The 60,948-nt window shown below is 38.0% G+C and overlaps 1 protein-coding gene across 4 annotated transcripts; it reads right to left on the reverse strand.

Moving 5' to 3' along the window:
• Window positions 1-29,007: 29,007 nt before the first annotated feature.
• SOCS6 (suppressor of cytokine signaling 6) lies at window positions 29,008-60,679 on the reverse strand. 4 transcript variants are annotated; one of them, XM_084509955.1, is made up of 2 exons: window positions 60,116-60,679; window positions 29,008-35,077 (listed from the first exon to the last, which is right to left on the reverse strand). In XM_084509955.1, exon 2 carries the CDS (start codon window positions 34,950-34,952, stop codon window positions 33,348-33,350), a length of 1,605 nt encoding a protein of 534 aa, XP_084366081.1. In that variant the 5' UTR covers window positions 34,953-35,077; window positions 60,116-60,679; the 3' UTR covers window positions 29,008-33,347. The 4 variants fall into 4 exon arrangements, with proteins under 4 accessions (XP_084366081.1, XP_084366082.1, XP_084366083.1 ...); XM_084509956.1 differs by lacking the exon at window positions 60,116-60,679 and adding an exon at window positions 59,983-60,112; XM_084509957.1 differs by lacking the exon at window positions 60,116-60,679 and adding an exon at window positions 56,095-56,170.
• Window positions 60,680-60,948: the final 269 nt, after the last annotated feature.

Genomic DNA, 60,948 nt, shown 5'->3' on the forward strand with positions numbered 1-60,948 from the left:
CTCCCCTGGCTCAACTTAAGCCCATTCCCCCTCGTCCTGTCACCAGGCATGTGGGAGAACAGGCCAACCCCCACCTCACTACAGCCTCCTTTAAGGTATCTGTAGAGAGCGATAAAGTCGCCCCTGAGCCTCCTTTTCTCCAGGCTGAAAAAGCCCAGCTCCCTCAGCCGCTCCTCATAGGACTTAAGTAAAATGTAAATTTTACTTACCTCGTAGGACGTAAGGAGGACGTAAGGTAAAATGTAAATGGACAGCAGCACAATCTCAACATAACTTTGAAAAAGTTAATGTTTGATAGATTTTCTGCTTAACTTATTCTTTTTGTCTACCTTTTCTTCTGCAATATTTGGAAAACAAATAATAAAAGTAAAGGGCTTGTGTATGAGAACCAAAAAGGAGGCAGTTTTAAAATTCCCTTCTTTATATTACAATTTCCATACCAACACTCATTAAGTCAACCAGATACATGATGGAAGAAATGGCCTTTTAATATGCTTCTTTATTTTTTTCACCACTAGAATAATTTTGAACAGGCAAGATACTTAAAAATATATTTTTTTTTTTCTCAAGCTGTATCTTTTTTAGGGCTTCCTCAGTTTCTTAATCTTCTAATCCATATAAGCAAATCTATCAAATTACTTCCTTTTGATACGAGTTTGCTAAGAAAATAATAAGTATCACCGCTAGGGGATGCTGATAGTAAACCAACAGATCTTCTCATTTTATATTAGTGTCTTCATTTTATCATTTTCTTTGTAAAATTTGTTTCATATTAGAACTTTATCCCAAAAGAAAACAGATTAGAAATTTATCCCAAAAGAAAACAGGTTAAATTTGGTAATCGGAGTCCTGAAGAATTACTAAAATATTTTGTACATCTACATTTAGGAGAACAAAGATGTTATGCAAATAACAGCCCAGAAGTTTCTTAGGTTCTAGTATAATAAAATGCGCTTAGTGCTGATTTGCTCATCAACTTGGATTTGTATTTACATAGTAGCTATGTGAAAAATAAGGTCCTCTACTTTTTCTATGCCCTTGGTGAATGGGATGTACAGAAGAGGAAGAAAAAAATACATAAAAGGTTTGGGGGAAAAAATGAAAATTTGAGTTTTATTTCTCCTAGACATTTCAGTTTTAGAAGCAGTTCAATACTGAAATGGGGTCAAAAACTAAATAACAAATGTAACTAAAGCAGGCAAAGTTAAGATGCTGTTTTATTGTTATCATGAATACCCACCCCTCCGTGACAATTGAGATGTAAAATGAATATAAATATCTAAATAGTTTGTTTTTAATCATCAGTCTTGTTTTATATTTTTTACATTTTTATTCAGTTCAGGAAAGGACAAATTTTTAAAAGGCTGTTCTTTGGTGAAACAGACTGTGAGGTGTTTTAGATCAGCCAATTTAAAAGTTTTCATGTGCTTTTAAAAAGAGAGGAGAAAACAACTTTAAATGTCTACCTGCAATTTAATACTTTTACTTAATAAGTATGTAAACTGTGCTTGGAAAGTGAATGAGCATAGTATACTACAGTGAAAGCAGATTTCACAGCTGACCTACAATTTGCTTTCCCAACCAGCACCCGTGTGCAGAAGGAAATCATGGTGTGGTCAGACCTAGCCAAAGACAAAACTTTTAACAAGACAAAAGAAATTCAAAATTATTCAAGATAACTGTATCCTATCTATCTATCTTGCTATCCTAGCTATCTATCTAGCTATCAAAAACAAATCAGAACATATACAAATCCTTCCAGACAGGTGAAGACAACAATGAAGTGGTTTAGGATTTACAGCTTTGTGTTAATGTATCTCACTGGACATGAATTCTACCTTGTTTCATCCTGTACAACGCCATCTGAAATGAGAAAAATGTTTTTCAGTGGAAAGAAAAGACAAGTAGCTAGGACTTACTAATAACTGGCATGAATATATATGACTTGAATTATTTGGTTATGCGGAAAAAGACTAATTTGGCCATACTGGCTATTTTTATTATGATTTGATAGCAGTGGATGGAAGTCACTAAGTATTTTTAAAATATTAAAGTCATTTATCTTCTCTGTTGCAATACAGTTTGGTCATGAAGTTTGTAGTCTGTAGGTCAGATCCAGAGGTGTACAGTCACACACTTGCAAGCATCTCATATCTGGCCACTTTATTGTTAGCAGAAAGGGTCCAGGTCTGTAAGTCATATGAATCTAAACCCGCTGCTGGGAGTTTGTTTCCTGGCAGTTGTTTTCAAGTATGACAGATTTGATTGTGCCAGTCTTTATGTCCCGTATGCTTGTAAATTCCTATGGAAGGAGCACTTAAAACACAGAGCTGTATATAAAATACTGCATGTTTCTATACTTATATAGAAAATATTTCTATAGCCACAATGTCATAGTGATGTTTGTATCATATTCTTCTATGTCTGTTGTATTTATATAGACTTACATCAGACTGGTTCCCTGCACTGTAAGCAATTGAATTGATTGAACTAACAGCTCAGAGAGATCAGCGGCTGAGAAGCTGCAGTCCACAACTTATATGTGTAATCCAAACAATAACAAAATAAAACAGATACTATTCTATTTTCTATTCTAGATACATAACAATTTATTTTACAATTGTATTAAATTGTAAGTAACATCATTTAATTGCCAGGGTACATGGATGAAGGTATCTCACATTCTTTTAGGGCTGGATATATCCACAAGAGTGACACAAGAGCAACAAGGCAACAATGATAGTTCTCAGTAAATCAGTAAGCAACCCATACTGTTCGGGCCACACTAAACAAAAAAAAAATCACATTGACTTCAGAATGTTCACTAAAACCTTCCATCTCCAAAGCACGGTCAACACAGTTTTCAGGAGAAAGACTGAATTCCCTTATTTGCTCTAGACTGAAATATGGCCAGAACTGATCTTCTTGATCTCCAGCAATAAATTCTATTACAACTGCAGCCAGACCACTGAAAATGTTGCCAAACCACAGTATCATCCTGATCTCAGCCCACCTGAAACTTCCTTAGATAATTCAGATAATTATTCTACCTTAGAAAGACATTTTAGAATGATGTCTTGAGAGAAAAGTAAGTCAGTAAGCCTGAAGAAGAAATGCTTGTTTAAAAAAAAATAATAATAAATAAATAAAAATAAATATCAACCCAGGAGATAATATTGACTGTGGCCTCAGTTGTGAGCAATGTGGCCATGTTTAGGCTCATGCACTTAGACCAGCTGAGTGGAGTTACAGTTCCCAGTCACACCTGCACTCTACTGTCCCCTCCAGCTTCTGCAGCTGAGTTCCTTCTTAAGAAAAAATAAAATAAAATAAAATAAAAATTAAGAGGAGTCAAGATACCTGTGTAACCTCATTCTCAAAAGTACTTTTAGACCCTTCCGATTAACACCAGCTTTTGTAGCTTGTCTTAATGAATAGGGAATATGATCTTTGGCTGTCTGCCAGAAAAGAAAATTAAGATGTATCCTGAGAAATTTTCACTTGAAATTATTGTGAGCCTATTTCAACAATTAAGGATCATTTTAGGAACAAAATGAAAAATAATTAAAGATGGGGACATCACATATATGGAACCTAAAGATCCTAGCACAAATGAAAGAAAATAGTGGAAAAAATTGTAGCAGTAATAGCTGCCAGACCTTGCAAATACATGGAATTCCACAACAAAATCACTATGTCTTCCCTAGAATTCACTTGAACTACTGTTCATACCTGATAGTCTTGTAAGAAATGTTCTTTGATTTAAAAATCAAAGAACTCTTACCTTGATTGTCTGACAGCTTCAGGATACAGCACCTAAATCATACCTACTCCAATGCAACTTTCATCCTTCTCCAACTTGCTAAATTTACCCCAGATTCAAGTATCTTATTAAACCATCACATCTGGAAATTTACAGGAATAAAAATCACTTGCAGAATAGTTTTATTCTTTGTGGCTCTACCTTGCCAGAGGCAGCCAAGCACAGTTAGATAGAGAATGTTCTCAAGTGTGAAATAATGTCCTCAGCCACCAATTCAGGCTGCCTCTAAGCAGCAGTCTACCAGAGTTTTAGTACCATGGCTAAACTGTTGAAAACAGACTATATACTCATCCACACAGAAACTTTTTGAGACTGAAAATGAAGAAAAAAAAAATCAGCCAAGAATAGTAAAGGCATAAACTGTTTTCTGACTAAATGTTTGTGAAGTTAATGGAGTTTTTCCCAGCAGTCAATGGCTCAAAATAGCATCTCCCCCCCAGTCCTTATTCTTGTTAGCCCTTTGCAAAGAGTGACAAGAAAATATAAAATATTTCCAATAATGAACTTAGGTTCTTTTGTTAAGGCAGCTTCTGTAAGCAGTTAATATCCTTGAATGTATTCATTTAATTAAATGTATTTATTACTTCAATTTACTCAACAGAAGCTGGCAAGAATTACTTCATTTAATCTCTAGACTGCACACCCACACACACTTTGCTGCAAGAATTTTAGATTTAGTGTTTGAAATCCGAGATCTTCCTAATTGCAGAGGATCATGAATATTGCTTCTTGTCTTCACCTGACTCCTGTCATCAAAGAAGTGTGGAGGGAAGCAGCTGGGACTGAGAATCTCTCAGGTAAAGAAGAGAAGCAAAAGGGAATTTTAGGAAATTTGCATCTCTGAGGAGTTTAGAGATAGTAAAGGCCTTTCTAGGAAGCTGAACCAACTTTAAACTTGCATGTATAGAGAATAGCAGTATACACAGCTGTATAAAGAATTTGATTTTTGAAATTGATTTTTTTTCATGACATACACCAAAAAAGTTTTTTAAGTATATAACTTTAAGACTACACATCCTAGTTCACCTCTGTTGAAGGCTCTGGCACAGGAACTGTTTCACTATTTTGATCATTTCTTGCACAGATACTGTAAAATCTGTCATTCACTGAAATATAAATTTTACTTGTGTTCCTGAATATCATGCTTAGTTATTCAAAAAGGGATCTAATCAATGCTACTCCACTTTGAAGCAGATACATTTTGAGATATGTTGACATTGTTTCTATGAGCTTTCTTCAATATAAGTATTCATGTTCATTAATTAATTAGACACTGCCCATGCAATGCCATTTTAACAGACTTTTGCAGAGCTATGATGTTCCATTACTGACTGTTATTTCTAACAGTTGTAGAAAACTCACATGAATTCCCAGATAATTTTAAAATACAGTTGCTAAAAAGCTTAATTTATTTGCAATTTAGAGGACTGATTTGCAGCTGACTATCAGACAGGGCAGGTACCAGCAAATTCATAATAAATATCCTTATGGCTCCCAGGGGAAGATCCTTTATCAACCTTAAAAAGGAACATTCAAAGGGCATTGACAGGCAAACAGTGACCTGGGATGAATATCAACAGGCTGTACCTTGGTGTGTGCATGAGTGGATCTCCTCCTGGGAGGCTGACAAACAACGCTGACAGAGGTATGAAAATATAGGCAGCAATTTTAATTCACACATAGAAAAACAGTGGCCTACCAGACCAAAGCTCCTAAAGAGAGTCTGTAGGACTTCTGCTTCTTAAATGAAGTATGTTGACAATGAAGGGGTTATCACAGCATATTTTCCCCAGTTGCTCTAAATGTGGCTGGCTAACAATTCAGGAAATATTTGCAATAGTCCTATGCCAGAACCTGATTGTGAAAGTCTGATTAGATTGAATTAATGAATGTATTGTCTAGTTTGCATAATAGAACAAAGAAAGGATACACCCTTCTATTAATCCTATACATGGGTCTGACAGAGTACTGTATTTCCACACTGAATATATTTTAATTTTTTCTATTTTCATTTTTACCCCATTGGGCATAGGTTGTAGTTTAAAAACTCTACCATACTTTAAGCATAACTCTTGCTTTAGTGTTATCAGGTTCTAGCCAATCCTAGGGTCATCTGCCCCCAAACTAGCATGTTTTTAAACATGAACAGATTTTCTGCTACATGGTATTTGTTGACATATATTAACAATGAAAAACAATTTTCCCAGCTATGATAACATCACAACAGTCAAGGAACACCTAAATAAACCTGTGCCCAGATTTATTTTACTGTGGCACACTTATATCTCAATAAGAGATTTGAATTTTGACAAGTATGGGGAAGTCAGAGATAAACTGAAACATCCAAAAACATTACTTTCCCCTCCAAGAGGAGTCTACTAGTTGCTTTCAGTCTCTCATTCTCTCTCACATAAGCAGAGTTGGACATGTTTTCACAGACAGTTTTTCTACTTGGATTCAGATACCTGTGAATATACTGCACCATTTATTTCAGACACATGTCTCATGCCCTGGGGAACTGGGCTACAGATTAAAAACTGTGGTTTTGGGGTCATAAACCTATCAGGAATTTGACGAATATACTGAGCTTGTTATAATAAATATAAGTGTAATGCTACCAGCGTGGAGATGCTAGTTTTCTCCTTCTTGTTTGTTTAATGTTTCTTGCTTCCTGTTTCATAAAGGCAGAGCCGTGTCTGCAATGATAACACACATCAAACATTCTGAAACAATGAAGACCCTTAAATGTGTAATGAGTGATGGTTGGACCAGATGATTTTGAAGGTCTTTTCCAACCTTAATGACTCTATGTTTCTATGAATTCATAATCAGAACACTAGGAAGTGACAGGTGCAAGTGTTAAACTGTATGATTTGAAGCATTTGTAACAAATGAAGATAGGAAGGTCCATCATCCTGGAGTGAGTTCCACAGAATTAGTCATTTATAGAAGACAGCAGCAAAAAACATGAATGGGTGAAGACAGGAAGAAAATCCACTGACATGGATAGAAGAATGCTGTGTTTTGGGGCACTGTGGCCATTTTGTCTGTTCAAGAGGACAGTATCAAGCAAGCATGAGAAACCTTGCAGGAAAAATGTCAAATGTAAAAATAGGAGCTCCTGTAATGAAGACTATAATCCAAATTACATCAGAGAAGGAGGAAAGCAGACAGGGTATTGGTATCATTTGCATCACTCAGTTGTACAACAGAATCATTTTTTTTCTTTATTACTTTGGACAGACCATAATTTGACACAACCACAGAAGGGATTAGATGTTTAGAGAGAATATAGCTGCATGGTATGGTTGCAATTGCTTGGTTACCATCTAATGCTCATTTTCAAGGCCCAAGCCAATAACTTTCAGGATAAACATCTTTTAACATCCTGTTCCACTGCTTGTAAAAGTACACTATTGTTCATGAGATCAGAGTAAGCAAACCAAAGGTGAATCATTCAGGCTGGAAGGGACCTCTGAAAGTTGTCTAGTTCAATCCCCTGTGCAAATAAGGTCCAGTTAAAGCAGGTTGCTCATGGTCTTATCTAGCTCAGTTTTATCTAGCTCCAACAGAGATTCTACAGCTGCTTTGAGCAAATTATTCCAGTATTTGACCACACTCGGGAGTAAAACTAAAGAAGGAAAATTCTTATATCTCAAAGAAATGACTCATGTACCAACTTATGACCCTCATCAACATGCATCTCCAAAAGGACTCTCTCTCTACTTTTTCTAAGCTATCCTGCTAGGTAGCCCTAGACAGCAATACAATTTCCCTATCTGTGTTTTCTTCTCAAAGCTTTCAGCTCAAAGCTGGATTTGTTCAAGACCAGTCCTCTCAGCTTTTCCTCATACACCATGCACTCCAGGGAACATCACTGGGGAACCCAAAACAAGACACAGTGTTACAGATCTGTTTTTTCTCTGCCTAACAAAGGCGGGAAAAAAAAAAAAAAAAAAAAAAAAAAAAAAAAAATCTGATCTGATCAAAAAATTGATCTGATGGCTACAGTCAAGATAATGCAGCCCAGGATGCAGCTGAATTTCTTTGATGCAAGGACACACTGCAGGCTGATGGTCAATCTGTTTTTCACCATGACTCGCATATCTTTCCTCCAAAGTTGTTTTCCATACAATGCCAGTCTGCCCCAAAATTTCATTGGTGCATGGGATTATACCATCCCACATGTAGGACTATGCACCTGACTGTATTTGACATTAAGCAGCATCTGCAAACTGTTTCTCCAGCCTACCGGGATCCTTCTGAAGAGCAGCCCTGTCCTCTATCATCTGCTGAAAGCACAGCAAATGTCCCATCTCTGTCCCCTCACTCACCATATTGCACAGAATTAGCCCTAGAACTGACCCCTAAAGGACATTGCTAGTAAGCAGCTACCAGCTGGACTCAGCAGCAGACTGTCCTAGAGCAGGAACTGATGGATGGTCCAAGTCCCTGGATATGGGAGGGAATGAATCAGCCAAGAATGACAAGACCCACACTACTCATTCATCTAAAGCCACACTATTGAGTCAACAAAATTGGACACAGTTGAACCAATGAAGATTTCTGAGAGACATTATCATCTCCCAGCTGAGACTCCCTTCTGGGATGATGCATTGTGTAATGTAGCCCTGGACTGAAAACGGGCTGAATGGCTAGGCCAAGAGGGTTGTGGTGATGCAGTCCAGCTGGAGGCCAGTAACTATCAATGTACTCCAGGGGTAAGTACTGGGTTTAGTCCTGTTCAACATTTCTTTAATGATCTAGACAATGAGGGTAGAATGAAGCCTCAGTAAATTCACAGATGACACTTAACTGCGTGGAGTGGCTGGCATGCCAGAGACACATTGTCATCCAGAAGGATCTAAACAGGCTGGATAAATGGGCTGACAGAAACAAGGAGCAGTGTAGAGTCCTGCACGTGGGGCAGAACAACCAGTACATTCACCAGTACATGTTGGGACCACCCAGCTGCAAAGCAGCTTTGCAGAATACTCCCTGAGGGACCTGGTGGACACCAAGATGAATATGAGTCAACAATGTGCCCTTGCTGCAAAGAAGACTAATGGTATCCTGGACTGCATTAAGCCAAGTACAACAAGCAGGCCGAGGTAGGTGATCCTTCCCCTCTAGGATCCTGGTGAGGCTGTACCCAGAGTACTCTGGCCAGTTCTGGGCTCCCCAGTATGAGAGAGACACAGAGATATTTGAGAGAGTCCACCAAAGGGCCACAAAGATGATGAAGGGTCTGGAGTATCTCTCCTATGAGGAAGCACTGAGATTGCTGGGACTGTTTAGCCTAGAGAAGAGGATCTCAGCATCCTCAGGAGGATCTCATTAAATGTCTATAAATACCTGAAGGGAGGGCAAAGAGGACAGAGCCAGGCTCTTTTCAGTGCTGCCCAGTGACAGAACACAAGGCAGTGGACATAAACTGAAACACAGGAGGTTCCATCCAAACATCTGGAAGCACTTCTTGCTGTGAGGATGACCAGGTACTGGCACAGGTTGCCCAGCAGGTATGTGGCGCCTCCCTCCTTGGAGATGTTCAGAAGCCATCTGGATACAGTCCTGGGCAACCTGTTCTAGGTGGCCCAGATTGAGCATTTGGTTGGACCAGAAGACTTCAAGAAGTCCCTTCCAACCTCAACCATTCTGTGATTCTGTGAAAACAGTGTTCTACGAATGCTGTCATCTCAGTGGGATTCTGGGCAAGGATCAATTCAGCTACACTGACTGCAGAAAAAGGGATATATCAGTAACAGATACAGGGCCATGAATATTCACATCCTTGCAATATACACAGTGAAAACCAACATGTTTTATGCAATAACAGTCTTATGAGACCTCGACAGAGGCCACCTAATGAGGACCTAGATGATGCCTTGGTGTAACCTTTCCTTATTCATGGTAGAGTCTTGCACTTAACATCAGAAAAGTGCTTGTATATTTTAACACATTTACTGTAGCTTAAAACAACAAAATGCTGGATGGAATATAGGGCCAAACCATTCATTGTATGAAGGAGGGAAGATTGCTTTGTTACAATAGACCCACAAAATAGGAAATCTGGGTTCTACTCCAGTTTTATAGTAGACTTCCTATGAAACATTAACCAAACCTCTTTGAGCCTCTGTTAAAATTTATCAAAAAATACTATTATGACTTTACTGGGAATTTCAGTGAGTAAAATAATAATAGAAAATAGGATTTCTTCTTTCATTGCATGCTTCACATTTTCTAAATACTATTTATTTTAATAACAAATACTTACAAGTTTAATGGTATCTGCAAGATTTTTGAGATATTTGTTGGAAAATGCAGTGTTACCATTGTTTTACAGTCAAGTGCTGTGTCATTTTCTTCAGAATATTTAGATCAAGGCATTGACAAATCTCCAAACCAACTTCCTCCACACCCCAGCTCTTCCCCTGATGGTGCAGGGCTTATAGTACTCCCATCAACTAGGCGGATCCTCTCACCAACATTAGGAGTGAAGCCACCCAAAGTTTCACTTTGAAAAAGGAAATGCATTTTCCTGAAAATGTGCCAGATCCTACTCCACCCCTAAGTCTCTGCACTGATTAGTTACACATAGTTTAATGGCATGAAAGCTTCAGGGGAGTTAGTGATCCATTACTACTCTATCACTGCATTTTTAGTCACAATGACTCACTTTATTGCTTTATAAAAGAAAGCATGACTGAGAAAGGGTGCAGTACTGTGCACATAAATGAGCCCATAAATCTTAGGTGATTCCAGAATTTTCTACTGCATCTCAAAAGTAGGAAACCATTAGCTGAAATAAAGTATGCTTTTCTCTAAATAGCAAGTATTTAAAACCATATGTGGAAGAACAACAAAAAACATACTCTGACGATATATTGAGAGATAGATATGAAAAGTAAGATAGGTTATCTATGACAACAGCTTTGTAAGCTCTACAACACTCAATTAGCAGATATAGGAAATAACATGAAGTGTACTATATCCAAGGCAGTACCTGTAAATGTCATCCAGCAATGAACTACTTATAAAAGAACCATGATAATATATAACAAATATAAGTGACACGGCCACTTCAGTTATAATTCCCCATGTTAGTAGCATTCAAAACAAAACTCTCAAGAATAAGTCTAGTGGAGTCATCCAAAGAAATTGGAAGAATAGGTGGTAAAGGAAGCTACCTCCTATTTCTGAATGGTATTCCCGATAAACTAACAAACCTTAGCCAGAAGTTTTCTGAAAATATCAGTTACTTCTACAATGAAAGTAACCCTCAATGGTAAACATTATTGTTGACTACATTTCATTGTACATTAATCCAAAGTGCCTATGTATCCGAGTTATTTGACGATGGTTGAAAAAAAAATAAAAAATACTTCCCTAAACAATTAAATGAATGTGTTATTCACCCTATTTTCAAAACAGTGCCAAACTAAGTTTCAACATGAGATGATGACAAATGTCATTTGGAGAAGACTGACATAAAATATTTTTATATTCTGAATGTCTTCCACTCTAAAATATGTGCCAGATTCACAATTCCTGAAAATACAGCCAGCCTCTTTTATCATCTGGTTTTTACTCCTCTGCTGAGATACCATCCCTTCTACAAATTTCTGTCAGCAAAGATGACATTAAGACTAATCTAAGAGTAAATTTTTCAGATATGTTAATCCTAGGAAGATTTAGTAAAAATTGTGTAATTTAAGTTAAAAGAGGTAGGTTGGATTTGAACTGTCCATACAAATATTAACATTCTAAGTATGGCAGTACCCATCAGGTGTATTATTGCAAAATTCCACTGACTCATGGATATGCATATCATGATTTCTCATATAAGGAAAGTTTCTAAAGAATTGCAGGGGAAGAAAATAACAGCATGATAAATGACACTTTTAGTAAAATAACCTTTAACTAACTTCACACCAAAAGGTTAGCTGTGTTTGTATCTTAGATATCATTTAAATTACAAAATAAATAACATTTTTTCCTACCAATCACTCATGATTTCAGGAAACCTCCTATTGACTGAAAACTATTACTTCTAGGGCTTATCAACACATGTATAAGTCTCTCTTATCTTAAGGCTACATAATTTCAAAAGGAATTGTGTGTAACATGCTTCACAGAAGTAATTAATAAGTGATTAATTTTGTAATTCGTGACTTAAGCTCAGTAATCCATAACTCAATAGGATCTAAAAGAAGACACTTGAAAATGAATTATGTGCTTAGAGGGCATCTGAATTCATCACATTGTTCAACATCAGTTTTTGTTAAAGAAAGAATAGGAAGTTTCATTTTAATTTTGCTGAGGACTTATTTCTTCTTTCTCATGCACAGAATTATGGCTTATACCTTGAAGAGGTAAAAGTGTTCTAAAGCATTAAACAGTATTTTTTGAATTGTTTAACCTCCCTTAAGCAAGACAAGGTCCTGGTTTTGACTATGTGGCCACAGATATAAATAAACTTAATTGATTCTCTTTTTCATTTCAGAAGATGCCGGGCTATTACATATTTAAGTTTCCTCAGATGTGTCCTCTTTTTCTGCCCATATGGAATTTAAGGACTCTGGACATTCCTCCAGGTTTTTTGCCATCATATCACATTTTTGAAAAATCACAGATTTAGATCTATCCTGGTACATCTTTGTATCTTTGGAAATAGACATTCTCAATTATTCAGATTACGGTTAACACGAATCAGCTCAGGTCTGAAAATAGTAAAACCTCATGCACATGGCAGTGAACTTCATGGACTTTGCACAGGCATTGTATTTTCTAAACTTCATTTGCATAGCTTTGTGTTAACTGTGCTTTTCTCTTGGGTATCAAAATCCTCCATTACCCAGAAAACTGAGAGATAATTACAACTGGTTCTCAAAATAGATTTGGTTTTCAAGCTTTGGTTTTCAAACATATTTATCAAAGCTATGCTTGAAAGAACTAGAATTCACTTTTTCTTCCCTGCCCCCCCCCCACCTCTCCCTCCAGAATTTCATCTTTACTTAGAAAAAAATGATGTTAGCAGCAAACAAAACTACATTAACTCACAGCCAACTAATTTGCTTCCAGTTGAGCAGTTCTCTTATCCCTCTATATTCCTTGAAAATACAAGATATATAAAACTCCGAAGAAATACTAATCACTAAGTCTAACTACTGGCTCCAGACAGGACCACCCAAAAATCAGACCATGAGTCCGAGAGCATTGTTCAAATGCTTCTTGAACTACAGCAGCTTGGTGCCATGACCAGTTCCCTGAGGAGCCTGTCCCACTGTCCAACCACCCTCTGAGTGAAGAACCTTTTCATAACACCCAGCCTGACTCTCCCCTGTCCCAGCTCCATGCCATGCTGGTCCCTCGGGTCCTGTTGCTGTCCCCAGTGAGCAGAGCTCAGCTCCTGACCCTCCACTCCCGTCATGAGGGAGCTGCAGGCCACCATGAGGCTTCCCCTCAGCCTGCTCTGCTCTGTGCAAGGGACCTCAGCCACTCTTCACGTGTCTTCCTCTCCAGTCCTTTCATCATCTTCATAACCCTCCTTTGGACATGCTCTAATAGTTTTGTCCTTATACCATAGTGCCTAAACCTGCACAAAGCATTCGAGGTGAGGCCGCACCAGCACAGAGCAGAGCGGGACAATCCCTTCCCTTGACTGGCTAACAATGCCGTGCTTGATGCGCTCCAGGGTATGGTTGGCCCTTTTTGTTGTCCAGGTACATTGCTGACTTGTATCCAACATCCTATTGACCACAAATCCTCACAATTTTTCTGTGGGCCTGCTCTCCAGCTGCCCATTCCCCAGTCTGTACATATACCCAGGGTTGCCTTGTCCCAGATGCAGAATCTGGCATGTGCTCTTGTTAAATGACATACATTTGGTGATCATCTAGTATTCTAATTTGTCAAGATCTCTCTGCTCCTCCTAACTTAGTATCATCTGCAAACTTAATTAGTATGCATTCAAGTCCTGCATCCAGATCATGTATAAAGATCACTGAAGAGAATTGGCCCTAAAATGGATCCCCAGGGAACACCACTACAATCCTTTGAGCTCAATCAGTCAGCCAATTGTTCATGCATCATATTATGTGTTTGCCTAGCTGTATGCTGGACATTTTGTCTAAAAGTATGCTATGAGAGCTGGTACCAAAAGCTTTGCTGAAATATAAAAAAATAATAAATAAATAAATAATACATCAGATGGCTTCCATTTATCAACCAGATGGGTAACTGTTATAAAAGGAAATGAAGGTTGGTCCCCCCTTTTAAAAGGAAATTAATGAAGTCCCTTCGGAACCTTTTTTTTTTTCCATAGGCTGAACAGCCCCAACTCTCTCAGCCTTTCTGTGTAGGATAGGTGCTCCATCCCCTTCATCACCTTTGGGGCCCTCCTCTGGAGGCTCTCTAACAGGTCCACATCCTTCTTGTGCTGGAGACTCCAGACCTGGATGCAGTACTCCAAGTGAGGCCTCACAAAGGCAGGGTAGAGGGGGACAATCATCCAGAGAAGTTAAGAGAAGAAAGCTAAAGGAGACAGGTTTAATCTACTCTTTGATATAAAGTTTTACTCTGACTTTTCATTGTACATACTTTAACAAGCAAGGCATTGTCTAGCTCAGTGCCTTAATGTCATGACTGGTCCCAATTACCCTTCACAAAGCTTTAGGTCTGTCCCCTAAGACTTGTTATTCTACTTCTGCACACAGGAGAACTTACACATTTCATTAATATTTTAACAAATCCCTCTTTATCTGTCACTTCAGCTGACACCCCACCTGCTAATCCATGCCCCACTCCTCTTCAACCTACAGCCCACTCTAGTGCACTACCTTAAAATTTTGAAGGTATATTTGTGAACTTTCAAAGGAAAAAAATATATATTCTTCCTCCACAGAGAGCACTGGTAGTGTTAGTGTGTCAGCAGGTAATTTCCTGCTTCCTATGATCAGCAGGGCAGGAGCAGCAGCCACAGGCAGAGGATCCCAAATTCAACAATCAGTCAAGCTGATGGATAGGAGCAGCATCAGCTGGTTTTAAACTGAGAGAATAAGTGAATTGAGATTTATATCACAACTAGTAATAAAGGAATGTGGAATAGCAATGGGAATAGACTCAAATATCTGGGGACCACTGTAATAGCTTTCATTCTAGTGTGTATTGAAAACTATCAGGTCAGCTGATAACAAGAAAATATATTCTAATTTTATTGTTGCTGAATATTGAAGTGGAAATAAACTGGGTAAGCCTGTCTCAACCTTCCCATTTTATGTCATCTTAATATGTCAAAGACAGGAGAATTAGAGGCTCATCCATGAATAAATTACCTCTTCTACACACACAGAAATGCAGTATAGGTTAGTGCCTCATTTTTTCTTCCAACCATCCTTCACTACAGCTGCAAATCTATGGCTAATTGTCAAATGGCATCCTCCATGAGTAATTAAGTTTAACTATCAAGGAAGCTAATATTCTCAGAAATAAAAAGTTTCATGGGTATTCCCTCTATCCTACATTCAAATAGCCTGTTATAAATTGATGGCACCACAGTTGACTTTTTCCTTCAAATGCCAAAGCCCTTCCTATGTAACAGCGTGTGAATTCTAACTAGAAAGACATTATCCTTTATGAACTGCTTCACTGCAACACCATAAATCACTTTCTAAATGATTTCTCCATGTTAGATGAGCAAAATGCTGAACCTATCAATCCCTCTTGCTTTATGAGTCTTAGGACAGCACAAAAGGGTGAAAGCTGGAAAAGTATATATTAATTCTTCTGAAAATTCAAGACTCAGCTAATGTAAAGAAACAAGCATGCCAGACATTGCTTATTTGAAAGACACATACACACACACACACAAACACACAAAGTGTGTAAGTAAGTCAAACAAGGAAGGTATTGCTGTCACATTTTCACAAGGAAATACAACATATGTCAATCTTCTGACTGTATATCAGCAAAATCTGATAACACTAATAAAACACATCCACCTTAATATATTTAAATGGATATTCTTGTTTTGTTTTCTACTAACTGGTAATTGTACACTACCATCAAGATCTCCAGTACTTGCAAATATTATTAAATCAATAATTTTTAGATGTTAAATTAATAGCATCATTACTAAAATCCAAGTCTGGAAACCCATTATCATAGTGAAATGATGGTAGAAATATTCATTCACCTGACAATCTTTTATAGTGATTATGCTCAAGGCTTTGAGCCGATGGATGGTTTCAGAGGTGAAAGAAGGAGATGAATACCCCACAACAGCGCCTCGGCTTCACTGGGCAATCCTGTCGGAACCTCTTACTGGGATTTCAAAGTTACCTTTGGGATATTAGCTATGCCAGAAACAAGTGTCAGTAGTGCAAACCAGGCTTCTTAGCTTGTAACTGCTAACAGTTAACATACTTATAAATATGGTTTTAAATATTTCCCTACCTTCCTCCACAGAGTCCCCAAGGTCAGGTGAAAGTTGTTGCTTTTGAAAGATATTACCTTTAGTGTCCTAAGGTGTGGTGTCAGCATTTGACTCTCTGCCAATCAGCTTCAGAGAGGAGTCCCATTAGTTTGTACTTCAGTGTTGGACCAATATGACTTTTTCACCCTTTAACTTCCTTTAAGATTGACAGAATCATGATCCTGGCACCACTTGGCTCTTAAAGTAATACAAGACAAAACAGACACCTAGTTTGATTGCATTTGATTAGGGACAGAGAACAAAGGCTGCTGAACAGTAATTTCTCTCGGTACACTACAAAAGGTTAAACTGAGTCATTCCCAGCCACACACAACTGACTTCCTTCTCAGGGCAATGGCTTTGTATGAATACTACAACTCCAGATTAGAAGAGTGATTCTACATATCTTCTGATAAATAATGATCTAATAATCTGTTAAAGTACCTGCCCACATCATATTGGCTTCTTTTCTACATGAGCTATTCCAGTTGCTAAATTACAAAATAAACTCTCTATTGTGAAATTCACAAAAATACTCAGTGCTATTCCAAAGGCTTTTGAGTTCAATGCAAGCAGAAATATGACATCAAGATGAATTCTCTCCATATTGCTTTCCAAAGTCGTACTAAATTTATGTCATATGAAGTAATCAATTCAGTTAGAAAATAATTTGTTTATAAGAAAATTTCTAAGCTATAGTCTCAATTATGGCGAGTACTGTAACAAACTTTGAAACTTCTAGTAAAGTACAAGACTCACTAAGATTTTTTGGTTGGTTGGTTGTGTTTGTTTGTTTGTTTTTGTTTTGTTTTAGGCTACTTAATTTTTCTCTTCAACAATGAAGAGAAACTGAAAAAAACATACATAATTTTCTTGCCTTAAAACAAATGAGTTTCACCTCCAGACCACAACCAGAAAAAAATCATCAAGCTATTTAGGCATAGAGAAATCAAAGCTGGCTGAACCCAAGAGACGAGTAAGACTAGATATATGAAGCAAAAGGTAATTTGCTATTTAAAGTTCTTAGTAAATCCAAGTTCCTTAAAACAAGTCAATATCTACCACCTTGGGAATGTTATTTAACATAATGTTCCATTTAACATAAATAAATAAATAGATAAATAAATAAATAAATAAATAAATACAGACACAAGTAGTTTCTTATACTTTCTGAGAAATTAGCTTTTCTCTTTATTTGGCAAAAACATTTGGCTTGATTGATTTCCTAGAAATATTTCCATAACAGTTTAATATCCATGGCTGAACAAATTTTTCCCTTGAGTAGAATACACAGATGAGCAACTACCAACCTCTACAGAAATGTAATTGCCCCAAAAATCTTGACTAACAACAGTGTCTGAACCCAGCAGTGCCTCATCAATGTTTGGCAGCTTATATTGGCCTGCAAAAGCAACGTTGTAGTTTTTAGTAAGAATATTTGTCATGACATGAATTGCTTCTGATTTTCTAGCCAGAAAGGTCAAGTGGAACTGCTTGTCTATATTTATGTTTCAAATTAATTGTACTGGTATTTATATACTGCAAAAGAATCTGAGAGTATGCTTTGTTCCCAGGTCATGAATACAGCATTTTCTTAATGTTAAAATATGAAATGCAAGCCCAGAAGATACTATTGGCTAATTTAGTTTACATGGAAAGTCAGAAGTTCCAGTTATTTACAGAGTTCTAGTAATAATATTTGAAGTAATTTGCATTTCATATAATATAGCCAGAACTTGAGCAGGGCTAGTAAGCTACCTTGGCTACATTTCCAAATGCAACAGCCAGTAGAAGGTATGTCAGGCCCCACTTTCTTGGCTTGACACAAGAGTTTATAACAAAATCGTGTTTTGTAAAATAGAAAATAAAATAGTAAAAAAAAAAAATAGTAAAATAAAAATGAAGCAAATTCAATTAATTCCAAGTAACACACACAGTGCAGACTACTGTGTGCACTCTATTTTACTGCCCTATATCATGCTTTCAAGCTGATTTACTGCCCCGTATCATGCTTTCAAGCTGATTTATTCACACACATACATTATTACATAAATTTTACACACACACAAATTTGTCTACATGTTATTGTGTTGTTTGTGATGGCATAAGAGTAGTTCACAACAGACTCAGACTATCAGTCTGAGACTCAGACAATCAGACTATAAATTTTCCTTTGAACTGTCTGAACTTCAGTGTCCTCTCAGAAATATGTGTGCACATACATGCACAGAAATGAACAGTAACTCCTTGGAATTATTACACTGAGTAGGTCAAGTGGGTGATCTGTTTGGAGACTACATCCAGTCTATTGTTTGCTTCACCACCTCCGTTCACATTACCTCAAAACATAATGTTTTGTGGAAATTTATTTATCTTTCCCATCTGTTTTTCCAGTGATCTTCCATTTTTGTACAGCTGCTCTGCCAAGTTAGTTGAGGCCCAGAGAAATTAAGCAATTTGTGCAAGGTCATATAAGTCTTGGCTCAGCCAGACTTACCATTAAGAATTAAAAACAATATACAAGTGTATACAAGGTAGGGAGAAAAAGCAAAAACATCAGCACTTTGAGTGTTACATTTTGTTTGCTATAGATAAGTTTAGGTAAATGTTGGTCCTGTCAAGACAAGGTATTCTTCTTGTAGTAGATCCTCAGTTGTGCCGTAGAACTCTTTCCAGACAGAAAGAGCAAGGTTCATCACAGCTTTGCTTTGCTTTTCTTGTATCGCCCCTGAGGGAAGAAGGAGCAATATTGTACCTGATTTTTAAAGAAGGAAAGACATAAATGGTTGCTGGTAGCAGCCATTAAACCCTCTCCTAGGCAACAGAGACCCACTACTTTTTCTCTTCTTTCTTGGAAGCTGAGAGAAAAATAGGATGCTATTCCTTTAAAGTGAAAATTGGCTCTTTTTTTATCCTGTTTTTTAAACAACCTCATGCTTTATGCCTGCAAATGACTGCATTTAAGAGAATTTTGTGAAATACAATAAGACAGAGGACTTTATGAGGTAATAAAATTTCAGCTATATTACTATTACTGTGGGTCTGAAAAAAAAAAAGAGGTAAAAGATTTGGGGAAAAAAATGTCAAGAAAGGTCAATGCCTCAGACATGGAAAAGCTTAAGATTGGTTCAAAATGTGTTTGTTATAGTTCCAAAATAAAACATGCATTACTATTAAGGAAATATGAGATATAATAGTATATTATCTTACTATTAATGATAGATGAGGTTTTAATAATATATAAACTCTATATGTTATATACCATTTTCTATTTCTTGTCATCCTCTCAGCTGCGTGCCAAGAGCTTCATGATTATTTAAAGTATGTATGTTTTCAAGTATAAGAATTGAAACGTAAAAAGTCTGCAGAGGAGAAAAAAGCTTGAGTTCATTCTGTTTCTTCTTAATTTCCCCAGCCCTTCAAAATAATTTGTGCTTAAAATGAAACACTGACTATCACCTGTTATCAAAAGGATAAGCATGTTTCCAACAGATCTCTAGAGAAAGGGAAGAATTTCAGTTGATTGCCACATTTTCACGATATCCACCCTCTCAAATTAGAATTTGAGATTTTTTTTAATTTTTATTTTTTTTTAATTATAAAAAGATATCTAATTTCTCTTCCTGTAATACTGCCTCCAAGCTCAGTTCCAAATATGCAACATTTTCAATCTACATGTATTTCAACCTCAATAATGCACCAGGTAATGCGCAAACTTTTACAGTTTTAAATGTGTGAGACCCCAGATTTTCTTATACCTCCCAGTATTGCAGATAGAAAATTCAGGTATTTCTAATATCCTTTTAGAGTTAGAAAATAACTCATTATGCACTTACTTCTTTTAATTACTTCCCACCATTTTAAAAGATCTCTAGCCAAACTCCTTGGAGGTTTTCAGTTTCTTTCCTAAAGAAAAAAACTTGCAGTATTTGACATGCCCTTCAGCATTAGTACTTTTGGACTAAAATATATCTTCCCTTTATTCATTATCAAAATCTATTTATATATTTCCATTGGGAAATATCTGAGACTCATAAAGCAATGAGAAAAAGCACTAATCCATTCATTAGCTGAGCATTTGATCTTTTCTAAGTCTATCCAGGACAGGAGAGGGGGAAAAAAAAAAAAAAAAAAGGCAGTAGTTCCCTGATAGGTCTTTGAAAACACAATCTTTGAAAAACCTCAGAAGCAAGCTATCAAATATTTTAAAAGATACATGGATGACAACTTATACAGCTTAAACATTATTTACATAGGGAGTATGATCATCAGAAAACTCTGCTACACAATAAGAACAAAAAAAAAGTAAAATTCCTGTAATATAAAGTTGATGTTCATCTTTATCCAAGATGCTTCCAACCCCTCCAATGGTATTTCTTCTCTTTTTTACATGCATATAAAAACAGAAGGATGATTTTTTTTTCGCTTTTTACTTCGTTTGTTTTTTTCATTCACTCCCAGCAATTTCATTACCTCTGCAACCTCAAATAAACCTACAATATTACATGAAATAAATATGTCAGTATGACTCCAATCATAAGGATGACCAGGTTGGAATTTGTTATTTCTCATATAAATTGATGTACAGAGATTTTAATGAATTTATGTGCAGCTAAACACACTCCCGGAAGCTTTGGCAAGCACAGGCAAAAGAGCATTAGTTCAGATTTCCTCTTGCTCTTCTTATGTACTGAAATATTTATACTACTTGGATTTTATGTTGGTTCGAATACAAACCTCTCTCTTGGATATAATGTTTTTCAAAGCTCTCAGTACTAGAATGAATCCGAGGCAGATTCAGAATTACTTTTAACACTTGCTTTGCACTAGAAAAGTACAGAAGAATTTCATGAAAAATCTGTTAGATGATCCAGCTGGGAGTAATCCTTTGTCTTGAAAATGCCAAATTATTTACTGTTTTATTTAATGTTTCTTTGAAGAACGAGGAAAAAAACAAACAAACAAACAAACAAACAAAAAAAAAAAAAAAAAAAAAAAAAAAAAAAAAAAACCTTTCCACTCAAGTATGAACTCAACCTCACAATTTCTACTAACACTGAAACTAACACTAAAATATAGAAAGAACTGATGGACAGGATTTCAAGTTTTATAATCTCCCACCCAAAGTAAGAACACAAGCACAGATACAGGGTCATACCAAAGATCCTCACAGCTCAAAACTGTATTTGTTCAATAAGAGCCAAATTCTGGAAATGACAACACAGAGAAAACATAATCAATGCTTCCTTCAAAGACACTTCCAGCCATCCTGAGCCATTTCTGCATTTACTAAAACTTGAGGTATTTCTAATGCATGACCTTACCATGTTCTTGACTACATTCTTGGCATCCACCAAATCTGCTGACAAATAGCTTCACACCTGCAGATCTGCCGTATGAAGAACTTCCTCCATTTGTTTGTTTTGAACCTACCTTCACTTTTTGACCCCTAAATCTTGTTAAGGGAAAGACAATGAATGATCCCAGTTCACACCTTGTATTTGGTAGGTGAAATAGTTTCATTCCCCCTAGCCACGGACCTGCATGCTGCTTCAACATGGGGCTAGTCACAGAGATGCTGAGTAATTGCAGGTCACGCTTGGGGCAGGCAGAGTGTGATTAGCAGCACTGGCTGTAAATGGAAGCTCACTTCTCTGCCATATTATTCTTATTCTTGTTATGACAACTCTTGTGAACTCCTGTCTTAAATCATGAAAAGCCTCAGGCACTAACACGTATATGGAAGAATTCTACAGAGACTTCTAGAAACAAATACTTATGCTGCTCTCTCGAACTGCAGGGTAGCTTCCTTCAAGCTGTCAAGCAGCAATCATTAGCACATTGTGGAAAACAGACAAAGACTTAACCCAGAGGCATTGCAGAGAGTCACTGCACAGATCTGTGAGAGCCTTGGTGCAGCTGATGGCATATACAATAGCAGCATACTGGATGATGTTTATATTGTTATTTCTTCTGGTATAAAAGGACAGAGATCAAAGAATGTGGTTTATCTTTAAGCCCCACTGAGGTCTTAATATGCATATCCCATAGAGCAAGCATGCCAGTGAAACTGCAAGGGCCACTGGGGAAAATGACACTAAAAAGAGTGATTAAAGCCTGGGGAGAGATTGGGTTGTAAATGATCATGTTGGGTAAAGTGCATGTGGAGAGAAGTGTCAGAATTGAGAGTTATAGCACTGAAGAGAACTGACTTCTCTACACACTCACATGTCCAATGTAGGTATCGGTCTAAAGAAATGTCAGGCATCATAATGCATAACAATAACTTTTTAGAGAAAATCATCAATTTAAAATATTGTCATTCTTCAATTAGATTTCCTTATATTTTAAAATTACATTTTCTGAAAGAAAGCAAACACAGAACATTAACATTTTACATATACATATATATATATGTAAAGGCATTTCTTCAAGGCTTTCTTCTAGGAGCTCAGACTACTTTCCCCTTGCACTGCAGTGCACATCACATATTTCACACTACAAAATACTGCAAGTTTTACAAGCACGATACTGTTCCAATGACTGAACACACTAACTACAATTTTAAAAGAGCAGATCTATACCAAACCAAACATCAGTTTCCTAACTGAGCCCATGCAAAATGTAACATTCACATTTCTGTAGTAGCAGATCTGATAATATTGGGAAAAAATGTTATACCCCAGCACAGGTTAAATTCTGATGTATTATAATTAAATCCCTATATAAACTTACCAAATAATTTGGGTGTTAACTAGGAACAATTACCTATCTAAAAATCAGCCTCTATTGACTAAGATGCAATTGGTTCTTGGAGGGATAACTAATTCAGTGAAAAGTTACGTGAAACAAATTTTTATGCACATTGTTGTGTGCTTCCTCAAATTCATTGAAAATTGTATTATGCTTTACATTTTCATAATATTACTTTTACATTTGTTTTTCTATGAAGCAATGATATCTTCAAATTATTATTCACAGAATCACAGAATGGTTTGAGTTGGAAAGGGACCTTAAAGACCACACAGTTCCAACCCCCTGCCATGGCAGGGACACCTCCCACTAGATCAGGTTGCTCAAAGCCCCATCCAACCTGGCCTTGAACACTTCCAGGGATGGGGCATCCACAGCTTCTCTGGGCAACCTGTGCCAGTGCCTCATCACTGAATAAAGAATTTCCTCCTAACATCTTACCTAAATCTCCCCTCTTTCAGTTTAAAACCACTCCCCTCTGTCCTATCATTATCTGCCCAAGCAAAAAGTTGCTCTCTTTTTTTAAAGCCCTCTTCAAGTACTTCAGTACTGGATCCAGTACTCTTCAACTTATTCATCAATGACCTGGATGATGGGACAGGGTGCACCCTCAGCAAGTTTGTGGACGATACAAAGCTTGGCACAGTGGCTGACACACCAGAGATCCATGCAGCCATTCAGAGACATCTGGACAGGTTGGAGAGCTAGCATAGGGGAACCTCATGAGGTTCAACAAGGGCAACTGCAGGGTCCTGCACCTGGGAAGGAACAACCCCAGACACCAGTACAGGTTGGGGGCTGACCTACTGGAGAGCAGCTCTGCGGAGAGGAACCTGGAGGTTGTGGTCGACAAGAAGTTAACCATGAAGCAGCAGTGTGCCCTTGTGGACAAGAAGACCAATGGGATTCTAGCCTGCATCAGGTGGAGTGTGGGCAACAGGTCAAGAGAGGTGATCCTCTTCCCCTACTCAGCTGTAGTGAGGCCACACCCAGAAAATTGTGTGCAATTCTGGGCTCCTCAGTAGAAGAGGGACATAGAACTTCTAGAGAGAGTCTAGCATAGAGCCACAAAGATGATTAGGGGATCGGAGCATCTATTTTATGAGGAAAGACTAAGTGAGCTGAGCCTGCTTAGCCTAGAGAAGAGGAGAATGAGAGGGGATCTTATCAACCCCTACAAATACCTGAAGGGACAATGTAAAGAGGATGGGGCCAAACTCTTCTCAGTGGTGGCCAGTGGTAGGACAAGGGGTAATGGGTACAACTGAACTACAGGAATTTTCTTCGCCATATAACAAGAACTTATTTATGGTTCAGGTGACAGAGTACTGGAACAGGCTGCCCAGAGAGGTTGTGGAGTCTCTTTCATTAGAAATATTCAAAACCCACCTGGATGCAATCCTGTGTAACATGCTCTAGGTGATCCTGCTTGAGTGGGGGGGGTGGACTAAATGATCCCTGGAGGTCCCTTGCAACCTCAACCATTCTGTGATTCTGTTAAAAAAGCAATATGCCGCTTTAACATATTATTGAAATGTTAGAAAATAGTCTATAACCATTATGGCTGCACTTATTGTTTCTGAAAAATATTATTTCATTCCCATATTCCAATGTTCTGCTTCATGACTATCCACAGGAAATTGCTGTTCCAGGATTCCACTTAAGATTTATTATACTAGTATACTAGAAAATTTATTGAGATCTATATTCTTTTGAAGATGTAACAGTGACAAAAACTTTTTTTTTTCACATGTAAGTAAATGCTTTCTGAAATTAACAGTATGAAGAAAAATAGAATTTAAATATTTTTTTCCCATATACAACTATTAGTTGGAGAAAAGATAGCAACCTAAATATGGCAGGCTACAACTTTTATTTTAAGTATTCATAGAATCATAGAATATCCTGAGTTGGAAGGGACCCATAAGGATCATCAAGTCCAACTCCTGGCACCACACAGGTCTGCCCAAAAGTTTAGACCATGTGACTAAGTGCACAGTCCAATCGCTTCTTAAATTCAGACAGGCTTGGTGCAGTGACTGCGTCCCAGGGGAGCCTGTTACAGTGCGCAACCACCCTCTCGGTGAAGAACCTCTTCCTGATGTCCAGCCTAAATTTCCCCTGCCTCGGCTTAACACCATTCCCACGGGTCCTATCACTGGTGTTTACAGAGAAAAGGTCACCTGCCTCTCCACTCCCCCTTGTGAGGAAGTTGTAGACTGTGATGAGGTCCCCCCTCAGCCTCCTCTTCTCCAGGCTGAAGAGGCCCAGTGACCTCAGCCGCTCCTCATATTCAATCTTCATAAGAAACAAGGATATGCAGCAAATTAAGTACCAAAGTATGATGGTGAGGTTATCTTCAGTTCCAGCATTGTACTGACCCACACTAGCAGTTAATTAGCTCTCAGTTAAAATGATTCTTTGATAAATACTTCCTATCATCTAACTGGTGTGAAGATGTTAATGTCAATATGAAATTTCATTCTACAACCTGTAATCATACCAAAGTTCCCACTGTACATAAAGAGATAGGAACAATTTCTAACCTGTGCATTCTTCCAAATTTTTTTTATTTGTCTGTTCAGTTGGTTTTGGTTTTGACTCCTTCATTCAAAGAAACAAACAAAAAAAATTGTCATTATCACAAAAGTGACAAAAGGGAGCAAGTCTGTCATGAACGTATACTTTGGTGTCAGAGCTCTAGAAGGCACTGCAAGGGAGTCAGACTAGATGACCCCCAGAGGTCCCCTCCCACCTCAGCCAGTCTGTGATTCTGCATTAGAGGTCAAACATCCCGTGAACTCTCTCAGAGTAGACAGAAAGCACATCAGAACTCACATCTGCAGTGCAATCCACCCTGTGCAGCAATTGCTCGTGTTTTTTTTTCAGGAAGTACATGCTTCTGTCTACTATTAGAGAATTTCCATTACATCTTCTCTGTTTGACAGAGCTGAACAGAAGTTTTCAGTTTGGCAAGCTACAAGCCTGAGAAGGAACACTTTTCATTTTTTGTTTTGCTAGTGTCCCCACCACCTCCAGTCAGAAATTCAAAATAAATTAATTAATTAATAATAATGGAATGTATTTCAGACTTTTGGTTTTCTAATCTAAACATTTTCCAAGCTTTACTCCGCACTCATGGAACTATAAAAGTATCTTAGAAAATGTGATACAATGAAGTCTTGAAATTCAGACTTTTAGATGTTTCAGTATGGTAAGACTGATTCAAAAAACACTACTGGCACAAACCAGTTCAGGTAACTTTCCATTACTTTATTTCTAGCTTGAATTAAAAATGAAACTGTTTAAAACAGTTTCATTTGACAATGGTTCTGTAGTTGTTTTTACTTTCTTCTCTGAGGGACGTGGGGCAGACAACCAGGAAAGAAAGATATTTAAAAGAAAATAGAATGTATGCTTTCAGTGGAGATCTGGGGATGTAGAAGTAGACATTAAAAACTTATTGACTATCCATACAAGCTCCAAAACATGGTGGAAGCAGAGGGCTGGGGTAAAGCTGGAGTGTTGAATGTGGGCTGTGGGCAAGCAGCACTGCAAAAAATCTCAAGCCCAGATACCACCACCTTGGTTGATGAGCCACGATCCAGCACAGAAGCATCCAACGATCATCTGAGAAATTCAGGTGTTTTCCTTTCTCTCTTCATTGAAAACATGTGTATCATTAGATAGATATGATGTTGATCACATGATGAGAGGTGCCCTAGATATTTCATCAAGAATTCTGGACAAACATATTTGAATTGTTTCATTTATTTAAGCAAGATTTCCTATTTAAATAAGTATAGCTGACAAGGGTTGCTTTAGGAAAACAAAACCAAAGAGAACCAACCAACCAAACTAAAATAATCCTGCCCTTATGGCAGCAGACTCAGCCAAGAACACTATTTCACATCAGAGAGACATGTAAATTAGAACTAAAGAGTGCTGTGAGTGAGAATTTAGAGAATTAGATAGGCATTTTGTTTTGAAGAACAGATGGAGACCTAACACACATATAATGTCAGACACAGTAGCTCCCTAGTTTTACAGAACTTGGGCTACCTTTGCTATAGGTCCTCACTCTTTCACTGCCTGGTAACTCATCCCTGTAACAGCTGCCCAAACACACTTGAATCGTCAGTGTCAGGATCGGTGCAGATACCAGCACGCATCCTTCCCCTGCGTTCTTCCAAGCTTAGTCATCTTCTCACATTCTGAAATTGAAACAAGTCTAATTTTTCTTTCCACCCTCATTCTAAGCAAGAAACCACTCCTTTAAGATCATTTTTGAAGCCCGTTTCTGCCTACCCTGAGCCCTCAGAAGCGCTATCCTCAAAGCTCGCAGTCTGAGTTTCAGTAGTTTACTGACAGCATGTGGCAAGTTGGCCTAAGATGATCACAGGCTCCAGACTCCAGAGGCAGGACACTTCCTACTTCTGAGTCATACCTCAAAACAAACAATTATTTTCTCTGCTTTCCACGTTATCCTATCTCTGTTTTGCATTGCTTTCACCAGAAGTATTAGATACTACCTTGACAAGAAAGCCAAAGATGTGCTTAATAATGCAGCAAGAGATGCTGAAATGCTTGGCTGAAGCTCAGAGTTTGAAAAGGGAAAAAAGGAATAGGTCTGAGGCATAGACTGCAAGCAAATTGTGTGTGCTGGAGGGAAGTAATGGAACATTACTTCCTAAATATTAAGGATTTATACTCATTTTCTACAGCTTTGTAAACTCTGAGGTCTTCTCTTGATTGCAGAGGATGACTTAATTCACCTTCCTGCCCCACCAAGCTCTGCCTTTGGGTCTTGTTATATTATCAGACATAACACACCAAGTTTTCTGCATCTCACAGTGTTTTAGCATTTCTCTTTCAATCTTACCGCTATTAAGCTGAACGTGAACATGAAGCAGAAGTAAATAGCATTACAGGCATATTAACTATAAACATTTCAGCCCTGCTTGGATCATGATAGGCAGCTGTAAAATTAACTCCTTTCAGCACTTACCAGTGAAACATTTAAGAATGCATTTCTTTCTTGCCAAATTTACTGGAGTCAACAATAGAATGAAATTAGAGAAGAGCACGTGTGGAGTAATAACAGAATCCCAACAAGCTTCTTGACAGGGAGCAATCACACACTGTACTGAGCTTGTAACACTGGCCCCAAGAGCAGGGAGGAGAAGGGTCTTCCCTTTGATGGCAAGAACTGGTTATTACTGGATTTGGGTTTAGGACCTAAGTGATAGAATACTCAAAAAGTACGTTATCAGCTGTGGACAATATGAACAATAATTACTTGCTACCACGGTATTTTTGTTTGTTTTAAAAACATATATGCAACTGTGAAAGTCCTTCATAACATACGAATTCATAACACTTGATCTTCTGGTTTATTTGTATTATTTTTCGGATTTTAAAATGTCACTCCTTGTTTAAAATCCAAGAATCAAATTTTAGAATCTAAAAAGCATCAAGTGAATATTTGAAGATCAACACCATATATTATTTCTTATTTTGGAACTAAATAAGAACTATATTCTAATTCAAAACATACAGGAAGGCAATATTACCTTTGACATACATCTGGAGGAAAAGGAGACTTCTTTTATGAATTCTATATTGTTTGTTGTTTTTTCTTTTTTTTTTTTTTAAGAAAAAAATACATCAAAAAGTTACATTATACATGCTGATCTTTTAAAAATCGTGTTCTGGCAAATTTTCTTCTTGCTTTGTAAAGTAAGCATTAATACAATTAGTATATAGAAATAGTTTGTTTTGAAAAGTCAATCAACTGGGGTAAGAACATATGGAACAGTTTAAATTATAACCAACAAAATCTAAATTTACATGTAAGATGCCCAAATTCTACATTGTCTTTCAGTGTTGGTTTTTTGGTTTTGTTTTGTTTTGTTTTAGAACTTAATTCAGTTATAGAACGAACACTCCACAAATCTTCTTGTGAATGAAATTTTTATTTACACACTGTATCCAGAAGCAGATACATAAATCCTTATACAATTATTTTTCAAAAATGTGCAAGAAATTACTATAATTTTGTTTACAAATCAAAACACATTAAAATCAATGGACTTTGGATAATTCACTCTGTGGCGTGCTGAGTACAAATAGCACACACCAGGTCTGAAACAGAGAAAAGTGTAAACTACAGCAATCTGGATTGCAAGTATTAACTTCATGGCACTCCATCATCATCACTATAAAAATTCTTTAACCCAACATGTAGTCACAGAAAATTCTTTAAGAATTTTTCATCATCTTTGTAGAATTTAGAGTTTTCCAGACACATTGATGCCACATTTCCAATATTATGAACTACCATCTTGTCCATTTTTTATTTAAAAAGAATGCTTTTAGTTTTTATTCTTTGCAGTCATAAAAAGATTGAAAGAAATGAAATTTATCCATAGCTTAGCTCAGAAATTGAAAGTTCAGTAACAGAGAAATACTTCTCAACAATCATAGCCCATATATTGCTGGTATGCTGTTTTAAAGTTATAATTCCAGTATTCACACAGATGAAATGCATCACAAGAAAAATCTGCACAGATTACTGCACTTAGCCCAGCAGTCAATATTCATAGAAAGAAATTGGCTTTAAAAAATATGTGAAGTCAGCTCATCGGAGAACAGAGTTTAACTAATAATTGCATTTCTGATCCTTCTGACAGAAAAACATTTTTATCAAAAGATGGCATTCACTATGTCAACAGTAGGATAAGTGCTATATCCTTCAAATAGATCAAAGAATACAAATCACTTTCAGTTGTTTATAACACTGACCTACAAAAAAAAATGTGCAAATTTATTTCTATATGTCCAAAGGTGTTGTTTTACTTTTCAAATTAATAGGTAAAACAGAAATGTTATCAATAACTTCAATTATTTCAGATGCTCAAAAAAGTTTTATTTCAAAGTCTCATTTGGAAAAACATTGTTTCACAATTTAATTGTATAAAAAGCATACCTTCTGAACCCTTAAACTGTTGTGCTGATTAAATAGTCATTTTTCTACTCTGTAAGGATTATAGTCAGTTAACTTTTTTCCTAGTGTATCTACTTCCAAAATTTCCCAGAATATCTTCAATTATTTTCCTTTTTGTTTTTTTTTTCCTAGTGTACCTACATGTACTTCCAAAGGTTCCCAAAATATCTTCAATTACTTTCCTTTTTGTTTACCGAGGACACTTCATTTCACTAATTTTTATGAAGCCGAAGTCAACACAACTTTTATGTTTTCTCTGAATACTTCTAAATTGTCTCATAACTAAATGTTACTGTGTTTCTTCTATATTAATCATTATTGTAAGAAATTGTAAGTATCCTTAATGCTTTCAAAGTCATTTTTTCCGGGTTCTTTCTCCTGGCTGGCCAGTTACCTCAGTATAAAACATACAGAGGGATTTTGAATAATGAAACCTGTAAAAATAAGTATTTTTGTCTACTTACTATTGATTTAAAGTATTTCAAGCTTAGTAGAAATATCACCACCATTTTTTATCAAAGTGCTATATGGTTCTCACATCCTAGGCCTCCACTATTTTAAAGTGTTCCTTTTGTGGAAGCTTTACTGGGGGCAGTGGGGGAGATGACAATGCTAAGTTGACCTGATTAAGTTCACAAATGAAGAACACAGCAAGGAAGGCAATTCAAGAACTAGATAGCTGAACTACAGTTTCAAAAAGCAATAACGTGTAATGAGTGAACAAACAAATTTGTAAAGGCATGGGCAAGAAATTTAGCATGTGTTCTTACATGTTTTTCAATTCAGCAATAAAACTGGGATATTATACCTTCAAATATTTCTGTTTCAATACAGTAACTGCTAAATTAAATTAATGCAAGTGGCATAGTATAAGTTTAATGCATTCAATAATGGTATTAAATAGCAAAGAAAATATTTAATATACTGTAATCTTTCAAAGATTCTGTAGAATGCATAGGTCCTCCAGCTTGTACAGGGAAAGAATTTTTAAAGTGAAGAAAATGCCAGAGGTTTTCTTCCAAGTATGAGTCTGAAATCTATAAAAATGATTTTAATTTTCCTCCCCACAGACAGAATCAGAACACTGTACCATACTATAGATTATTGTGCCTTTTTTGAATAAAGTTAGTGATTCTGATTCACCAGGGGGTGGGGGTAAATAGAGGGGAAAAAAGAAAACAAAATTCACACTTGCATACATGTATCTCAATGGCAGAGACAACAAATTACATATATAGACAGTTCTACTTTTTTTTTTTCTTTTAAGTTTAAAACTTTATCAGACTAAAGAAATCCTTATTCTCCCTCCCTTAAAAGCAAAGGCAGCCTTTATCTACCTTTGATTTTTTTTTTTTATTTTTTGCTAAACATTATGGTCAAAAAATAAATTAAAAAAATATAAATTTTGTCTATCAATTCAGGCAACCCAAGATGTAGTGCTATTGCACCACCTTGCAGCAATACTGTATTCATTACTAACACTCACTTAGGGGACAAAAGGCTAGAAAATAAAAAACAAAGAGAATAAAATGACCTAAATAAGAAAGCTGTATCAACAGCCCTTTCTATACTGATGTTTACTAACTAGCAGCTCCTACCACAGATTTGGAAGATGACATTCTAAAACACAAATCCAGGGGCATAGGAAGGCAGAGTAAGCCTTCCTCCCATGCCAGTTAGCAAGGTAGCAACAACTAGTAAATCATAAAAGGGACAGAATCATGGAGAGGGGAAAAAAAAATGACATGGATTAACCTTGCATGAAGAAAATATTACCTGTACTCCCAAATAAAAGTCCTTTTTTTTTTTTTTTCCTGAAGGTCAGAATAACTGTAAGCTTTTCAAATGCCAAAATCTTTGACAGATATCATAAACATTTACTTGTTTCAATATTTCATATGTCAAAACGTATTTCACAACAGTTAACTGAAACACTTTCTACAGTCAATCCAAACCTCTCTTCCCCATAATTTCAGAGACTATGAGAATAGAATTGGAGATTCATTTTAAGCATCTTCCATCCAAAATATCATTAGTCCTATTCCTTCCTCCCCAAAGAAGATCCAAAAAGGAATAAATGATCCAAAGGACATTAGTGTATTGCTGCATTTCAGAAGTGAAAAATGCAGAAAAATTGAAAATACTGAAATCCCAAGTACTTTGAATAAATTGTAGAAATCCTCCTATTAGAAGTTTTACCCAATCCCTGAAATGGCTTAGTAATTTGTATTTCCATAATAATAATTCCTAGAGTCTTCCTACAAATTCAGGCTTTTTTGTTTCGTTTTTGTTCCCCCCCTTTTTATTTATTTTCAATTTTCCCTTCTTTTTCTTCTTCTTCTCAAGGGGAGGCAGGAGGGAAAATGACAAAGAGAGTACCTGGCAGGTGTTCATTTATTTAACTGATGGCATTTTAAAAAGGTAATATTTGACATGATCCTGCAGTTGCAATGATACTGCAATTTTCTTACAGGTGCAAAGCACTGACTCTCACAGACTTCTCTTTTAAAGGCCATTTTTAGAAGGACAAAATACTGAGACAATAAGAAAGCTGAACCAACCTTCTCAAACACAAAGTAGTGTACAGACAATACAAGGCTTAAGAGAAAGGTGTTTTTGTTTTACTTTTGTTGTTGTTGTTGTAGTTATTTTTGTTGGTTTTGTGGTTTCTTTGTTTGTTTTGAAAGATATGCTGCATAACCATGTTCTTATCCCACAACTCTTTAAATTTTACATTAGGGCATATCTCTGTAGAAATTTATAATTAAGATACTAGGAAATCATTGTTAGCATAGATGTAAATTCTTTAGTTTAGAATACCTATATGTTTTTATCCATGATCATCTTTTTCAAACTGGTTATTTTAAAGAAAAAAAAAAATCCATTCAACAAGTTTCATTTGACTTTTACTTATGGTTGAATACACATGAAATGTGCTTTCAATGCATAAAAATCACAGTGGATAGCAGCAAAGGACTTGGGGGAAATTAAGGAGAATTTGATCATTCACATTGTGATTAATCTGCACATTGATGAAAGATAGCTATTTCACACTTCTAAAAATAAACTTGAGATCATTCTTTTCAAAAAAAAAAAAAAAAAAGCCCCCCAAAATACACAAAAACCCAAAAACAAACATAAATCCAAATGCATTAATTTTCTTTAACACACAAAAAATGAAATTGTTATGGCAGCAAAAGATTTTGATAATAATGAAAGTCTGTAAACTGTAATTCAATCTCTTTTTGTTGTTGTTGTTCCCAAAGTGCAAGATGCAAGATTCCCATAAGCTTTCAGTAGTGCTTTTCCTGTAAATAATCCTTCATTTTGTTTGGCAAAGGCAGTTTCTGAATCAGGTCTATTCTGGTGTACTGACGTATTACAAAACGACACAGGTATTGTAAAGAACGCACCTGCATAAACCGAGATACTGGATTTGTTAGTCTCACTGGATAAGTTGCAGATCCAGGCAATCGGGATCTCGAATAGCAGAAAGCTCCATTTTCAGAGTCCCTGATTGAATGTTCAATTAGATCAACTATAGATGTATGCCCCTCCACATCTGGTTGTTCATAAAAGCTAAACCTACCGTTTGAATGTTCAATTCTAGTGTGAAGCGTTTTTCCGTGTGAACGAAAACTCAAACTTAAAAGGTAACGATCATCAGAACTATCTCGAACAAGAAACGAGCCATCAGGCACATTAGCTAATTTTCCCTCTGCCTCCCAACGCGTAATGGGGCCCCAGTACCACCCTTGTTTTGCAAGTTTTTTCAGTTCTTCCGTTAGACTTGTCACAACCATAGGGCCACTGTTCTGTACAGAATCATAAACTCTTCCAACTCCAGGGGCAGTGTTAGGATCAAAATTCAAATGGCAGCGCATACTTTCAGCCACATGGGCATCTGTGCCATTCAATCCATTAAAGTTCCTTTGGATTTGATTATTCTGCATTGGAGGTAGCAAAGGTGAGAGTGGAGGGACATCGCTGTGATTAACTCTTGGGCTTTGCAACATGACTCCTGTGGTACCAATCAACAAACCATTCACCGCCTGGTCCACAAAGATGTCTGGTGCAACGACTACATCCTGATCCACTTGACTCTCTTCTTCATGGAAAGAGTTTCCCCCCACCTGAGAAGAAACAGTTGAAACTTCCATGGGTGAGGAACTATCCAGACAGTAACTACGTGATCCTTCCAAAGGATACATTCCCTCATCTAAAGGCACAGTATACTGAATGTAGTCCTGAGGCATTAATCCAATAACTACAGGCACATGTTCGTCAATATGAAGATGCAAGTCCCCATTCTGAGATTCCGTATTTTTTAATGCATTGTTTTGTTCCTGGAACACGTTATCTGACTGCAAGTCATGGAAGTCCTTTCGAACGCCATTCAGTGCTGGGCTTGGATTAGAAGAATGGACCAAAGCCTTGACTTTGACTTCCATTTTGATGCAAGTCTCTTCTGAATTTGTAGGTCGAAGGGGCCACGGAGTTGGACTGTAATGGTGATTACGGAGGGAAGTGGATCTCAGAGGTCTTTGAGCTCGCACATCTTTGAAGGTTATTGGAGCAGATGAGGAAGAAAAGGTGTCATCATCTGCAGAGCTTACAGATGGTGTGCTGCCTTTGCCTTTCTGCTTTTGTTTTGCTGAAAGCCTCCTTTTTAACGTACCCATTAAGCTTTCACTTTTTGATCTATTTTTGCCTCCTTTTTCATCTTCACTATTGACTTCACAGCTAGCCAAATCTTTACCATAGCAGCTGCCAAACAAGGAGTCATCTTTTCCAAATTCACTTAACGATGGCTGCTGAACCACTACAAAGTCACTTTCATCTTTACTTTTATTTAAGTTAAAGGACTTGCGAATTGTTTTGAGACTAATTTTCTTCATTATGACAAGTTACCAAGTCTGGCTGATCAGCAGTGCTCGTGGTGATATAGCCCTAACACACGCAGAGCAGCTTCTGCTTCATTTACGTGTTTTATCCAGCCTCATTTAACTTCAAGAGCCATTTCCTGGAAGCAAATAAAATACAATTAACTTCACAAAAGAAATATTTGAAAAATTACCCATAAGGGTGTTTTCTTTTTCCTCCAAACAAAACAAAAACTGAAGTACTTAAGTAATGAGCATCAAATAAAAGTAAATATAGAGAGCTGACTTGGAAATCAATGAGGCTTAGAAAGTGAATATGCTACTAGAGCCTTGATCTACACAATTTATTCAGCTTTTACTATACTATTTTTAATACACACACATCACATGCACATATATTTAATGCACGTATGCAAAATTTCCAAGCAAAGAAACACCCCTCTTTTTCAGAAGGCATCTAAAAAAGCCCCCCACAAAAATAACTAGAAAACATAAAACTAAGATACTCTACCCAACATGTTTTCTACATACAGGTAAAACTGTGATCAGCCATGGTCATACCTTCTTTACACAGGACAGCTGAGCGATTATCATATATAATTATAAGAAAATTAACTCTAGTCAAAGAAAACTGAGGGAAATAAACAGCAAAATAACATCTATTTAGAGCAAACAATGGAAGTCCCCTCCTAAACTTCTATGAAAGAAAAATTATTTCCAAATTTTGTTTTAGACATAAAGGAAGCCACATAACTGGCTTCCCTTGCCTAGTTATACTACTGCTGTTTTTCTTTCTCTAGTACTTCTGCTAAGGCTACGTGGACAAATCTCTTCAATTCCCAGATAACTGCATCCCAGACAACCTGGCATCTTCTAGAGTCATGTACCCCCCTGCCCCTCCCCTGAACTTGAGTTTTCAGCTTGTTTTTCTTTGGTGTTGCTCAGACCTATCAAAGCAAGCAGCTCTGCACAGAGAAGGGAAGAACAACAAGGGAAAGAGAAGAGAGCGGGAAGCTATTCTCTACTTCCATGGCAGAAATACCTTTACAAACAGAACAAACTGCAACAGTAAGCCTGGCTCTGGGCAATGTATGGCAAGCTGGAAGAGACCAAGAATCATTCAAAAAAAAAAAAAAAAAAAAAGTATTTGCACCCTGGGGGATAGAGCAAGAGATGTGCACTTCCCACTTCTCTCATGATATCATAATACACACAACACAGGAACACAGTAAAGTGAATAGAAACATTTTTAATCAACCGAACGTGTTTTTTCTTAAGTAACTGTTCAAAAACTACGTTCAAAAATGTAAGGGAAATAATTAGTACACTCAAGCAGCAGTCCACTGATTACTATTCTGATCCAGCCCAACTTCTGTGGACCTTAAGAACACAAAGGCTAAAGGATCATATCCAAAACTAAATAAAGACAATGAAGGGAATCTAAGGATTCTGAACTTCAAAATACCTTGGGGAAAAAAAAAAAAAAAAAGAAAAAAAGAAGTAAAGGCCTGCTGCTAGGATGCTGAACACTGTTCTCATAAACTGCAGAAATGCAAAAGCTTGATTAACGTGGATTTGTATCCTTGTCCTCTCCACCAACTGTGCTTCGGAAACCTGTTCTGTCTCAGCCATAACCTCTGACATTCCCCTAGTCCATCTTTGGAATATCTGCAGTTCATCCCACTTCCTTTTTGATTACCAAGCTAAATGGCACTACATCTCCTTTACTTTCTTTCAATGGGGAGTACTAAACGTTTTCCTTTTTGCCTGTAAACTAATTTACATGCCACCAGAAAAAAAATCACAAAAGCTTGTTTAGGAAACAAACAAACAAGGGACTAAGACTCAATCCTTGCTATAAAGAAATAATAGAATCTTAAATTAAAAAAAAAAAAAAAAAAAAGACCAGTACTTTATTAGAAGTTCACTACTACTTATTTTCAACATTGTAACAAAACTCTTAGGGTATGAGGAGTCCTGATACCTTAAAAAACATTTCTGTTACAAAATTCAAAGGGAATATAGTGATATGAATATGTATTTCCAGAGAGCAGGACGCTAATTTTCATTTTCTTAAGATGGATACACGCAGAACCATGAAATTTCATGTTTTAAAATACCTGTTTAATATGAGCTTTGTATGTTTGGAAGAACTAGAAATTATGAAAGTACTGAAAAACAAACATGAGTAGAATACTTTATTGGGTTTAAGTGGCAAGGCTTTGGTAGCAGCGGGCTGCAGGGGTGGCCTCTGTGAGAAGAATCCAGCAGCTGTCCCATGTTAGAAAAGGGCTGACAGTTTCAGTCAGCTCCAAAGGGACCCGCTGCTTGGCCACAGCTGAGCCTGTGAGAAACACTGGTTGGGCCTCCTGGAGAGCAGATTTAAGGATGGGGAAAAAAAAAACGGCTGGACAGCAGCAGCTGGTAGAGTGAGGAGTGAGAAGCACCCCTGCAGACCCCAAGGTCATTGTAGTAGGAGGGCAGGAGATGCTCTAGGCACAGAGCAGCAGTTTCCCTGCGGCCTGTGGAGAGGCCCCTGGTGGAGCAGGCTGTCCCCCTGCAGCCCATGGGTCCCACATGGAGCAGATCTCCACGCTGCAGCCCATGGAGGAGCCCCCGGTGGAGCAGGTGGATGTGGCCTGGAGGAGGCTGCGGCCCATGGAGAGCCCCCGCAGGAGCAGGCCCCGGGCCGGAGCTGCAGCCCGTGGAGAGGAGCCCACGCAGGAGCAGGCGGTCTGGGGGGAGCTGCCGCCCATGGGGGACCTGTGCTAGAACAGTTTGCTCCTGGGGGATGGACCCTGTGTTGGGAGACCCATGCTGGAGCAAGGGCAGAAAAGTGACCATGAAGGAGTGGCTGAGACAAAGCATTAGGGACTACCGCAGCCCCCATTCCCCATTTCCTTGCGCAGCTCAGGAGGAGGAGATAGAAGAGGGTGGTTGGGGGGAAGAAAGACTTTAGTTGGATTTTGATTTCGTACTGCTCTAGTCTGCTAGTGGCAGGCAATAAGTTACATTGAACTCCCTATGCTGAGTCTGTTTTGCTCAAGACAGTAACTGGTGAGCAATCTCCCTCTCCTTATCTCCGCCCTTGAGCTTTCTCCACCATATTTTCTCCTCCTGCTCCTTGGGAGTGAGAGAGCAGTATGGAGGAGTTCAGCTGTTCAGCAGTGTCAAAACACCACAAATACACTGAACATTTCAGATTTTTTGTATGCCTGAAAGCTGGGGTATCAGAACTAATAAACATACAGTAATTAACAAAAAGCTACATATGCAGATAGAGTTACATGTCAATTAAAAGCAAACTTGAAATGCCTTGTTGACCTTCTATTCCTAAACCACTTGGATTTTGGCATCTTTGCAATTTACAGTACTCTTTTCATCTTATTTTATACGTTCATTTAGTTATATGAGTAAAAAAATATAACTTTGGGATTTTATTCAGTTCCTACACTGATGGAGTTAAGTCACAGATGTCTTCATTTGATGAAGTGCCCTTGTGTATGCAATATCAGAAGTCTTGGAAGCGTCACATTAACCCCACTTTTAAAATCCACGTTGTTCTCAAACTGTTTCTGACTGACATCCACAAATTGAAATTATTTCCATTTTATGAAATACGTTCACTCCCACATCCTTGTGGGAAATATATCAAACTGTTTGCAATTCCTAACCCTGAAAAACCAAGTAAAAAACAAAGTCAAATCTGCCTTCTAAGCAAGGGGAAAATAAAAGAACAATCACATTGCTGACTAGAGAGGAAACATGGCTGTCCAATTCACCAATTTTTTTGATTGGAGCGGTTCTGGAGAATTAGAACTGTTTAAAAAATTGGCTAAAAGAACCTATTTCTTTAGGTTTAGCCATAACTAGACAAAAATATGAATCATTTGAAAGAACGCGTTTTTATCACATACTAGTCTATCTGTATCTAAATGTGTTCTTACAAATGAAAATCCAGTATCTAAAAATAAACTCAACAGATAAATCTCTATAGCAGCATATATGCAGAAATGTAAATGTTGCAGTTTGAGAGTGACTACTGAGTATGCTTGAGAAGAAAGTGTTCTGTATCTGTCAGCCTACCTTACCAGCCAGTATTTTTAATCAAGCTAAATGTCTGACCATCTAAATGCTTGTTACAAGTATACAAGTAGTGTTTCCTTTCATATAAAGAATAATAAGAACTTGTGGGTCAAATATAAACCAGATATAGTATGCATATACCCAGAAGTCCAGCCCATTCATCCAGGAAAAGACCATAAAATATAGTGAATGACCGTCCTGGTTAAAGTTCTCTGAAGCAAACGGAACACACCTAGCAAGCCTCTAAGTAAGTCTTATATAAATGGGAATCACTGTACACTACAACATCTCTTACATATTTTTTTATTTAAGACAGGAAAAAGCAGAAATACTGTGAAGTCAAATAATCCAATCAACCCAGACGCTCTCCTTTGCATATACTTTAAGAAGTGACAACAAAAAAACACAGTGATTCTGCATTACATAATGTCTTTAAACACACTTTATAAACAGTCCTCAATGTAAGATACACTCATGTACTTGCAAGTATAAAATTTTTCATTGTCTGCATCTATAAGAGCTGAAACAGAAGAGCTCAGCATGCATTCCTTCCTGGAATACATTAAAATGAGCTGCTGAATTTCATCACAACTCTTAGCACTGCAACAGCTTCACTAGCATTTTGTAAGAGTTATGGCACCAATGAAGTCTCCCACAGATGTGCTCTTCCAGTGCCATCTGCTGTACAGTGCATTTAAAAAGCCTAACTACAGACACCTCTGGAAAGTCTTCTGGCAGGTATTTGTAACTATAAAAAGACTCTGAAGGATGTTAATGCAATTCCAAAGCTTGATGACTGTAAGCAGAAATACTTGGAACACTGTGATTTAAAGCAGAAGAACATTAATCAGATTCAGGAAGAGAATGAAATGTTAACACAGATTGAAGAGTCAGAATAAAATTTTGGCTTATTAACTTTCATCCCAAATTCATCTCAGAATCCTTAAAACTATGCAGATTGATTAAACACAGGCCTCCTGACAAGTGTCAGGACAACTAGATTACTATCTGGCAAGTACCATGCTCCCTTTTCTCCTAATAAAAATAATCAAAACTAAGTTTGAATGCATCATATTAAAGCGACAAAAAACACATATAGTCACAAACATGAACTACTAATGAACAGACTTAAAGCCAAAAGCTTTACAGGATGCTTATCTGAAGAGCCAGTCACATGATCACATTGTTATTACAGTGCCGCTGGATTTATGAAAAGTTATGAAAGCTAAAAATACCAGTCGGTGCAAATCTAATTGGAATATTCAAAACATTTCAGAGGAGTTTCAGTCTGATGCTACAAAATGGTTGCAATGAATTACAGTCAAATACCTACCTATCTTAATGCATTGTATGCAAAAGTATACTAACCAAAAGTGATTATTTATATTTATATGGCCTTTATTCATTTCTTATCTGTTTCACACTTCCAGGTTAGATACACTCATTTCCCAAGACAAATACCATGAAAAACGCTGTCAGAACACACTACTATCAAAGTAAAACAGCATTAACTTTTAAGAGCTGTGACAAAGCCCATCGTATTAGAAATATACAGCAACTCAGTACTGAGCAAAGAATTGTCACAAAAAGGTTTTTATTAAAAATACCATCACAATACATGGCTTTAGACTATTAATCAATGCTGCTTCAGGTAACTTACACTTCCCTAAAAGAAATGTTAATCTGCTTATTTATTTCCATAAAGGGAAACAGTTGAGCATTAAACTTGTTTTTAATTGTTTTTGTTTTGCACCCATAGCTACAAGATTCCTGAAGAGTCTGGCAATCAGAATACATAATAATCTTTACTCTTTATACTGAGTCACAGTAAAACTTGCATCATTTACAACTTCAAGTTAAGCACATCTTGCTTCAGAACATTTGGCATAACTATACATGGAGCTGATGTGAAGAGAATAACATAGACAGTGGAGGAACAATCATGAAAAATACATATCTCGAAATTTACAAGTTCCAACTTCATATAGGAAAAGCTTTTTCACCATGAGAATTGTCAGGCAGCAGAACACATTCCCCAGAGTTGTGTAATCTCCACCTCGTAGCTTTCCGTGATCCAACCACATAAAGCCCAAAGAAACCTTGTCTGATCTCAGCACTGAGAGGACACTGGACTTGAGATGTCCCCACGTCCCTTTCAAACTGAGCTATTTTATAGTTCTGTGACATTAAACATTGTGTGGTATCTGAAGTTTAAAACTTAATATTTTAGATGCACCTTAAATCAAAATTCATGTTTGAAAACATCTAGAAACTTAATTTCCAGCTTTTGTGCAGTACTACAGAGTTGTTAATTCTGTTTTTGCTGTTCTGTAGAAAAGAATTCAGCTTACAAAGAAAACACAAAAGCTAGAATTAACTGTAAATGTTGTACTACTACTACAAGGTGTTTCTCTTCCACAGAATCATAGCACGACTCAAAAGTAATATACTATATTATAATTTATTACATTATTAACAACACATATATTGTAAAGTATATAAATATATATTTTACATAAAGTAAAGATCCTTTTAAGCATAACACAACAAAAGCTTCTGCATTTCTGAGCATTAACAGCCACTGCATTTTCATTTTAGTCAGCCGGTGGAACCTAGTCTAATTTTCTGCAGAAATATGAAAGTGTTCCCTCACTGTCATCCAAACTCTTGCTAAAATATATTCATACATTATTTGGCAGGGTGTCTCGGCAGCAGCATCTTAAGGTAACACAGATTTCAAGAGATGTATTTTGGAAATATCCAGATATCTATACTTATTCCAAACGCATTGATGTAAATTACTAGGAAATTGTTCTACATACACTTCCCATTCCTTTTACTTTAATAACCAAATCTCTGTAGTGTTGGAATTTATTTCTTCACACCAGTAACATAAAGCTCAAAGAAACTCAAGATATTTCCTTACATCTATTTCTAGTTTCAGTCACAGAAGCTACATACATATAAAATATTCGTTAAGTAGGGAGATTAAATACCTATTTAAAACACTATGACTCTTGAACATATAAACGACATAGCAGCTTTCAGCTTTCTGACTAGACTTGCCATTAGTTTATTGAGGATGGTGAGGTTTTGCCTTCCCCTGAGCTTTAAGTCAATTCCTATATTATTCTTTAATATGAGGAGTCTTTAAATGAAGTAATGTAAATTCCATTTTGCATACTCATATGTTGAAAGTTTAGACTACCTTGAAAGCAACAAAACAGGTTTTAGTGGTAACTTGGTTGGTAATGGATGAATGCTGTCTTAGCACAGGAGGGTGAAATTTATAAAAGTCTGTCTTATCCTCTCCTGTATACCTGATCTTCTCTTGACTATGAAGAAGCTCAGGTGCACACCTTCATATAAAATAAGCAAGGTGAAGAACAGATAGAAATCATCTGCCATATTTTGTACTCTTTTCAATACTTAACACCTCTGTTTTTAAGTTAACAAGTCAAAAACCTGAACAGCAAGTAGATACTATTCACCACCAATTTAAACTTCTACCTTCTAAGATTTGAACATCTAAGGAAAGTTATGCTTGCTTCTCTAAAGGCCATTATAACCAAACAGGTATTACACAGAGAAACCCTAATTTCTAACAAAGAATAAGCAAGGTATGCCTTTGGTAAAAATCAGAAAAGTAGGGTAAAGTAATAATGAAAACTTAACACTACGTGCCTTTTCTTCGCCATGACCACTGGAATTAACTTTATGCATAACCAGCAACAGAACCCTGTAAGAAATCCTAGTAGTACCTTGACTCTGCTTGCCTCTGTTGGAAAAGGATGTCCCTTGACATCTGGACTTTTTTTTCTTTTTTTAAAACTTAATCCATGCCTGCTCGCACTAAGTCCTGTTCTTTCTTCTTTCCCATATTTGGTTGCAGAAGGGAATATTTCTATCTGATTGGTAGCTTTCCTCTGGGGAGTAACTGCGGAGTGTTAAATGGCATCTTTGTATTCCAGTTCATCTGTGTACATACAGTCTCGTAACTACAATAATCGCATAACTGCAATAGCCAAAGCCAGCCACTAACAGCGACCGTCCTTGCCAAAGTCACATCACCCTTGCACAGGGTGGCAGGCTGGGCTGCTTGTCTGCTCCTTGGCAGCCGCAGGCACATTCACCTGGCACGGCAAAATGAAGTCGGCACTGGCTGACACACGGGCAGCTGGCCAAAACTGCAACCGCTCAGCAGCACTTGGGCACTGCCAGAGCGGCACTGCTGGTGGAAGGGGGACCCTGTAGGATGGGGTGGGTGACAGACAGGGCAGCAGCCACTCAGCCACTGCTGCTGAACCTCTCAGCACCCAGCAAGGAACCAGCAACCCAAAGGGGAACAGTGCACACTGTTACCTGCTCCGTGCTTACTGTGAGTGGCACAAGTGTCATCTCCCATCAATCTCTTTTAAGCAGGCATCTGATAACAAAGTATACTGGTAACAGCTGAGAAGATACAGGAAAAAATAAACTACAAACCAGCTTGCAGGCCCTGATGAACAGTGAGAAGAAAACAAGCAAACAAAAATAACTGAGCAAATCAATGCATAGCAAGTCACTGAAAATGAGAAGAAGTGAAACATTTCTGCTGAATCAAATGAGAGAAATCACCAAAGAAACCTGTTGTGCATAGCATGTGTTTCACTGTTGGAAATCAAATCCGTCGAGGGCAAGTAAATCTTTTTCACATAGCTGTACGGAAGCAGACCAAGACTGAGAATAATGCTCAGTCAGGCTCAATTTTCATCTCTTGTTATTCTACAAGCCTGCAGCAGCCAGCCTTGCAGCAGACTGTCAGCAAAAATTAAGTTTAGCTTCATAAGCAAAGGTTAGATTTACTGGGAGATGATACATGAGAATTTCAAATAGGGCTCCTCTGTTCCACTTCTTCCTGAGAACACCAAAATGCTTCTCTTCTGTTTTAAGGTATGCCGGTACCCTCAGCATGATAACAGGGAACACTTTGTGATTAACAAAGATATTTACGCAATCTTCTTTAACCTTAAAACAATTACTTTAGGAATCAGAGAAGTTGCAGGACTGCAATGCAGTACAAACCAGCTTCTCAGCACCAGTGCCATGGACTATCACCATGTTGTGTAAAAAGGAATAACTTAAAATAAATTTGCTAGAAGATTTATGTTAAGTTACCTGTAGAAACCAGTATACAATTTACAGTAATAAAACGCTTTAGGCAAGTAACAGGTTCTGTGTCTACTTACTTGAGAAAAAGGGTGTTTGAAATGAAAACAGTGACAACAAAAGGAAGAAGGGAAAGGACAATCACAAAAAAAAATTTGCACTTCTGCGATTCTTTTTATGGAGCACGCACAGATGCTTGAATCCTGGAACATGCGTCAAAAAGAACATAACCTATCTCATCATATGGATGCAGGCACCACAAACCAATTTGCAGTGCAGTTTGTTTTTAAATCTCGATGCATTTCAAAAGTAACTTCAGAAACACTGTCTATCCATTTAAAGCCTGTGCCAGAAGTCAGAAATAATAGATTGGAACGTTCTCTCAAAGTGATGCTGTGGTCAGAATTAATCTGACCCTTTCTTTTAATGTTAATGACTAAATAACATGATTGTGAGGTACACTTTTCAAGTCCTTCCCCCCCCAAAAATGGAAAAAAAAACATTTAGAAGACATGCAACAGCTTAATATTACCACTTCATATTCACTTGTGCTGATAGTGGCTTTTGTATAAGTTTATCCTTTACACATTGGGCTAATTCATGCTAGTATTACTACAAATAGGGAAACATCATCAGTGTATGTAACTTCCTTAAACATGCACAAAAACAGCTGAAAAGGGCCTACTGCCAGATCACTTTGATGAGGAGACAAAACAGGTACCAAAAATGATCTTTCCTACATTATCAGAGGAAACATTCAGCTTCTTAGACCAAATCTCCATCACCAATCCACTCCACTAGATACGTATTGAAAGGACAATACAGAAACTCATCTTTCAGTTAACACAGGTGCATGTTTCTCTGCATCCCCAAAAATAGTACTAGAAAAGAAAGGAACATAATATGAGGAGCAGGAGGAAAATTCAGGAAAGGTAACAAAAACAGAAGCCTCGGACCATTTTTCTGTTAAAACCTACAGCACTTACACAGGATCACCATATACATGACAAAAGTAATGTATACACTACTTGCCAGTATAAAGATTTTACGTTGCCATTCTCCTTAAATTAAGAGCTAATAATTTGTAATAATAATCACATTTGCTTCTGCCTGTCTAGTTCACCTGACATGAAAATGAGATATAGGTTGAAATCTGGAGGAAGTAGTGTTTACACATTCTAGCACCAAGCAAGAAGTCTGACTGGCAACAGTAATGATGTTTTCCTTAATCACAACATAGGATACTCTTTTTTTTTTTTTTGACAAGCGGGAATGAAAAACCTAAGGAACAAGTCAGGAGAGGTATGAAGCCACATGCATAGAAAAATCCAAGTTAAAACTAACTTTTATTTTAAGCCTGTTCTCTAGTCAAGTGATGGCTTCGTTGCACTTATTTGAAAAACTAGACTAACATCTTGAGCATCAAGTTATAAACTGCTCACTTTCTCACTTTATTTTATACTTATCTGACAGACAAGAGGAAATATATGTAGGTATACTGAACTTTGCTCCTACAAAGGACATCAACTGGTTTCAAAGATGTGAAAAAACAGATAAACATTCTGTAACAATTCTTTCAAGGTAGTACAATCAGTTGCAAAATGTCAGGGAGAAAAATCAACTTTGTCAAAATATCTCATGAACTTATTATTTAAATGGTAAGAACATGATTTTCTTCAAGCAATAATCCAAATTTAGATATCTAATCTACTCCCCTAGTAACAAACTCTTAAGAGTTTCATACCTTTTTTCTTTAATTTTCTTATTCCACAGAAATTTAACACATACACAAGTTGGAACAAAAGAAGCTGAAATTAGCTTTTAAAATAAACATAGAGACTAGTTGGAAAATGTATTATAAAGAAATAATAATTTAAAAATCTGGCTTTTTCAGGACCTGTGCTTGAACTAAGACTCACTTTCCAATTTTCAGCTTGTCTAGAAGGTTTGTGAAAATGGCAATACAATGTGGTCTTACACCACTTTGTACCCACCACTCTGTCTTGGATCTTGCAATTCATTAAGGCTGCACCTGTGGCTTCAAATTAACCTCAACTAGATTAGTTTCTGTATGGGGCTGAAACACTCTTTAAATCCACATGACCAGGCAGGCTCTCTGAGATCTTCACAGCTATCACCCTCGCCACATCTACCATGCTGCCACTTTCAATAACAATAAAAGCTTTCTTTCATTAGAAGATATCATTCCATCCTCTCAATTTAGGCTAAGATGCAGCAATCCTTTATAATGCAGTTAACCCCCTACATAAATAGAAAGATTAAGTGGACCCATTTATGGTCTGAGGGGAAAGAGAGCACAGGGCCTTGATTAAAGAGAAGAGTGGGAAGATCTTTCATTATAGCACCCATATAAAGTTCATAAACCAGGAGAGACCTCAAAGTGTGCAAAGGAAGAGGCAGCAATTAATAAAGACTTTCCTCAGAATCACAGAGAGGATGGAACTGATCTGTTTCCAGACTTTCTTCACTTAATTATTAGAAAGATAAATACAATTAATTGGTCCAAGGACACCACAAAGATAGCACCCTTCTCCTCCAGACTATACAAAAGAGTTTAATATCAACACAACACTTGCCCCATAAGAAGGCACTCATTTTCCATACAGCTCAATGATTTAATATGTTTCACACTTACGCAGACTCCTATATCCATACCTTCGCTCTTGTATGCACACTATATCACTTGGTTCCTTTAATTTCTCACAGTGGAAAATTCTGAAACAATACAAAAATTGACAGCTGACGTTCTATAAATTCCCAAGCGTGTGAAGTGAAAGCTAATTTCTGTGTGCGCAAAATCCACACACCTTTTTTTATTCATTGATTTATTAAACACATTTTTCTAAAGCAATAACCAATTGTTTTACTACGAATGCACAGCACTAGCACAAACAACATGAAAGTATATGCCACCACTCATTGTAAGACAGATTTAAAGAGAAATATATGTTAAGTGAAACATGAAGTCTTTCACCTGAGATAAAAATGCATTGGCTAAATTTAAGTAACTACTTTTAGTCAAGCTGGGATTTCCCAATCCTTGAAAAAACAGCAACTAGGTAAAACACTGTTATACAGTAGCTCAAAAAGTACAGCTACTACTCAAGCAACCGAGTTCCCTAACCAGCTGTGAAAAGTTCAGAGTTAAATTCAATGAATACATGTATAGTTTGCTTTTGCCTTGCTTCCTATAGAAACAAAGCTTGAGCAAGCATAGCTCTTTCTGTCTGTATACACTGCATCCCCAGTCAGGACTGCCAAACAATGTTTTAATCAATTCAGCAGACAGCCTCAACTGAGGAAGCAGCCACAGCAAAAATTCGTATATTCTTATATATGAAACATATATCTATATTTATATATAAAATCCAAGGAACGGACATCTCAAAATACAGGAAAAGGTTTCTTGACAGTTCAGAAATATCTCCAGAACCAGGGAGGAAACTGGGATGAAACAGTTCCATTCCTTACAGAGCCATGTGTTTCACAAACCTCATTCACTGTAGCACAGACAAAAAATGTTTACCCCCAACCACCAAGATATTACAGGCAGCTGTCAAAACGAGAAAGGCTCAAGCAATACCTTTTATATCAATGTAATAAGGCAAGAACATTAAGAATTGAAAACATTTTCTATATATCAGATGAATTCAAATTTTGATTTTTATTTCTGAAATAGAAATAAATAGTAAAGTCAGTTGCACTAGCAATTTTACTTTCCCAGAAAAATAAACACTAAACCAATCAAAGGCAACTTCTATAACAACTTCTAATGGTGAGCAAAATCCTTTGTTTTCAATCTTAAACAGTATACTGCAAAACTTGCTTTTGTATCCTTTATCTGAACTATTTATATAGGAAACATAGTAGAAAAACTTCATAAAGGTTCAGAGTTCAAGAACTGTGAAGTTGAGAAAAGCCAGAAGGGTTGCCTGAGCAATTCTCTTCTGCCTTGCCTCATACACAGAATAAAAATGTTTACATTAATTTTACTCTTCATCACCCTTTGAAGTGTATGATCCCATCATTTACTTACAGCATACTAATTAAACTCCAAATTCCAGAGCTCACAAACAGAATTATTGGCTTCACTAAGGAATTTTTTTCTGTCTCTGTATCTGACACTTGTTAATACGTAAGCATTCAATGCTCTGTTCAGCATTTCATGAGACAGAACATGGAGAGTTCAATTTCCACTCTTTTAGACAGATTCATAAGCTGAATAATAATATATGTGCACCAGCAGGCCAAATTAAGGCCCTTTCATTCTGAAACCTGAGTTTTGAATTTTTGTGACGTGGAGCGATTTGGGACAGGGAGGGCTTGACCTGTAGGGGGTTTTGAACAATTGCTTACTCAAAACTGAAACCTCCCTCATTTCTCCATGGAAGTATATGGTGACAACAGAACAAAATGGGTGTGACTCGAGTAGTTAATTGCAGCAGCAGCCAACTGTCATCCACTGCAAGAGATCAATCAGTTAAGCCCGTGGTCCTTTTCAGGAATTTGCTGACAATACAGAAATAGGCGAACACAGGACCTTGGGTTTCATCATTCTGAGGAGACATACCCAACCTTTCAGGATAGCTTCTATCCCTGTCCTCTCTTTAGTAATGATTCTATTTCCTGATATTCTTCGAAACTTTATAAAACGCCTGCTGAATTTTAAATTCTTTTCAGCCCAACTGCTTAAAGTTTATCAAGGCAATAAGCAAATGAATTACCCATCTTACAGTACAAAGGATTATCAGGTAACCCTATAATAATCAGAAGATCCACCAGCAGTATATATCTCAAGGGATTATACAGATGCAGAAAAACAAAGAACAAGATACCAAGATACAAGGTTATCTAAACCATTAATGAAGTTGCAACCTGCAAAGAAAGTAAATTCAGACTGACAAATAGGCCAACAACATTCTTCTCCAGAGCTTAAGTCTTACATGAAAAATACTCTGCGTTTGCTAACTGGTGACTCCAGCAAGGCACAGAGTATTCTCACGATTCCTACCACATTCTGCCTATGACACAACAGATCTGAGGTTGGTGGCCTGCTTTCCAAAAATACAATTCAAAGCAAAGTACATTTTGACAAACTGCAAAGGTCAAAACTAAAACCAGTCTTATCTAAAATAGAGATAAAGCATCTGATTTTTGTCCAAGTTAAGATTTTTACTTTCAGTACCGAAGAATAAGTAACTTCTCCAAAAATCACTTCAAATACCCAGGGCATACTAGAAGAGTCAGGTTCCTTAAGTGCCCACAGAAATTAGGACCTGATATTTAAAATGTTCATTAAAACCCTTCACATGTGGGGAACTGCTTTATTAGGAAGTACCTAAATTCCAATTTATTATTATTGTTTTTTAGCTGAAACCTCCTCTGCAGTCCTTAACCTTATTTTTGCAAGGAAAAAACAAACAAACAAAAAAAAAAAAAACAATCCCCCTAAGTACCTCATCTGAGCAGAACTGTATCAATGCCTAACTCATGGCTGTGCGTTCACATAGCTCCTAAGGCACGTTCTGGAAGGGAAACATGAAGCACCTCACAGAATCATGCTGAATAAAGGACAGTGTCAACTGCTTCTTTTTCTGGACACCGTGATAAGTAGATAAATGATCACTGTATCTCTCCACATCACATAAAGACTTTGCTCCATGGGAAAACCAAACTACAAATTTTAGCAACCTGAACAGTGGTCCCAGCCATCATGGAGGGCTAAATTCTCACTTATTCTTGATTATGATAAACTATTTCTTCATGATAGAGTAAGATGCAAGATGAACTGGACCAGAAGGTCAGCCTCAGGTTTCCCCCCTCCACCGCAGTTCCTTAGGCCACTGGGCTGAGAGAATATATACCTTCCCTAGCCCTTCCTTTTTCAGCTCCATTAACGTTTTGCAGACAAGAAGAGCTTTAAAAGAACAGACAGAAAGCTTTCTGTACTTCAGAGCAACCAACAGGATGGTGTTTGAGGCAGCCGCTGTTACAGAAGGGGCAGAACTGAGTAACTTGGCTTTCTTATGCTCCAAGCAAAGGCTTTAGCTACCAAGCTGTACATCCGGTATTTCACATCACTGGGAAATGCAGACTGGACTTCTTGCAGCCCGTAAAACCTGTATGCACAAACAAGGCAAGTTTTAGATAATTATATATTTAGGTTTATATTGTATTGTAGATTATTTTTATCATGTGGACCCAATGTTTATCTAATACATGGTCCACAATAAAGACCAGTAACAACAACTCCACTCACTCACTTAGGAATTGATTTTAAAGGCAAAAGAGAATTTTACATCAAGTGTAAAGAACCCAGTCTTACATAGTTATGTTCGCATATCATTTCTATTGTGGAACACCTACGCTTTTTAGCAAGGTGCAATTCAACTGAGATTAATGTTGGTTTGTTCTGGCTACTTAACAGAAGGGAAAAGCTTAACCCAAGGAAAAGGTTATATATATAGCATTATTGGAAAAACATTTTAAATAATTTCTTCCCAAGTGAATATGTTTTTCTCTCTCTCCAAGTTAGTAGGAATGCTCTATCCAAACAAAATAGTTACCAAACAGATTCTTAACTCCATCTTCACCATGCCTTTTAGCACCTAGAGCTTAAAGCTGAAAGAGCCGCTACGCTCAGAAAAATAAACATGTGCAACACTGCATGAGTACCTCCCACAATCTTGCTGGTTACATACAAATCATATTAGCAGTTAGTATTATAAAAGAAGGTTTGAATAAGAATTTTTGTCTTAAACCTTCTTTAAACCAAAGTCCAAATGTTTTTTTAACAAAATAAAGAAGTGCTGACTTCTTTCATATGCCTTAATGCCTTTTACTGACGAAGAAAGCTTACCATTTCCCATTACTACTAAACAAAAGCATTTGATTTTTAGAGACAAAGGCAGTAATAAACACTGAGAGGCTTACAAATTGTGGTCACCGCAAGCTAGTACAATACAGAAGCAACTTAATTCGTAAAGTTGAAAAATATTAATTTTAATCCAATTTTACTAATCAATTATGCTAACAGTATATGGAAAGTGATCCACTAGGTTGGACTTACTTGGTATATTCTGCAAGGGGAAAAAATCTCTTAACTTTGGTGAGCAAGACCAAATTTAAACTGCCTTTCAACAATTAATCTCAAAGTAAACCCAAGCATTCCTTTTGCTTCAAAAGATTTTCCCCTGTCATTTGTTCTTATTTGAGTGCTTATCATAAAATTACTAGATCTGATAATATTTAATAAGCACGCAAACTCTCTAATGCCCACATCTTCCTTTCTAAGGAACCCAGTAACCATTTTAAGCTCTAAATAAAATCAAATTTGGAGGCGTTGGGAGGAAATGCTCAGTCATTCTTTCAAGCATCAAACCACTGAAATACTAAGATTATTTTAACATAGCTAATCACATTCTTCCCACTGTGCTCTAGTGAACCTATACTTAAGTAAAACAACAACAACATGTAAAGCTTCACTACTGATTTGAATTCAGTTTCAGAATCTTCAGGACCAGAAAATGTTCCACATAGAGAAAGATCATGGATGATCAGGTTCCTTAGAGTACAGCACATGAAAACAAGACTGAAGAAGGCTCATAATGCTGTTCTCTTTTCCACTACTAAGATTCCAAATTGTTTTTAGTGTAACCCTCGTTCCCATATATTCTATTTCCGGTATCTCCACCATTTTATTTGGACTCTTCATGATTCATAAACTAGCCTGTCAACTGCTAAACAATGATGAGACAGTTTTAAAGCTTTATGAAAGATGAAATCCCTAATAAGACATTTGAAAATGATACTTCTAAACTGTTGTGATTCTTTTATTAACTGCATATTCCTTACTTAAAAAATAAAATTGGTATCTGTATTAAAATGCATACAGAAAGATTAGGCTAGGATCACTTTTAACCTCAAGCTCACCAATTTTATACAAGCAGTACTGAAGAGAATCAGACACTGAAGCTGAGTCTCTCATGGTCAATAAGGCAGATCCAGATCATGAAATGAAAGTGAGGGTTATTTCACAGACAAGCCAGCAGAAAGAAACAGAGAACAGGAGAAAACTTCCTTCTTGATGTTTGATGACTGACGACTTCCCCAGGGAAGTGGTCATGGCACAGAGCCTGCCAGAGTTCAAGAAGTATTTGTACAATGCTCTCAGACACATGGTCTGATTTTTTGGGTGGTCCTTTGGGGACTCAGGAGTTGGACTCAATGATCCTTGTGGGTCCCTTCCAACCTGGATATCCTACAATTCTGTATTCTGTGACTGTGGGATCCCAGTCAGGTTGGGGCCCCAGAGGAAAGTTTCTTGGGCCCCAAGAAACTCAAGGTACCTCCCGAAGTGAGCAGCTGCTCCTGGAACACCCAGAACCTGGATCTGTTGACCAGAAAGTTGATCCTGGCACCTCCTGCCGATGGTCTGACTGCTTTTCCAAGTTCTTAGGATCCACTGCAGACAGTAATCCAAATGCTACATTTGGGAAAATGAGAATGTAAAGCATAACTTATTTAAATTATTTTCTTTCCCATTGTCACTGGCAGAAGGCCCAAAAAGAACAAAGAATAAGCTAATTATCTTTTTTATGGTTTAGACCCTAGCCATATATGGGTAACAGTAGAAATACTGTGCTCAAAGTACTGTCAAATATACAGGGTAAACACACCTGTACAGAGATTATTATCTCCATATAATCTCGTAAAATTACTTTACTACTTTGTTTCCCTTAAAACACGAGGAGAAACATTAAACAGGTTTTCACAATTGACAATCCTTTAAAGTCTAGAGGGTGCTTTTTGGAAAGAACAACAGCAAAACCCACATACATTAACAGGGCACAGCCAGCCCATTGACCAGAATAGGAATGGAATTTTGTCTGCCTGGGGAAGGCTGCTTAGCAATCTTTTTAATGAAGTCCCAATTTGCCAGAATAAAACCTTTTTACAAGACTACACCCGTTCTGACAAAGCTTGGTCTACATGTAAATTCTCTAATTTGGGGTCAAAACTAGAGAAACTTTTAATTATTCATGATTAAGATCAGGGATTGCTTTTTCTTTTTTTCCCCTCCTACACTCTAATCACCTGCAGACAGAGACATCCTGCTACCCCAAGCAGCACATCAAATGGAGAAAGCATATGTTAAAGTTTTTAGACAGACACTGTTTTGTCATGATGCGCACTGGAAAGCTCAGAGGGGAGGGGAATTTGTGTTCCTTTTTTTTTTTTTTTTTTTTTAAATTTTGTTTTGTCAGTGGTAGCTGTTGTTTCTTTTTTTTTTTAATAACAATTTTCCACACAGCCCTAAACAAACTGATTTTCCCAATATTAACACTCAGCCCAACAAAGATTAATTAACTGCGGGCAGACATTTAACTCAATGGGAATGCTCACTGTACATTACTCTTAGCTTGCACTTGAAGAACTGGGGTCTTATACCAGGCAACTTCACATTGGTGGATAAATTCTCATGTGCGGGATCAAAGATAAAGTTTTCACTGTCTATACGAAGTAACATGCTACATGAAATTTATACAAACTCAAAGCCCTTAAGATAGCTATCTCCAGACTAAGGTCAAATTTCTGCAGAGCCAGGAATATAGGAGTCCTGCTGCAAAAGCTTGCTAAGCTTGAAATTTCAAGCATGAAAAAAAAAGACAGACATATAAATGCACACAGACTCTGTTTTTTCTCCTGTTCTCTCTGACAAAAATTTAAACTTACACACACTATAAAAAATGTATTAACCCAATTAAAAAACATGAGAATAGGCACACACTTTTCAATGTTCATACACACACTTTCTGTTCCTGTTTTCCATGTCAAACCATTTAAAATAGAGCAGATTCCAAAAAGCACTTGTTTTTTGGGGATGTATAAAGCATCTGATTCAGTACTAACATAGCTCCCCTTCACCTTGTTCTACCATCACTGGATTAAATTGCAAATAAGGCTAATACATTGGTCAGCACAGGCTCTTTTAACCCTTCAGCAAGGGACTGAAGAATAATTACATTTGCGTTTAAGTTTTCCCCCAAGAAGCTAGGGTTTTTTGCACAAAATCATGCCAAAGGTCAATGGTTAATCCCTTATTACTTCTCAGCATTACTTATTATTAGCCAAAAGCTCTCTTCTTTTCAAAAGCCAAGATGAGGAGAAAAGTCAAAGTTTCAGAAAGCATTGGATGAGATTTGGTTCTTGCCTCTTTTCCACCAAACAGAGAACAGGGAAAAGGAGGGGGGGGGGGGGGGGGTGGAAATGCCATGAGACTCCTACCTTACACAGACCCAGACCTGAGATCTTACATAAAACCTAGACTTGTACCTCTGAATGCACAAACCAACTATTCTGGAATCAGTCTCCTTGGGCTGACCAAAATTCCAGCCTGGAAGCCTTTCCAAGTACAAGTTTCATCAAAACCAATATGCTTGCACAAACAGCTTCTGTTCAGTGAATCCAGTGAGAATTCCTCAGTCACAGAGTTCTCACCAGTGCCTGAAAGACGAGTGTCATCCTGAAAAAGCTGCCTATCCTGTTTTTGGCATACAGCTTCTACAAATCTCACCCTGGAAGGCACACTTTCTGTAATCAAAAACCTACCCGATGCTACCAGTCTCCATTTCTTTATTTCGGTTAATAAACCTACTAATCTGATACCTAATTACCAACCAAAAGAGAATGTAAAGGATTTTAAGAGTATTCAAACCCATTACTAATGCCAGAAACACAGTTAACACTAACAGCTTTTAACCGCCCAGGTCTTATAGCACTTCCCAAGGCAAAGTCTGGGGATTCCCTAAATCAGAAGGAACAAAAAGGAAAGCAAGCTTGACCACTCTATCAGACACAGCTCAGGATCAAACAAGCACACTTTGGAAACGTTTGGAGTAGCCTAGTAATTTATTCTCAACTTATTTGAGGAATACAGACTGCTTTAGAGAAGAAAAAAAAAAAATCACCTACTCAAGACTCCTACAAACTGCTGTTTTAGCACATTTACCACAGAACGTCAGGATTAATTAAGAATAAAACTACTCAAGAAAAACAGAGATCACACACTGCAAAACCAAGCCTGACTAGAATCTCATTTCCAACAATTTTGTCATCAAGAGAAACAATCTATGTATTGCTTTAAATAATACCGAATGTCCTTGAGGAACAATAACCAAGGTATTAACTCTGTGGTCTCAAATCCTGACACTCATCAATTTATCTGCTAGCTGTGTTCACCACATTATCTCAAGACCATTAAAACCTTACACAAGTCCTCTTACAGATCTGTATCTCATACCGTGCAAGCTAAATAATACAAATACAACTGCTGATTAAATACTGCTTTGGAAAGCAAAGAAAAATACCACATATCCGTATGGTTTACCTAACAATACTCAGAGGTTCATTTTCATTGTTTAACTTTTTTTTTTTTTTTTAAACTAGAGACCACTTAATGAGCTATGAAAAGAAAACAACACTGTAACATCTATTTATACCTTCATTGCCAGAGAAAATGGCTCTTATCCAAAACTTTTACAGCAGTTTACAGCAAAATTATTTGGTGTTTATAACAAAAAGCCCACTTACTTTACAAATCTAAGATTTTCTAGAACTGCCAACCTACTGCACTTGGCAAATCACAAAATAAATGACTGTTTCATCAGAAGACCAGAAAGTTCATGTGCTCTGTGTGCACTATATACGTGTATACACAATAGGAAGCAATGTTTGGAGAGCAGCACCTGGATACCTACATATGACATCTTCAGGTTGGGATTAACTGCAAACAAGATTATTTTTCATACTCTTTCAATGGAGTTTTAAAGTCAGAGGAACAATGACAGAGCTAACATGCTTGCATCCGCACTAAACAAAGATTTATGTTTAACTTACATACTTTTCTTGGCAATGTAGCAACCCAGGAACAATTTCTTAGGTAACATGTGGCTTACATCTTTTTCATAAATGAAGCAGGGTTCCTGAGAATTCAAAGTGTTACGTGAGTGATTAAGGACATTGAAAAGGGCAAATCATTTCTAAGTATTTTATCTCGATATTTTCCAGAAAAAAATAAATAATGACAAATAATAGTTTATTTTAAAAAAGAAAAAAGAAGAAAAAATAAAGTCCTAATAGTAAAGATAGGTCCTTGAAACTCTATTACAGCCTTTAATGAACAGCAGTCAGATTTACAAAGCCATACACCTAAAACCTTGCTGAAATTATCTGGAGCTGCAGATGTTTATTGTTTGCATGCCCATACATGACAGAAGAGTAGAAGACCATGAAGACTGGTAGAAGAAAAAATCTGGAATAACTTTTACTTAAGCCAATTTAAGAAGTCAGAAAGCTAAATTTCTAACTCTGATCTGAAAATTTTAATTCTCACAATAGGCAGTCTAAATCAGATTCTGCCTCGTTGCCTTTTTAATGTCAGTCTATGTAGACTCTAGCAACGTTTGTGCAACTTTCTTTACATATTTGATCTACTAGACAACATCTCACACACTATTAGCTTCCCATTTTCATCCAGGGCAATAATTCAAGGCCAGTTTCTTGAGGTTTTGGTTTTAACCATCAGGAGAGGGTAAAGTGGGTGAGCCGTTTTTGTTTTAGTATATTAGTAAGCTACTGGGAGAAACAAAAAGCTGCAACACTAAAGAAATGCAAAGTTACAGCATTTTAAATATTTGTTGCAAAACTAATTGTTTTAAAATGAATTTCTACGAATTTCTGTTAGAACATGCTCATATTTTTATTTGTAATCCAATTATTTCTAAACAAAAATGCAGAAATATCGATAGCAGAAGGAATCTACTGTGAATCACCCTGTTGTACAAGAAGAATATTTAAGTGGTATGAAGCTGCCTTTTAAACATGGACAATGAATATTCCATTACAAGCACAATCTTCTTGTTTTTCTAAAAAAACACACTACTGTATGTATGCATCTCACCATCTGAAATTCTCACAGAAAAATTTCAAGACTCTTTTATTTTGCTAGGAAGCCTCTAGGAATCATAGAAGCGTCTCACAAGAGGCGTTCATAAGAACCTGGGAGCTCTGCATCTGTACATCTATTGTTTTCTGAAGACTAGTATTTCCAGAAAATAAGCATATATTAAAATGGAATGAAATTAAATTTTGGCAGAAATACAAAGACGAGGTACATTGCCAGATATTGCTATTTCACTTAAAAAAATAATAGAAAGCAAACTCCAAGTTCTGTACTTCTTTGAACACTTTTGAGAAATATAGAGTTAAATTGCATAAGAACTCTCTATTCTCCTTTTTAATCCCCATCCTGCCCACTTTCTACTCAGTACACTTTAGTATTTGCACTGCCAAGTTGCATTATGTTTACTTTCATACTCCTAATACTATATTTGCCTCCTTGAAGGATCACAAGCCTCTCTGGTTGTTGCTAATACACATTAGAGCACTACCAAGAGAAAGCTGGGACACACCAGCTAAGACCAGTCTCTTTTTCATCTACTTTATGTTATCACTCACCTCCCTACAACACTGCACTACCCAAATGCTACCAAAATAGCACAGTGTAGCCCTAGGAAGGAAGTACAGCAAATAAGGCAGGGGAGTAAGGAATTACTCTGGACTGTGGCCTCAGTTTTGCTAGCAATGATGCAGCAAATATGTAGCAAATATGTAGTCAACTCAAGGCAACACTACTAGGAAAACTTTTTCAAACAGGGATGTGCCAGTTACTGTATGAATATAAGTCTTCATAATAGCACAAAGAATTAACTTTCTTCTCCAGAAGAACTCCTGATTAAGAGTTCACTCTCTCACTCCACCACGCTAGGCAGAGCTGGGATGTGTAATCCACCTGCAGAACAATGTGGACCAAGTTATTATTTTGTCAAAACTTCCTTCTCTAGGAGTAACCCAAGGTATCTGATTGATCAACTTCACAATGTCAGAATAAATAAACTAACAGCACAATATAAATTAACGTGGTTGTGTTTTTTTTTTCCTGACTTCATAATGTCAACTTTTTGAATTATGCAATATTTTCCTGAAAACGCAAGAACACTTTGATGCTGCACAAATGAAGCACAATGAAGACACTCACAAAAGCTCTAGAAACAATACAGTGTTTCTTCCCTACTACTCCACAGCCTTGCAAGTTAGCAAATGCAGATATCTCTACATAACACTACACTGTGATCACTCATACTTAATTTCAAGGCTTAGTTTCATTGAATTTTAATTGGGGGTGGGCAAAATATGTCTGTTTCAATGTCATAAGGCAGGATTATAGGGAATAGGTGCTGAATTCAGCATACACAACAAGTGAACCTGCTTTAAGTAAAAGTTCAGTTCCATCGTGTGATGCCATAATAAGAAATATACAATGGGAAATGAAAACTCCATTAAAGATTCTCTACGTGAAAGTAAGCACTTGAAAACGCTGAAATCTGCCTTGGTAAGTTACATAGAAAAGTGTGAGCTACGTTTACTGTCTTGCTGCAGAAGACTCCAAAAATACCTAGATATTCTCCAGTGGTTTAAGTCTTCTGGCCCAGCTAGAGTAATTTATCCCATAGCTACACTGAAGCTTCCACATTTTCTACAATCCAAGGACAGGATTATCAACATGAAACAAAATAATGCTATTTTTTCTACCCACGGCAGAAATGCAGATGCATTATACCTCAAGTACTCCTGTAGCTCTCTAAGAAAGGAGGCCTGCAGCAGGTATTTTTAACTACAGGTGTATTAAGAGGTTGGACGTGGTGTAAGCATTACTGGCAGGTAGGAAAGAGACCTAATCATGAAAGGGCCCAAGGATTTCATAACTGGAAGTGGCACTTTCCCTATCTGAAGTGTGTTCTACTGCCAATGCCTCCTCCTTTGACAAAGTAACATTCTCTGCTGGAACACACCACCTTCCAAGTGAATGTGTTTGAAAACACAGGGAGAAAAGATGAAAGAACCAAGGAAAAAGAAAGTCGTGGTCAATGCATCTCACATCACAGCAACATTCTCTCCATCTCCTAAAACTTCAGTGTTTTGGAAAGGCGTTTTTCTCAGGCACATGAGTGGACATGGGCCAGAACCAGTTGTTTCTGACAGAAGTGGCACCACTGGGGAAAGAGAACGCAAGAGGCAGTTTGAAGAACAATGAAAGCCAGGAAAGTTTTGGGGTTTTTGGTTGCTGATGTTTAAAAAAAAAAAAAAAACAAAAAGTGTTAAGTTTTTTAAGCTTTTAAGTGCTGCCTGTCACAGAGAGCAACGCTCCACCCGCCCCTTCAGGAGCCCTTGGCGTACCCTCGGCTAACAATAACATGACATTCACAGCTTCACCTTCCCCACAGCTCCTCCAGAGCGCAAGCCCCCGCGGCAGGGGCACAAAATGCCACCTCTGGCCACCCGCCCTGCCCAGGACGGGGACCCCAAAGCCGAGGGCGGACGGGCGGGCGGGGAGGACGCAGCCTCACCCAGCCTGGCCCCAAAGCGGGGCTGCGGGCAGCGGCCGGGGGCCGAGCCCCCCGCCAGGGCGCTGCCCCCCGCCGTGCAGGCCGCGCCGCAGCCCCGCTGCCTCCGCAGGGCCTGGCGGCGCCGCGGGCTCGGGGAGCGGCGCAAACAAAGGGAGAGGAGAGGAGGAGAGGAGAGGCCGGGGCCGGGCGGGCGAGCCGAGCCCCGCGCCGGGCCCATCACCGGCTGTACCCCCGCGGCCACCACGGGACGGGACAGGACGGGGAGGGAGGGAGGGAGGAGGGGGCGGCCGGGCTCGGCGCGCCCGCTGCCCGGGGACGCTCACCCAGCGGAGGCCGCGGTGCCCCGCTCCCGGCGCGGGCCTCTCCTTCCCCGGGCACCTCGGCGGCGCGGCCCGGCCTGCGCCGGCATCCGGGCTGGGTGGCGAGCAGCCTCCCGGGCGGCGGAGCGGGACTCACCGAGCCGGAGGAGGAGGAGGAGGATGAGGAGGAGGAGGAGCTGGCGCTGCTGTTGCTCCGGCGAGGCCCGGCCCGGCTCCGGCTCCGGCTCCCTCCCTCGCCGTGCCGCCGCCGCCTCCCTGTTCCTGGCGCCGCCGCCGCTTCCTCCGCCTCCTCTGCCCCCACCCCTCCGTCCTCCGAGGGGCGCACGGGGGCGGCGAGCCCGCGATGGCCGCAGCCTGCCGCAGGCCGCCTTCAGCCCGCCGGCAGGGGCGGCGGGGCCCGGGCCGCCCGCCCTCCTCTTGCCGAGCCCTGCCTCCTCCGCCGCCTCCTCGCTTGCCCCGGCCGGGGCGGCCGGGCCCCTTCTTCCCTTCTTTTCCCTTCCCTTCGTTCCCTTCCCCGTCCCCGGGCTCGGCCGCTCCGCGCCGCGGGGCTCGGGCAGGCTGCGGGGAGCCTGCGGGGGGCGGCCGGCGCCTGCTCGGGGCCTTCCCTAGCGCCCGGCCCCCTTCTTCCCCCGGCTGCTGCAGGCTCTCCTTGCCTGTGGAACCTCATAAATAAAGTACACAGCGAGCTGCTTGATCTGTTTTCTTTCTGTGTGTCTCTTAATTTCCCCGCTTATTTTTGGCGACTCTGCTCGTGCTGCACCTCCGGAGGGGCTCCCCCCACACACACACCCCTGACCCCTCCTGTGCCTCTGTGCCCCCTTCGCCTCCCTCGGCCTGAGAGCGATGTGCGAGAAGAGGCATTTTCATGTTGAACTTTCCTTCGCGGGTTGCCCACAGTGCTGCTAAACTCCAGCCACATCAGCTGTGCCAGAGAAACTTCAGCCAAGCAGGCTGCTTGCTTGCTGGCCG

The sequence above is a fragment of the Aythya ferina genome, assembly GCF_964211825.1.
Source record: "Aythya ferina genome assembly, chromosome: 2".
NCBI classification, from domain to species: domain Eukaryota; kingdom Metazoa; phylum Chordata; class Aves; order Anseriformes; family Anatidae; genus Aythya; species Aythya ferina.

Excerpts from the sequence above, each read along its gene's own strand:
- SOCS6 (XM_084509955.1), bottom strand. The coding sequence starts at position 34,952 with ATGAAGAAAATTAGTCTCAAAACAATTCGCAAGTCCTTTAACTTAAAT.